The sequence below is a fragment of the Monodon monoceros genome, unplaced genomic scaffold (assembly GCF_005190385.1).
Source record: "Monodon monoceros isolate NGI ecotype Baffin Bay Population unplaced genomic scaffold, NGI_Narwhal_1 Super_Scaffold_6, whole genome shotgun sequence".
NCBI classification, from domain to species: Eukaryota; Metazoa; Chordata; class Mammalia; order Artiodactyla; family Monodontidae; genus Monodon; species Monodon monoceros.
Window position 1 is genome coordinate 6,569,075 of NW_021703783.1, and position 72,089 is coordinate 6,641,163.

At 38.6% G+C, this 72,089-nt stretch overlaps 1 protein-coding gene, 1 long non-coding RNA gene and 1 other non-coding gene across 4 annotated transcripts; 1 reads left to right on the plus strand and 2 right to left on the minus strand.

The window, feature by feature from the left end:
• Positions 1-1,197: 1,197 nt before the first annotated feature.
• CD163 (CD163 molecule) lies at positions 1,198-35,885 on the minus strand. Of its 2 annotated transcripts, none has more exons than XM_029205561.1 (17): positions 35,755-35,885; positions 34,522-34,608; positions 33,560-33,880; positions 30,336-30,656; positions 28,079-28,399; positions 27,236-27,556; positions 18,239-18,553; positions 17,827-18,141; positions 17,361-17,453; positions 16,968-17,282; positions 15,529-15,849; positions 7,412-7,720; positions 7,018-7,053; positions 6,707-6,814; positions 5,374-5,469; positions 4,247-4,382; positions 1,198-1,420 (listed from the first exon to the last, which is right to left on the minus strand). In XM_029205561.1, exons 1-16 carry the CDS (start codon positions 35,798-35,800, stop codon positions 4,366-4,368), a joined length of 3,342 nt encoding a protein of 1,113 aa, XP_029061394.1. In that variant the 5' UTR covers positions 35,801-35,885; the 3' UTR covers positions 1,198-1,420; positions 4,247-4,365. The 2 variants fall into 2 exon arrangements, with proteins under 2 accessions (XP_029061394.1, XP_029061392.1); XM_029205559.1 differs by having other exon boundaries at positions 1,235-1,420; positions 4,247-4,299.
• Positions 6,745-8,112, plus strand: LOC114885562. The gene is made up of 3 exons (XR_003791138.1): positions 6,745-6,824; positions 7,060-7,212; positions 8,048-8,112. It is a non-coding gene; the product is annotated as an uncharacterized LOC114885562 (long non-coding RNA).
• Positions 35,886-56,885: 21,000 nt separating the features above from the next.
• Positions 56,886-56,992, minus strand: LOC114886297. The gene has a single exon (XR_003791303.1). It is a non-coding gene; the product is annotated as a U6 spliceosomal RNA (small nuclear RNA).
• Positions 56,993-72,089: the final 15,097 nt, after the last annotated feature.

The following is a 72,089-nucleotide window of genomic DNA, read 5'->3' on the forward strand; positions in this document are numbered from 1 at the left end:
TTAAGGATAAAAGGACCCAAGCACGTGTAGAGGTGAGACAGAGCAATACACATTTAGTAGAAACTGTACTTCTAGTTTTGAATTTTGATCTCTTCCCAGGCTAGTGACATGCTGCTGGATACTCTCGTGATGCTGGGCAGTGGTGGCAGCGAGACACAGCTCCCAATCAGTCACACCATCACGAGGGCGAACAACCATTCTGTACCCAGACAACAATTCCATTTTCCGTTCTCAGTGCAGCATTCAATGAATTATGTGAGATATTCAACATTACAAAATAAGCTTTGTATTAGATGATTTTGCCCAACTGTAGGCTAATGTAAGCGTTCTGAGCCCATTTAAGGTAGGCTAGGCTAAGCTATCTTGTTCGGGAGGTTAAGAGTATTAAAAGCATTTCGATTTAGGGTAGTTTCAATTTACCACGGGTTTATCAGGAGGTAACCCCATTGTAAGTCGAGGAAGATCTGTCTTTGAAATTGACGAGAGGTGCAAAAGAAAAGGGAAATGAGACAAATGTCATGTTTCTACATGATAGTTGCTTTGAAGCCCTAAGGGCTAGAAAAGGGTGCATGCAGTACTCAAATACTGAGAAAGGATTAGAAATCGAGTTGCAGCTAACACTTGGATATTTAACAAGTCAGTAAACTCTAAACAGTCTTGAATTACTATATATCTTTCTTTAAATGTTAACCTTTCTTTATATTAATATGTTACATGGATAAGTGATTTTTAGTAAAATATAAACTTTTACTGTAAGAGGTATATTTATATAGAAAAGACATAATTTATGCATTCATTTCAGCTTTAGTTATGCTGCCCTAAGAAACGAGGAAGTGAGCCATTGAGTCTTTGTACCCTTAGCAGGCTTTGCTGTGCATTTTTTGTCAGTGATCAGAGTTACAGTGACAGAAAGAAATGAAAGAACCCAAGAGCGTTATGCGTTGTAGAGATAACCGTACGTTATTAATAAAACCTTCAAAAATCATTAACTTTCCCTTCATTAAAAAAGTATAGGAAAAATGTTTGATGTGGTAATAAGAAGAAAATTATTATTTAAACCAAACTAGAAAAAGATACATGCAAATGAAAACATTGTCAAATAAAAATACATATTTATAAAATCCTAAAAAAGTCAGAAAGCCCATTCAGAAATTCATAAAATCAAGAACAAGAAATGAAGACAAATTCAAATCAGCAATATTCCTTTTTATTTATTTATTAAAAGGGTATTCCTTTTAATACCCTTGAAAGTCTTGCATACAATTTTTAGTAGTCACATTCACCAATTTAATTTTTAGAAATTCATCAGCGGTCTTCGGAATACTGGGAGACAAAGGACTGTACTGTAATCTTCAGTATACAGGTAGATTCTTGCTCATTCAATAGTCCTGGTCTTCATCAAGGTATCTTAAATGCTGAACTAAAGACATAAATAGAAAAAGTGTTACTTTTCATACGCACATGCTAGAAGAATTACATTATAATGTAATATAATGTATTACATCTGTCCCTTGGTCTCTTTCGCTCTCTTTCTCTCTCTCTCACAGACACACACACACACACACATGCTCGCTCACTCACATATATTAAAAATCATACTACTTTCCTGAACAGAAAACTTAAATGCAAAGGTTTTCAAACTTCAGTGTGTGTAAGAATTCTTTCTATTCCAGAGAACTACAGTGCAGAAATGCCATTTTTAAAAGCACCCCCATGTGATTCTGAAGCAGTGGCTCAGTAGTGATTACTCTTTAAGGAAAAGGTAGTTTAATCATTATTTATTACATCAGAATAATATTCATATATTTGAGATTATCAAAACTACTCAATGCTCTGTGGTGACCTAAATGGGAAGGAAATCCAAAAAAGAGGGGATATATGTATATGTATAGCTGATTCATCTTGCTGTACAGTAGAAACTAACATAGCATTGTAAAGCAACTATACTCCAATAAAAATTTTTTAAAAAGTCATTCACAGTCCTTAGTTTACAATCTGTTAGAATTTTTTAATGTTTCTTTACATGTATACACAGGATAATTTTATAGATGTAAATATTATGTTTAATTGTATTCAATAACATGAACACAAACTTGGAATCATATTATTAAATTTTGTGCATGATTTTTCCTTTTTTAGTTGGCTGCACTATAATTTTTCCAGCCACTACCCCATTGATTGGCATTCATTTTGTTTCCAGCTTTTGGGCAGTGCTACCAAGGCTGCAAAAAGGAACCCTTGTATATTTGTTCTTACATACTAATAGCTTTATCTGTATGGAAGAAACTTTTAGGGGTAGAATTGTTGGATCAAAGGATCCGTGAAGTATTTAAAAAAAAAATTAATAGAAGTTTCCAAATTTCTTTCTCCAAAGGCTACCACACTTCTCATTTCCAACAGCAATGTTTGAAATCACATTTTTCTCTGTATTCCCACCAACAAGAAATATTGGTGCTGTTTTAAATTTTTGTTTGTCTGATTTATATAAAGCAATATCTCATTGTTAATCATAACTTGAATTTCCCAGACATACTGTGAACCTGAGCATTTTAAAAATATTTAGTAGTCATTTAAAATTCATTTTTTGTGAACCGTTTTTCATAACTTTGCCCAATTATTTATTAGATGTCTTTACAATTGGTTTTATGTATATATATATATATATAATACTATATATGTTTTGTATACATATATTAACACTTTATCCTGTATACAATTTATAACAGCTCTATGTGTATGTGTATACAATATATTACACTTTACATTTATGTACCTTTAAGAATTCCAAATTTTTTCTGTCTCAATCTGTATTTCTCATATGTCATGTAAAATATCCCTACAAAAAACCCCATACTTTTGCCATATATCATTTCCAAATGTGTAGTCCTCCCAAAATCGTTTTAAAAAATAGAAAATGTGGGGCTTCCCTGGTGGCACAGTTGGTTAAGAACCCACCTGCCAATGCAGGGGACATGGGTACGAGCCCTGGTCCAGGAAGATCCCACATGCTGCGGAGCAAGAAAGCCCGTGTGCCACAACTACTGAGCCTGCACTCTAGAGCCCGAGAGCCACAACTACTGAGCCCATGTGCCACAACTACTGAAGCCCGTGCACCTAGAGCCCGTGCTCGGCAACGAGAGAAGACACCGCAGTGAGAAGCCCGCTCACCGCAATGAAGAGTAGCCCCCGCTCACCGCAGCTAGAGAAAGCCTGCGCGCAGCAACAAAGACCCAGTGCAACCAAAAATAAATAATAAATTAATTAATTAAAAAAAATAGAAGATGTACCTACTAACTCATTTCACCATCTTTTATTTTTGATGTATAACTTAAATTTTTTGCCTTAATTCACTTTTTTTGTTACACGTTCCTCATGAAAGCAAATTATAAAATGCAAATCTGATCATATCTTGCCCCAGCTTTATCTTCCAAAGCCCACCATCTCCCCAACAGTCCCTAAAATAAAGTATGAACATGAAATACAACAGATAAGACCATTTGTCATGGGGCTTTACCCAGCCTTCCCCGCCTAGCTTCTCATCACTCCCCTCCCTCCACATAGCCTCTCCACACTCCCACACAAAGACTGTGAGATCTTTCATTAAACAATCATGCCATCGTCAATAGCATCTTTTTTATCTGTATCTTCAGTGCTCGGGACACCACTTGTCATCACAAATATGTTCAATATTTTTTTTAACATAATATATTTTTGAATGAAAAACGTACTGTTCCCCAAAGGTGTGATTCTCTTCTATGCCACATTTTGTACATGCTATGTCCTTTCCCTAGAATGGTCTATCTTTCAGTCGTGTGATGTTTATCTTGAACATCACATCTTCACAATCTCTCCAAACTGTCTCCAAACTGTCAAGCTTTCTATACTCCTATAGTATCTTATACTATCTTTACCCTAGCAGGCATTATGCAACTGTAGATATGTCTTATCTCTTTTCTGAAATGACTCATTGTATCTTTAGAAAAGTTATTTATATTTACTTACCCAGCTTCTCCTTAGCAACATGATGTACAATTGCTATTGCTTAAAATATATGTAACTAAGCGATGGACAAGAGTCATATTTATAAAAAGTTGTTGCATATTCTGAGTATGGATATACATACAAACATAAACATATATATGGAAATATATGTGTATATACATTCTTTCTTTTTAATACCAGAGGTGTTCTCAATTCTCAAAAGGAATCTGTTTTGAACAATGATGAATAAATTCTTCTCACCCACCTCACTGGGTTATAATTCTCATTTTCCTTTTCATTGTACCTCAGAGTGGTCTCCTTTTTTCATCCAGAAATAGGAAGAGATTTAGACACAGAAATTAGTCCAGCATCATTAAAACCATCTTACTCATTGGAATTTTCTGAAAAGAAGAAAATAATTACTGGGAAATAAATCAGACCTCCCCTCAAGTGCCTTAGAAGCTCTTTGTGACCACCTAGAGGGGTGGGATAGGGAGGGTGGGAGGGAGACGCAAGAGGGAGGAGATATGGGGATATATATATATATATATGTATGTATAGCTGATTCACTTTGTTATACAGCAGAAACTAACACACGATTGTAAAGCAACTGTACTCCAATAAAGACGTTAAAAACAAAACAAAACAATGTTCACAATTAGGAAGACAAACAGTGTGATTTAAGAGGCACAGAAAGTCTTTCCTACACCTTATATATATTTCCCTGCGTTAGTTTTGGCAAATACCAAATCCCTTGGATTGAAGAAGTGAGGCAGGTCCCTCTCAGAAGGTAAGGACTATTGAGAAGGCACTGAGCCTTCATAGAGGAAGTGGCTATTGCGATATTTCTTAAAACCTAGGAGAGTTACGCTTCCTAGAGGTAGAATTGGTGCTAAATAGAAGTCAGAGGACAAAGAAAGACTTATTATGTAATGGGAAATAAGGCTAGTCCTGTGAATAGGGATGGCTTCTGATGGGATGAAGATATAGAAAGTTTAAACATTTAGAAAAATATAATAAATATGTTAGAGAAAGGAAAGTAGCAGGGAGTGGGAATGGAAGAAACTATGAAAGAGATATGAAAAGTTTAACTTTTAGAAGATTAATTTCTGCTTTAATAAAAAGAGGTCCAAGTCATAATATTCTACCACATGGTTCCTCTGTCAGAAATAATCATGGACCTCTTAGCCAGAGGTCTCCTCTTGACTACAGTTTTTATGTTCTCTAAGAATAATTTTTAGTTCATTCCTGCTTTTCTTCCTTTTGTACCTCACAGACTTCCTATTATGTCTGAGATTTCTTTCCACTACTATGTAAAGTAGAATGCCTCAGCTTCAACTGCAGCTACTGGTCTGAACCCCAGGGCCACAGACCGTCAAAGAACTCACAGACCTGAGGAATTCTGTAGGTCCAGATCATCTGCCTTCAGGCAAGAATTCATCTCCCGGTATTGAATTTGGTGGACAGAATTCTCTCCTCTTGAGGAAACTGGCAACAGAGGTTGTAGTTTAGGGATCAGAGGGCCATAATAAAACTTTCCTTCCCTATGTGTGCTTTTTCCCAGCAGTGCAAACACAGCTAATCATGACCCATGCCCTAGTCTTGTTTCCATTCCATTTTACTACCAAGCTTTACCCTCACGATGCCACAAACTCAAATGTAACAGGGTGAGGCTAAACCGCGTCCCCAGTTGCCATCTTATAACAACCCAGTTTCTTCCCCCAAGGCAGCCAGCAGTCTTCTGTAATTCACTGGAGATTTATCTAGCATCTTTATAAAAGTTATCCTTTCCCTTTCATTCTCACTATAAAGTCCTTTTCATCTTTCGTCTCAACAATTTCAAAATCCTATCCTTGTCAGTAACGTGGTTTTCTTTCAACCCCTCAGACATCCCATTGCCAAACAGAACTTTGTAAGAGCCTGCCTGACTACTTTGCTCCCCTACACTATACTCTTTAATGACTATTAACCTTCTTACTGGGCAATACAGAACTTCATTACTTGTTTCCTCCCTCTTCTTCAGCCTTATCAGGAGCTTCTCTCCTTGAACTCAACTTTTACTTCCCCCCAAAACAAACGTTCCATCCTTTAAGCTTCTCTACACTCGTACATTTTTTTCTCTTTCCCTGGAATGCACTTTACCCAGTTCTTTGATCTCTATCTTCAAAATTTGTCTCAAAACCTCCTAGAAGCCTCCAATACTCCCCTTCCCCTTTCAGTAAATTATTCTCTGTGCCCCTTTGTTCCTTATTCATAATACTGTACAATAATACATTGCAATTTATTTGTTTACATATATATCTCTTCCACTAGACTGGAAATTCCACGAAGACAAAAACACTTGATTATCCGAGTCTGAACCATCTTCAGAACCTAGCACATTTCTTGACGGAACAGTGAAATTAGTAATAAGTATATAGTAGGAGCAAATAAATGTTTGGGCAATAAAGGGGTCATCCTGAACCGTACAAGCATACTCATTCTAAACTATCAATTCTGTAATGTCCCAATTATACATGTAGATAATGTATAGCGATCATCAGTACAAGCAGTGCCCCTTTTCTTCTCTGAATTCTTGTTCCCTCTTCTGGGAAACTGCTTAGATCTCTACTAGGTTTCTTCTTTCTGGCCACTTGATACCTGAATCTCATTTTTTTTGGTTTTATTATCCCAAGAAACTTCTTATCCCATAGAAATGTTAGAGACAACATAATTTGGCCCAGACCTGTAAGCCGCTGTCTCTCTCTTCGCTTCTGAATCCAGAAGAGGAGGACGGTGAGAGAGGCAAACAGAATGACCCCAAGGATCCCAAGTGCAACAACGGATGAGCGACCTGAGCACAGGTAAACATCACAAGAGGTAATAACGTCTTAGCTAAAAGACCTGGGTCACCAGTTACTGTCCCTCTCTTAAGTCAGATACAGGATTGCTGAAGTAAATTTCAAACCCTCAGAACTTCGGACCCAAAGTATCTTAATAAGAGGGATTCTAAACAATGCAGACAATTAGCCCCATGCTCGTAATCCCCTTGGATACCTGTGGCGTTTAGTGATCCTTCATTCTTTGCAATTTCTGTAGGAGAAAAGAGGAGAGACTCAGTTCTGGGAGTAATATATGAAACCACTATGTCTGTGTCCTGTCTGAGGCTTTAGCCTCTCAACCAAGAAAATTACTCCTTCCCACCCAAAACTAGAGGCACCTAGTTTTTCGTCTCTCTGCACACGGATACATGTAAGTTATGTGCTTGTCCTCGGTGAGGGCCAATGTATAACAACACATGTTTTCATCATTCTTCAGACTGAAACATACATGGTTCTTTCCCCACTAGATCCCTGGGTTGGTACTTCCAGGCCTTCCATAATGCACTCCACGGCCCACCCTCTCTTTGTTGCCAGAGATTCCAGGCTCAATCCAGACTCCCTGCACTCACCTGAGCACTTCACAGAAGCATCCTCCTTGTGGCCACAGTCACTGTGGCCCCAGGACAGGGCAGGACAATCCCACAGGGAGGACTCATTCCCCTTGCACTTCACTTCATTGAGCCATATGGGCCCCGTCCCCTGGCCAAACGCCGCCTCTTTTCCTGCCTCCAAAGCTAAGCCACAGCCCAGCTGTTGACACACCACCTGAGCATCGTCAAGGTCCCAGGAGTCATCACATACTGTGCCCCAGGAACCTCCGTGCCAGACCTCCACACGTCCAGAACAATTAGTGGTTCCTTCCTGAAGTCTTATTTTGTCTGAAAAGCCAGAGAGAGACACCTAGATCATTTCTGAGAAGATAAAACTCCCAGGAGGTCACAGGGGAAAAGAGAGATTTGAAACTCTTTTAAAAATCTCTGTTTTAGTAAGCTGGAATGAAGTAAGAGAGTGGCATGGACATATATACACTACCAAACGTAAGGTAGATAGCTAGTGGGAAGCAGCCGCATAGCACAGGGAGATCAGCTCGGTGCTCTGTGACCACCTAGAGGGGTGGGATAGGGAGGGTGGGAGGGAGGGAGATGCAAGAGGGAGGAGATATGGGGATATACGTATATGTATAGCTGATTCACTCTGTTATACAGCAGCAACTAACACACCATTGTAAAGCAATTATACTCCAATAAAGGAGAGACCTTCAAGATGGCGGAGGAGTAAGATGTGGAGATCACCTTCTTCCCCACAGATACATCAGAAATATATCTACATGTGGAACAACTCCTACAGAACACCTATCGAATGCAGGCAGAGGACCTCAGACTTCCCAAAAGGCAAGAAACTCCCCCACATACCTGGGTACAGCAGAAGAAAAAAGAACAGAGACAAAAGAATAGGGACGGTACCTGCACCTCTGGGAGGGAGCTGTGAAGGAGGAAATGTTTCCACACACTAGGAAGCCCCTTCGCGGGCGGAGACTGCGGGTGGCGGAGTCGGGGAGCTTCAGAGCCGCGGAGGAGAGTGCAGCAACAGGGGTGCGGAGGGCAAAGCGGAGAGATTCCCGCACAGAGGATCGGGGCCGACCGGCACTCACCGGCCCGAGAGGCTTGTCTGCTCACCCGCCGGGGCGGGTGGGGCTGGGAGCTGAGGCTCGGGCTTCGGTCGGAGCGCTGGGAGAGGACTGGGGTTGGCAGCGTGAACACAGCCTGAAGGGGGCTAGTGCGCCACCGCTAGCCAGGAGGGAGTACGGGGAAAAGTCTGGACCTTCCTAAAAGGCAAGAGACCATTGTTTCGGGGTGCGTGAGGAGAGGGGATTCAGAGCACCGTCTAAACGAGCTCCAGAGACGGGCGCGAGCCGCGGCTAAAAGCGCGGACCCCAGAGACGGGCATGAGACGCTAAGGCTGCTGCCGCCACCTAGAAGCCTGTGTGCGAGCACGGGTCACTCTCCACACCCCACTTCCGGGGAGCCTGTGCAGCCCGCCACTGCCAGGGTCCCGGGATCCAGGGACAACTTCCCCGGGAGAACGCACGGCGCGCCTCAGGCTGGCGCAACGTCACGCCGGCCTCTGCCACCGCAGGCCCGCCCCGCACTCTGTACCCCTCCCCCCCCCCGGCCTGAGTGAGCCAGAGCCCCCAAATCAGCGGCTCCTTTAACCCCGTCCTGTCTGAGCGAAGAACAGACGCCCTCTGGCGACCTAAACGCAGAGGCGGGGCCAAATCCAAAGCAGAGCCCCTGGGAGCTGTGAGAGCAAAGAAGAGAAAGGGAAATCTCTCCCAGCAGCCTCAGGAGCAGCGGATTAAAGCTCCACAGTCAACTTGATGTACCTGTATCTGTGGAATACATGAATACACAACGAATCATCCCAAATTGAGGAGGGGGACTTTGGGAGCAACTGTAGACTTGGGGTTTGCTTTCTGCATCTAATTTGTTTCTAGTTTTATGTTTACCTTAGTTTAGTATTTACAGTTTATTATCATTGGTAGATCTGTTTATTGATTTGGTTGCTCTCTTCCTTTTTCTTTATATATAGATATACATTGCTTTTTCCTTTTTCTCTTTTTGTGAGTGTGTATGTGTATGCTTCTTTGTGTGATTTTATCTGTATAGCTTTACTTTTACCAGTTGTCCTAGGGTTCTGCTTTCCGTCTTTTTTGTTTGTTTGTTTTTAGTATAGTTTTTAGTACTTGTTATCAGTGGCGGATTTCTTTATTGGTTTGGTTGCTCTCTTCTTTCTTTCTTTCTTTCATGATTATAATTTTTTAATTTTTAATGATATTTTAATAACTTTATTTTATTATTTTTTTCTTTCTTTCTTCTTTTTCTCCCTTTTCGTCTGAGCCGTGTGGAGGACAGGCCCTTGGTGCTCCAGCCAGGAGTCAGGCCTGTGCCTATGAGGTGGGAGAGCTGAGTTCAGGACATGGTCCACCAGAGATCTCCCAGCTCCACGTAATATCAAACGGTGAAAGCTCTCCCAGAGATCTCCATCTCAACACTAAGACCCAGCTCCGCTCAATGAGCAGCAAGCTACAATGTTGGACACCCTATGCCAAACAACTAGCAAGACAGGAACACAACCCCACCCATTAGCAGAGAGGCTGCCTAAAATCAGAATAAGATTGCAGACACCCTAAAACACACCACCGGATGTGGTCCTGCCCACCAGAAAGGCAAGATCCAGTCTCATCCACCAGAACACAGGCACCAGTTCCCTCCACCAGGATGCCTACATAATCCACTGAAACAACCTTACCCACTGGGGGCAGACACCACAAAAAACAGGAACTACGAACCTGCAGCCTGCAAAAAGGAGACCCCAAACACAGTAAGTTAAGCAAAATGAGAAGACAGAGAAATACACAGCAGATGAAGAAGCAAGATAAAAACCCACCAGACCAAACAAATGAAGAGGAAATAGGTGGTCTACCTGAAAAAGAATTCAGAATAATGATAGTAAAGATGATCCAAAATCTTGGCAATAGAATGGAGAAAATACAAGAAATGTTTAACAAGGACGTAGAACAACTAAAGAGCAAACAAACAATGATGAAGAACACAATAAATGAAACTAAAAATTCTCTAGAAGGAATCAATAGCAGAATAACTGAGGCAGAAGAACAGATAAGTGACCTGGAAGATAAAATAGTGGAAATTAACTACCGCAGAGCAGAATAAGGAAAAAAGAATGAAAAGAATTGAGGACAGTCTCAGAGACCTCGGGAACAACATTAAATGCACCAACATATGAATTATAGGCGTCCCGGAGAAAGAAAAGAAAATATTTGAAGAGACTATAGTTGAAAACTTCCCTAATATGGGAAAGGAAACAGTCAATCAAGTCCAGGAAGCACAGAGAGTCCCATACAAGATAAATCCAAGGAGAAACATGACAAGACTCGTATTAATCAAACTATCAAAAATTAAATACAAAGAAAAAATATTAAAAGCAGCAAGGGAAAAACAACAAATAACATACAAGGGAATCCTCATAAGGTTAACAGCTAATCTTTCAGCAGAAACTCTGCAAGTCAGAAGGGCATGGCAGGACATATTTAAAGTGATGAAAGGGAAAAACCTACAACCAACATTACTCTACCAAGCAAGGATCTCATTCAGATTTGACAGAGAAATTAAAACCCTTACAGACAAGCAAAAGCTAAGAGAATTCAGCACCACCAAACCAGCTTTACAACAAATGCTAAGGAAACTTCTCTAGGCAGGAAACACAAGAGAAGGAAAACACCTATAATACCAAACCCAAATCAATTAAGAAAATGGTAATAGAAATGTACATATTGATAACTATCTTAAATGTAAATGGATTAAATGCTGCAACCAAAAGACATAGACTGGCTGAATGGATACAAAAACAAGACCCATACATATGCTGTCTACAAGAGGCCCACTTCAGACCTAGGGACACATACAGACTGAAATTGAGGGGATGGAAAAAGATATTCCATGCAAATGAAAATCAAAAGAAAGCTGGAGTAAATTCTCATATCAGACAAAATAGACTTTGAAATAAAGACTATTACAAGAGACAAAGAAGGGCACTATATAATGATCAAGGGATCAATCCAAGAAGAAGATATAACAATTGTAAATATTTATGCACCCAACAAAGGAGTACCTCAATACATAAGGCAAATGCTAACAGCTATAAAAGGGGAAATCGACAGTAACACAATAATAGTAGGGGCCTTTAACACGCCACTTTCACCAATGGACAGATCATCCAAAATGAAAATAAATAAGGAAACACAAGCTTTAAATGACACATTAAACAAGATGGACTTAATTGATATTGATAGGACATTCCATCCAAAAACAACAGGATACACTCTCTTCTCAAGTGCTCATGTAACATTCTTCAGGATAGATCATATCTTGGGACACAAATCAAGCCCTGGTAAATTTAAGAAAATTGAAATCGTATCAAGTATCTTTTCTGACCAAAATGCTATGAGAGGGCTTCCCTGGTGGCGCAGTGGTTGAGAGTCTGCCTGCCGATGAAGGGGACACGGGTTCGTGGCCCAGTCTAGGAAGATCCCACATGCCACGGAGAGGCTGGGCCTGTGAGCCATGGCTGCTGAGCCTGTGCGTCTGGAGCCTGTGCTCCGCAACAGGAGAGGCCACAACAGTGAGAGGCCTGCATACCGCAAACAAAACAAAACAAAACAAAATCCTCAACAAAATACTAGCAAGCAGAATCCAACAGCACATTAAAAGGATCATACACGATGATCAAGGGGGTTTATCCGAGGAAAGCAAGGATTCTTCAATATACGCAAAACAATCAACGTGATACACCATATTAACAAACTGAAGGATAAAAACCATATGGTAATCTCAATAGATGCAGAAAAAGCTTTTGACAAAATTCAACACCCATTTATGATAAAAACCCTTCAGAAAGTAGGCAAAGAGGGAACTTACCTCAACATAATAAAGGTCATATATGAAAAACCACAGCCAACATCGTTCTCAATGGTGAAAAACTGAGATCAGGAGCAAGACAAGGTTGTCCACTCTCACCACTATTATTCAACATAGTTTTGGAAATTTTAGCCACAGCAATCAGAGAAGAAAAAGAAATAAAAGGAATCCGAATAAGTAAAGCTGTCACTGTTTGCAGATGACATGATACTATACATAGAGAATCCTAAACATGCTACCAGAAAACTACTAGAGCTAATCAATGAATTTGGAAAAGTAGCAGGATACAAAATTATGCACAGAAATCTCTTGTATTCCTATACACTAATGATGAAAAATCTGAAAGTGAAATTAAGAAAACACTCCCATTTACCAATGCAAGAAAAAGAATAAAATACCTAGGAATAAACCTACCTAAGGAGACAAAAGACCTGTATGCAGAAAACTATAAGACACTGATGAAAGAAATTAAAGATGATACATATAGGTTGAGAGATATACCATGTTATTGGATTGGAAAAATCAACATTGCGAAAATGACTATACTACCCAAAGCAGTCTACAGATTCAATGCAATCCCTATCAAACTACCAATGGCATTTTTCACAGAAGTAGAACAAAAAATTTCACAATTTGTATGGAAACACAAAAGACCCTGAAGAGCCAAAGCAATCTTGAGAAAGAAATATGGAGCTGGAGGAATCAGGCTCTCTGACTTCAGACTATACTACAAAGCTACAGTAATCAAGACACTATGGTATGGCACAAAAACAGAAATACAGATCAATGGAACAGGACAGAAAGCCCAGAGATAAACCCATGCATATATGGTCACCTTATTTTTGATAAAGGAGGCAAGAATATACAATGGAGAAAAGACAACCTCTTCATTAAGTGGTGCTGGGAAAACTGGACAGCTACATGTAAAAGAATGAAATTAGAACTGTCCCTAACACCATACACAAAAATAAACTCGAAATGGATTAAAGACCTAAATGTAAGGCCAGACACTATCAAACTCTTAGAGGAAAACATAGGCAGAACACTCTATGACATAAATCAGAGCAAGATCCTTTTTGACCCACCTCCTAGAGAAATGGAAATAAAAATAAACAAATGGGACCTAATGAAACTTAAAAGCTTTTGCACAGCAAAGGAAAACATAAACAAGATGAAAAGACAACCCTCAGAATGGGAGAGGATATTTTGCAAATGAAGCAACTGACAAAGGACTAATCTCCAAAATTTACAAGCAGCTCATGCAGCTCAATATCAAAAAAACAAACAACCCAGTCCAAAAAATGGGCAGAAGACCTATATAGACATTTCTCCAAAGAAGATATACAGAATGCCAACAAACACATGAAAGAATGCTCAACTTCACTAATCATTAGGGAAATGCAAATCAAAACTACAATGAGGTATCATCTCACACCAGTCAGAATGGCCATCATCAAAAAATCTAGAAACAACAAATGCTGGAGCAGGTGTGGAGAAAAGGGAACCCTCTTGCACTGTTGGTGGAAATGTAAATTGATACAGCCACTATGAAGAACAGTATGGAGGTTCCTTAAAAACTAAAAATAGAACTACCATATGACCCAGCAATCCCACTACTTGGCATATACCCTGAGAAAACCATAATTCAAAAAGAGTCATGTACTACAATGTTCATTGCAGTTCTATTTACAATAGCCAGGATGTGGAAGCAACCTAAGTGTCCATTGACAGATGAATGGATAAAGAAGATGCGGCACATATATACAATGGAATATTACTCAGCCATAAAAAGAAACGAAATTGAACTATTTGTAGTGAGATGGTTGGACCTAGAGTCTGTCCTACAGAGTGAGGTAAGTCAGAAGGAGAAAAACAAATACCGTATGCTAACACATATAAGTGGAATAAAAAAATAAAATGGTTCTGAAGAACCTAGGGGCAGGACAGGAATAAAGACACAGACGTAGAGAATGGACTTTAGGACACAGGGAGGGGGAAGGGTATGCTGGGTAGAAGTGAGAGAGTGTCATGGACATATATACACTACCAAATGTAAAATAGATAGCTAGTGGGAAGCAGCTGCATAGCACGGGGAGATCAGCTTGGTGCTTTGTGTCCACCTAGAGGGTTGGGATAGGGAGGGTGGGAGGGAGATGCAAGAGGGAGGAGATATGGGGATATATGTATATGTATAGCTGATGCACTTTGTTATAAAGCAGAAACTAACACACCATTGTAAAGCAATTATACTCCAATAAAGATGTTTAAAAATAAAAGGATTATGATATTAAAAAATCTGTTTTAAAACTTTGCTTATTTAATGTGTATTTTAAATTTTACTTTTTTTTTTCTTTTTCTTTTTTGCGGTACGTGGGCCTCTCACTTTTGTGGCCTCTCCCGTTGCGGAGCACAGGCTCCGGACGCGCAGGCTCAGCGGACATGGCTCACGGGCCCAGCCACTCCGCGGCATGTGGGATCTTCCTGGACCGGGGCAAGAACCCGTGTCCCCTGCATCGGCAGGCGGACTCTCAACCACTGTGCCACCAGGGAAGCCCTAAATTTTACATTTTTACAAAATTCATCTTTTATGAAAGTATATGTCCCTCCAGCAAACTGGGTGTATTTCATCCTGGACGTAAGAATATTAGTGTGACACGTGAAACTAACACAGCATTGTAAGTCAACTATACTCCAATAAAATTTTTTAAAAAAGAATGTTAGTGTGACTTAGGAAATGTCAAATAGATAAAGTTAACATTGTAAATATATAATGTTAAATTCTCTCAAACTGCCAGGTAGATAGAAATCTTCTTCCAGCTTAAAAAGGTGTAGAATGGGAAAATAATTCAGGATTGATCTTTCTGACTGCTTTATATTAAGTGTAACGAGATACTATTTGAAAGAAAAATGGGGCAATTCAATAGTCAAATGCTGAATTACATATTCTCTTCTCCTCACTTGTTCACAGAGATAGCAACTGAATAAAACTTTGAGAAGACCGTCAGAGTATGATAGTTTTTGGGGAAATGATCACTGATCCTGAGTACCTACAGGCCAAATTAAATACAACCCATTACATTATCCAGGTAGAATAAGGATTAACCAAAGTTTACTCATTCTTGCTTAGTTAGATCAGAAGATGCTAGTGGAGCTACAGAATGGAAGTTTCATACAGTCCAACGGATACTCACTGGCACACGAGATCCAGGTCTCCTCCGAGGGGCTGGCCAGTCTCTTCTTCCATGGAGATGATGGGCACTGCCATAAGGTGTCAGGCCCTTTAGGACACTGAACATTGTCCACCCACATGTGTCTGGACATCGTCTTGTCTGAAGATGCAGGGATGATGCTCCCTTTGTCCGCACAGCCCAGCTGCCTGCATACCACTCCCACCGTGGCTGCAGACATGTTACTCTTGCCAACGCTGCCCCAAGCTCCATTGTAAAAAACTTCCAGGTGTCCTGCACAGGTATCTCTGCTGGTTTCACTGATGAGTCTCAGAGACATGAACTCTGGGGTGAGATACAGAGTTAGCAGTTTTAAATCTTTTCTGAAGATTCAGAGGACTCTCTCCCTTTACTCTGATGTGAGAATGGATTTAAAAATAGGTACGATACATTAGTAATTTCATTCTAGTAATTCTTTAGAAACTTCTGGATGATTTGGTAGATGTTGTTAAAATATAGTATTTGTTCTATAAATATTTCTGGTTTTCTAGTCTTGGATTTTGTAATTAGAGACCTCTTTAAAATGCCAACAGTGATTCTAAGTTGACTTCTAAATCTTAATCAAAGGCTCAGAGCCTTTTATGAATTACGTAGTTTGGATTTTTTTCTCCCTAAATTACTGTACTTTTAGCTTTCTAACCCTATTCTGTTCATTTTTTGGCAGTTGTCCTTGATAGTTAAAATTTATTGAGATACTCAGCCACTAAAACCAATGTTTTATATACATTTCCTTAAAATGAAATATTTCCCTTTCTGACACTTCACAATTTTGTTGTGTATGTCCTGTACCAGATTTACGTCACTGAATGTGATTGATAGCAAAATCTCTTCTGGCGCACAGAATTTTTCACTTCCCTAAGTCACAGAACTCTTTTTTTCCCATACACTACAACTGAGTACATTTCTGTACTTCACAATGCTTTCTAAAATCTTACCATGTATACAAAACAAGAGCAGTGTCCTGTTATGGTAATTTATCTGTCATTAAAAATTACTTGGGCATGGTGATTATCTTCTTCTCTGTAGAATGTAGCACCAAATGTATTTCTGCTGTCCTTTTTAATCTACTTTATTAATACAGCTATCATCAAGCAGTGCACTAAATCCTTACCCAACATCCAGCTCCACATATGTTCATAAAAGAAATTATGATTAGTTTTGCTGTCATTTTCATGATATGCAAACTCACTTCTGAATTTTTCTCTTTCTGATATAATACTACCTTGCACATGAGGTAGCACTAATTCATCAAATCCACACTTCTGGCAGCCCGAATCTCACAAGCGTTCCCTCTGAACCTGTATTTTAGGGAATTTGCTCAGATTAATATCCTTCACTACCCTTTGCCCCACCTCAGTCCTTTCTTATACAATTATAATCAATTGTAATTATGCAGAACTTACCTGAGCAGATAACTCCTGCATCCTCCTTATGCCTGCAGTTGTGCCGCCCCCAGCCATGGGAATGGCATTGCCAAATACGAGATTCTTTTCCATTACAGTTCACCTCATCCAGCCAGATGGGCCCTGTTCCTTCCCCAAAATGAGCAGAACCGATGGCATTAATGGCCCCTCCACAGCCCAGCTGTTTGCACACCACGTGGGCATCATTCAGGTCCCAGCTGTCATCACAGATGGTGCCCCAGGAGCCCTCATGATAGATCTCTATTCTCCCAGCACAACGCCCGCCTCCATTTACCAGGCGAAGTTGACCACTCCCTGCAAAGAGAAAATAAAATATAAATGCATTTCTAAGGATTTTGAGATCATTTTCATAGACTGGTCACTGATTCTTACCTATGCAGGGAACACCACTTTCTTCTGAAAAAATAGAGCTTGTTGGGTCCGAGGATGATAAATTGCACGGGGGTAGCGTCTGACTCTGGTTTCCTGCAAACACCAAACGTCATCAGTCACAAGAGATACAAAAAGTTGGGGTGACGAAAGGAGGTCAGCTGGAGTGTTCAATAGGTGAGCTAGGACAAACATAGCTTTAGAGAAAGGTGGATGGGTCAACCAGGCTGGGAATGAATCAGGTACTCTGAGAAGGCACATGGTTAAGCACTAAATAATTATGAGGCCCATGAAAATTAAGTTTACTTTCCCTCTAAAAAGATAAATGAAGTTAATATTCTGGCACACTTCTCATGATCCCTCAAAATGGATCACTCCCTTTTACTTCTGTTCTTCGCTATAGTTATGCCCTCTCTTAAGGCACACCACCGTGGGAGAGGCTCATCGTTGGCTGCCCTTTTTCTCTTACCTGAGCAGATTACAGAGGCCACTTGCCCCAAAGAACACAGCGATGCACCCAGAGCAGTCATGGGACAATCTCCCATGTGCCTCTCAGTCCCAGTGCAGTGAAACATGTGCCTCCAGACCTGCCCACTTCCTTTCCCAAAAGGTGCTCCTCTTGGGGTAGAAAGGGCAACTCCACATTTAAGCTGCTGGCAGAGAACATGAGCATCTTCCATGTCCCAGTGAGAGTCGCAGAGAGATCCCCAGGTCCCAAGAATCTTGAGCTCCACTCTTCCCTCACATGGGGACTTGCCATGAACCAAGCGAACTTCTGTGTATCCTGAAAGGAGACAGGGCTTTAAAAAGAAGTCTGTGACTACCTAACCCTACCCTCTTCACAGTATGGGAACACGTTGAACATGTGCTCTGGGTCTCACTTGAGCAGACTACTCCAACATCCCTGCTGTGTCTACAAGTCCCGTCTGGGCGGGGTGCTACTGGGCAGAGTGAAAGATGGGACTCGTGCCCCTCACACTGGAATTCTTCAGCCCAGATCTGTCCGTTTCCTTCTCCAAAGTGAGCTCCCCCCAGGATAGAGACGACTGTGCCGCATTGTAATTCCCTGCATAGCACGCTGGCCGCTTCCAGAGAGAAGTCAGAATCACAGACGGTGCCCCAGGTGTCGCCATGTTTCACTTCAACACGACCAGAGCAGGGAATGTCCCCTCCGACTAGTCTGGGTTCCCTGTGGGCTGAAAAATAATATTTCAGTGAGAGAGAACATGATTCCAAGATTTGCCTTCATGATGAGAGTGAGGCAGCGAGTGAAAAGTGAGAAAGGGAAGCTATTCTCCCCTCTTGGCTTTTCTGCCTAGAGTTCGGCTTAGCAAATTCCAGACCTCCCCATCCTTCATTGGACCACTTCATCGGAGACAATTCTGGAACTTTGCCTCCTGGAACCTGTAATTCCTGGAGCATGATTACTCTTTCCTTTCAGTATTTTGCCTATATTAAGCATCACGTTGGAGACCACAGATAATGGGTGTCCATTCTCTCTACTTTTTAGCCCTATATGCAGTCCTTCACCCAAGCGGTCTGCCCCAACCATTTCAAATGGTTCTAGGTAAGGATTTTTAATATATCAACACTTCTTGCTTCCAAAATGAACAGCAGACCTCTTCTTCCCTGTCACACTTGACCCGAGATGCTCCTTTTCCCTGTTTTCTCCTCCTTCCTTCCTGACAGTGCTTTATCAGAATCTTTCGTGTGTTCCCCAACCAAAGTTCTATCCTCCTTTCTCATCTTCTCAATGGACATCTTCTCTTAACTGCCAATAAATATGTTTTCATCTATACATTTCTCTTTAAATTTATATGTATAAGCAGATCTACTTGGACATCTGGAACTTAAGGTGTTCAAAATGGAATGAATTATGTACTGACAACCCCATTGTATTCCTTACTCAATTAATGGTGTCCAGGACCAAATTAGAATCACCTGAAATTGAACCCCCTTTATATCTCCCCATAAAACATGGTAATAATGATAGTAGTGAATATTAAAGTGAACACTTATCTTGTGTGTGTATATATATATATATATATATGGCATTTTAGTAAGTATTTAACAAACATTATTTCATCCTTACAATTGCCTTAGGGTATAACTATTAATAACATTCCAGTTTTACAGACAAGGAAACTAAAACATAGAGAACTGTAGTAATTTGTTAAGGTCGCACAGCAAATTAGCGAAGGGCCAGGATTTGAAGCCAGGCAGTGTACTAGAGAGCCTAGAATCGTGATCCCCTACAATACACTGCACATGAAGAAGCCACCAGTATGTGTCAGTCTTCCAGCATATTTTCCCTCCATATTTATAGTTACTTTGATGTAATCTGTCATCATATGTCATGCAGACTTTTTATTTATTTATTTAATTTATTTATTTTTGGCTGCGTTGGGTCTTCGTTGCTGCACCCGGGCTTTTCTCTAGTTGCGGCGAGCGGGGGCTACTCTTCGTTGTGGTGCACGGGCTTCTCATTGCAGCGGCTTGTCTTCTTGCGGAGCATAGGCTCTAGGTACATGGTCTTCAGTAGTTGTGGCTCATGAGCTCTAGAGCGCAGGCTCAGTAGTTGTGGCGTACAGACATAGTTGCCCCGCGGCATGTCGGATCTTAGTTCCCCGACCAGGGATCGAACCCGTGTCCCCTGCATTGGCAGGCGGATTCTTAACCACTGTGCCACCAGGGATGCCCTGTCATGTAGACTTTTGCAATAGCTTCCTAAGTGGTCTCCTAGCTTCTAAATCGTCTTTCCAAGAAATCTACACCATGACCATGAGTGTATTATTAAAGTTCAAATATTTTCACGTAATTTCTTTGTCTTCAAGGTAAGTCGGTGTTTCTTTACTACTTATATAATAATTTATCTTTTTAACAAATATTATTAAGAACCTACAATATTTTAGGCATTTGGATGAGCACAGAGTTCAGTCTATCAGTGAGGATAGATAATTCTAATACTACTACTAATAATCATAACCACAGTAGCTAACGTGTATTGATCACTTGCTGTGTAATTCCCATGAGGGAGTAGATATTATTATCACCATTTTTTTCTTTTGAGGAAATTGCAGCACAGAGAGCTTTGGCAGCTTCCCCAATATCACCCATCTATTCAAATTAAGGGGGGATAATAAGCATTGTTTTCTTAACATACTTGAAAATACTCTATGATGTCACCTGAAAAGCCTTAACATCTATTACTCTACCAATCATACCGGATACCTCAGCCTAAATGTGCTTTCTCAAGCTTCTGTACCTCTGCAGACACTTTTCTCTCTACTTATGTATTTCCCAACCTTATGTACCTGGGAAAAAATTACTTCTTTTCAAGGCTGCTCAGTTTCTCATTAATTGCTCTCTCCTTCAAGAACACATAATTTAGTAGAGGATACACATGTTCAAATAATAATTTGAGTCCAAAACTAGATACATATTTTAGATACAAAACTAACAAATGAAGGAGTCACCAGCTCTATTAAACCTGAACTGAGTTTGATAAAAAGATGAGGAGTTTGCCAAGTAAATAATGTGTGATATGGCATTTAAGGAATACAGTCATGAAATAGCATGATGTAATTGAGAAATTATGGATAATTTACCATGGTTGGAATTTAAAACGTAAAGAAAAGACACACCAGAAATAGAGCTGAAGAAATGGGGCTCAGGTTCTAAGGACATTCTTTGCCGGGTTGAGAGCACACTCATCAAGATAAGTGTGACTTTCTTTTAACATACTCAGCGGTAATTCAAGTTACGTGCAAGATACAAACTATTTCCTTTAATTCATCTTAAAAGAGAGGAAAGAAAGGAAATGCATATAAATTGGACTTTCTAAAAGGCATAAGTCTTTTAGCGATGCCTGCTGTTAAATATCACTAATTTTTACGATCCCTCAACATTACTATCAGCATGACACAGATATACTATCAGCCCTCGCCAATTTCCTAGAGTGTTCTAGATCTGACTATATTCTCTATTATAGAAGCATAGAATAACTCAGCATGCAAAATTTTCACCACTTATCCAGTAAATATGTACAAAGCAAGTTCTATCCAAATTTGAGTTGAAGAACACGTTGCTTTCTAAACACAGCTAAGACTTTAAAGCAAATAATGCCTCTACAACACAAATAATGAGATTCTTGAGTCAAGTCCTTGATTTAATCTTGTTGAATCATTATTTGAGCATGAAATTCCTCCAAGATATCATTAGCTAATATTCATATAATCCTATTCCACTTTTGGACAGACCTAAACCTTTGAATAAAAACAGTTTCTTAGATTGAGCCAAATTCAGCTTTCTTTTAACCTCTTGCTCTCTCATCTAGATCAATCTCGAACAAAATAAAACACAACCAGTGAAAAAACAACCTCCCCCCAACCAAAATAAAGCAAAAACAAATAACTTTCTCTTTAATGGTGAAAACTTGTGAAGCACTTGAAAACAAGTCCCTTCTGTAAGTATCCTCTTATTTCCTTTGTCACAAAATATTTGAGTTCAGGGCAAAAGAGAAATTCTTCCACCCAGAAATGTCTTGGAGACTGTATCCTCAGCCTTTATTTCATGAATCTGCTTGTAACACATTAATCTGTACCACAGATTGGCTTTCTTATACCATTTACTCTGTGTACATGGTTAGAATATTGGTAATTTACCCTTTTAAGGGATTTTTTTTTCCTGTTAAACCTATGAGTGCATTTTAACATAAAAGCCATTAATTGAATTTTTGTGCCTGGATTTAGCTCCTTTAATCAATAAGCTAAACTTTCCCTGACATCAATAACTAAATCTGTACCCATTTCTTTCTGTAGAAATGAATAAATGAAGAAATGGAGAAATAAAGAACAAATATAAGAAATAATTAATTAGAGTTACTTCCTTTTGTTTAGTAATAGATAAAATACACAATATGCTTTAAAGAAGCATTGATACATTTTCATCATTTATTCCTTTCCAGACTCTGAAGAAGTATAAATCATTCTAGTTTCAAAATTATTTTTTAGACTTTAGTAAAATAAAACACAACTCAAATGAACCATTTCTTAGGTTCAGATGTCCTCTACAGCAAATATACAGTCATCACAAACAAAATGTCCGGGATTCAAAGCAATTTTGTGGCCAAAATTCTTAGACTTCTTTGTAGCTGGCTTGTCTAAACTACGTGTCAGGGATAAATTGTTACTTTGTCTTTCTAGTCTTCCAGCTTTACTTAGTTCTGGCCCCTATCAGCCATAAAACCTTGTGCTTTATAAAAGTCTAAGAATTTGAACAGATTATGGAATTCGTAGTTTTAACTTGACAGGCACAGAGATGGTATTTCCATAATTTTTTTCCTGGAAATCTTCTGAAAGTATCAAGTAAATCAAAAAATAAAATTACAAACTCTATTTCTAGAAAAACAAGGAGAGAGCTAAAATCTAGGCCCCAAAATAAGTATTAATAGAAGAGCTTCCAAAAAGCTACAGAAATATAGTAAGAGAGTTTACAAAAGGAAGCAAAGTGCACATACGGCAGATAGCAAACAAAAATATAATTTTGTAAAGAGGGGTCCACCTTAAGTTGCAGATTTATGCTATTTGCGATTTCTATTATAGGCGGCTTAATAGAATCCTAAATAATTCAGAATGTGTTATCGTAAGCGAGGTACTCTAGTAATAAAACCTAAATTTTGGATGTGGTTGAATGGAATTCATGGGCAGAATATACTAATGACTCAGATATTGTAGGCTGGAGCACTAATAAGTCATGTTATCCATGGTAAGATATTTGGACAAATGTCACCTTGAAAAGAAAACCATGTGCTTACTAAACCCGAAAACTTTGAGAACATACTGGGAAAAGTGTAAAAAAAGAAAAGTATACTTTTATAAAGGTATAAAAAAAGAGAAATATCAGAATGTTGACATGGCATGAATCCTCCTTGCCACTTTTAACACTAAAGAGAGAGGTAAGCTCAGTCTAGAAGAAGCTAGACTGCAAGAAGAAATGGAAGGATAAATACTAATTTCGTGAGGGAGTGGCCAATAAATTAAGAGGAAGGGCCTGGTCACAGGATAGATCAAAGTACGTAATTTATTCTTTGTTGTTACTTTCACATGGCATTGGATTAAAGCAAACAGACTACTAAGTTTGGAGAGAATTTTTTGCTGACTTTGAGGGCAGCCGACATTGGCTAATGATTACTCAACCCTAAAAGCAAAATCCAAGGGTCCCTAAATCAGTATCAGCAGAGAGTGGGTTGTGAAAGCTGTGCAGCCCCTGGACAGGTAAACTCTCCAAACTGAACTTAGAATTGACTATGAGAAAGACGCACTAGGAAGTACTGCCCTGAGAAGAGCACCTGGGCTCATGAAGGACAGCACGCAGAGAGCAGCTTCTCAGAGGGCAGAACCTGGTCTATCTAACTGGCTCACCAACAAATTTCGTCACTTGCAGGGCAACTCATTATCCTTGTCCAGTAGCATTTGATAAATTACTGCAGAAGAACAACTCTAGGTGTTTCTTGGTGACCACAGCACCACCCAAACAGCCTTAAACTTCTTACCTATTTGACTTACTTTAAATGAGAAAAAAAATTTTTTTTCTTTAGCCACTCAGGTGGTATTTCTTGTAGTTGCAGCTGAACTTCATACTAATTAAATAAAATAAATTAATAGGAAAATAGACAACCCTTTCTAAATTTAGAAGGAAATTATCAGACATACAAACATGCTTACACATTCCCAAACACATGCAAAGGCCCCATAAAGGTCATAGAGTGAAATATGTTTTCAGTTGTAGCATATTACACGACAATAAATATTATGTCATATATAATTATGACAACATAATAACGCATAATATGACTAAGTTAAGGTCAAATACATCTCCCATTTCAAAAAAGTAACTCTATCAGAGTCCTTTTCAACATAAATCCCAATTCTATTATGAGTACAAGTGATGCACCTGGAACAAAATTATTTGTAAAGGCTGAAAGTAAGAGAATAGAAAATAAAGCAACAGGTGAGATATTAACATCAGACAAATTTGATTCAGAACAAAAATTTTGGGGGAATTTCCTGGCCGTCCAGTAGTTAGGACTCCTCGCTTTCACTGTCGAGGGCGCAGGTTCAATCCCTGGTCGGAGAACTAAGATCCCACAAGCTGTGTGGCATAGCCAGAAAAAAAGAAATGTTCAACCATAAAAGATGGAAACCTTATAATACTAAAAAGAGCAATTCACAGTGACCACATAACAGTCATAGGAAGTTCTGTGTCCCAGATTCACAGAGCATCAATTCATCAATTATACGATATAGCTACTGGTACACTCAGTGGAAAACCTATAACCTCAAATGGTTATATTAATAAACAGGAAAGAATCAAAGTTAATTAAGCATCCAACTTGAGAAGTTAAGTCTCATATCGGGATCCCCAGCCCAGGGATCCTGCACCAGGAAGACAAGCGCAGGGGTCCTGCACCCCCAGAACGTTTGGCTTTGAAGGCCAGCAGGGCTTACTTTTGGGAGAGCTGAGGGTTGTGGGAAATAGAGACTCCACTCATAAAGGACACACACAAAATCTCACCCTCTCCGGGACACAGGGCAGAAGCAGTAATTTGAAAGGAGCCTGGGTCAGATCCACCTGCTGATCTTGGAGAGCCCCCCAGAGAGGCAGGAGGTGACTGGAGTTCACCCTGAGAACGTAGACACTGGCAGCAGTCGTTTTGGGGAGCTCATTCTACCACAAGGATACTGGTGTTAGAAAAAGTCATTTTTGGAATCCTCTCTTTAGCTTATTAGCACCAGGACTCAGACCCACTCACCAGCCTGTCAGCACCAGTACTGTGAGACCAACCAATTTATCAGGCAGCAACACCCCTCCCCCACTACTGCCCCTACCAGCAGGCAGGCTTCCTTGAGACATCCTGAGCCCACAGCTACCCTGGAACATGGCCCTGCCCACCAGAGGGCTCAGGACCCAGCCCCACATGACAGTGGGCCAGCACTAGCACAGGGACCACTAGGGCCCTGCAGCCAGAGCCCCTGGGACCCGGCTCCACCCACCAGAGGGCTGGTGCTGGCCCTGGGACAAGCCTTATCCCCCAGTGGACAGACCCCAGCCCTAGGACCACCGTAGCCCCACAACCTGCCTTGTCAGGACACAGCCCACCCACCAGGAGGCCAGTACCAGCACCTCTGGGACCTGGCCCTGTCCATCAGCAGGCCAACACCAGCTCTGGGATTCCTGGGCCCTATAGCTGGGACCCCAGGACCGGTCTGCCTTCCAGTGGCTGGCATTAGCTCCAGGACATGGCTTCATGCATCAGTAGGTGGGCACCAGCCCCAGGATCCCTTGGACATTGGTCCCACTGACAAGCAGGTGGACACCAACTCTGAGACATGTTGGACCTCTCAGCCATCTGCCCCAGGAACCAGCTCCACTCACCAGCAGGCCAACACTAGCTTTGGGACACCCCGGAACCCACAGCCAGCCATGTCAGGAAAAAGCTCCACCCACCAGCAGTATGACACTAGATCTGAGAACCCTGGCTCTGCAATCACCCATTGTAGAACCTGGCTCAACCCACAGTGAAACAGCACTAGTCCTGGGACACCCCTGGTCTCTGCAGCCAGTTACCCCATGCCAAACACATCAGAAGGACTTGTGCAGTCAACATGGGGGGCACCCCTAGAGCATATAGCTCTGGTGACCAGAGGGGAGCATGCTGCTGAAAGCATAGGACATTTCCCACAAAAGGCCATTTCTCTAAGTTTGGGAAATGTAACCAATCTACCAGATATGTAGAACTGAAAACAGCAAGTTAGGCAAAATAAGGCAACAGAGGAACATATTGCAAACAAAGGAACAAGATAAAACCCCAGAATAAGAACTAAGTGAAGTGCAGATAGGCAATCTACCTGATATCAAACGCAATGGTGAAAAGCTGAAAGCATTTCCTCTAAGATCAGGAACAAAGGCAAGGATGCTCACTCTTGCCATTTTTATTCAACATAGTATCTGAAGTTCTAGGAACAGCAATCAGACAAGAGAAAGAAATAGAAGGAATCTAAACTGGAAAGGAAGAAGTAATACTGTCACTGTTTGCAGATGACATGATACTGTATATAGAAAGTCCTAAAGACGCCACCAAAAATCTACTAGAACTCATCAACAAATTCAGTAAAGTTGCAGGATACAAAATTAATATACAGAAATCTGTTGCATTTCTATGCACTAACAATGAACTATCAGAAAGAGAAATTAAGGAAACAATCCCATTTACCATCACATAAAAAAGAATAAAATAACTAGGAATAAACCTACCTAAGGAAGCAAAAGACCTGTACTCAGAAAACTATGACACTAATGAAAGAAACTGAAGATGACTCAGACAGGTGGAAAGATATACTATGTTTCTGGACTGGAAGAATCAATATGGTTAAAATGACCATACTACCCAAAGCAATCTACAAATTTAATGCAATCCCTATCAAATTACCAATGGCATTTTTTTCACACAACTAAACAATAAATTTAAAATTTGTATGGAAACACAGAAGACCCCAAATAGCCAACGACAACCTTGAGAAAGAAGAACAGAGCTGGAGAAATCAGGATCCTTGACTTCAGACTATACTACAAAGCTACAATCACCAAAAGAGTATGGTACTGGCACGAAAACAGACACATAGATCAATAGAACAGGATAGACAGCCCAGAAATAAATCCATGCACCTATGATCATCTAATCTATGACTAAGGAGTCAAGAATATACAATGGAGAAAAGACAGTCTCTTCAATAAGTGGTGCTGGGAAAACTGGACAGCTACATGTAAAAGAATAACATTGGAATGCAACTTCTTAACACGTTGATTGAAAGTCTTACCTGAGCAGGTAACTTTGGCTTCATCATAGTGATCACAACTAAATCCACCCCATTGCCAATTCTTGCAGTCCCAAAGAGAAGTTTCATTTCCATTACAGCTGCTTAAAAACAGCCATGTGTTTGTTGCCTTAATTTTGGAATAAACTTGATAGGATGTTTTGAGTGCAGATCCACATCCCAGCTGTGTGCAAACCACATCAGCTTCTTTCAGTCCCCAGCCTCTGTCACACACTTTCCCTATCAATTTCTGAATTTCCACCTCCACTGTCCCAGCACAGTGGCTGCCTCCACCTTTAAGTCTCAGTTCCAGATCTGATCCATCTGCAAAAGAAACATAAACTTAGGCCATAGATACATACGGAGGTTAGCTTCCAAAGGGTATTTTTAAGATCTTGTTCCTTCCCAGATACTGAGACACTGGAAATTCTGGCTTACCCGTCTCCTGGCTTTTTGAAGAGTCAGTATAAACCATGAATTTGGTTAGAAATGGGATTACAGTTTCAGAACTTAATAAAAATTGTCAGTGACTAAAAAATACGAGCAAATCAGATATAAAGAAAAGACTTATATCATTTTGTCTTTTGGAGCTCCAGGTAGATTTAGAATTTGAAGTGTGGTCCCTAACAGCAGTCGGAAAAATTATTATAGAAAATAGAGTCAGACAACCCACCAAACTAGTCACATAAAGAATGTGTTAAAGATTCCTCACAACTGTAAAAGAATTCCCAACAAGGAAATTATTAGATATTTCTCTCTCACACATCTCACACCTATTCCTACTCCTAAAGAACACAGGTCCTTCCTCCTCTGTTTTTCTTTTTGTTTTGTTTTGTTTTAACTTACCAGAACATGTCACACCAGCATCTTCATTATGATTGCAATAATGCTTTCCCCATTCTTGGTGTTTACATTGCCAGAGAGCAGACTCATGTCCATGGCAGGAAACACTGTCAAGCCAAATGTGTCCAATTCCTTCACTGGCGTTGACTCGACCAATGGCAGTGATGGCAGTTGGACATCCCAGTTGCTTACATGCCACAGCGGCATCGTTACTATCCCAGCCATCATCACACACTGTCCCCCATTCTCCTTGGAATTTCACTTCTAATCTTCCTGAACATTCAGTAACTCCATCTACCAGTCTCAGGCTCAGGTCTGCTCCCTCTGTAAGAGGGAAACAAAACAAGTCAGTGATAAAGAAACAAGAATGAAGGCACTCTAAACAGCTGTACCTGAGATGAGTCAAGGGGGGAGATATAAGGAGAGATAGAGAAGACAGTGATATATTACCACTGAAAATCGTTAAAGATGGAAGGAGGAGTGGGTCAGACAAGAAGACAGGACTTCCTTCGGATTGGAAGTTTGGGACTAGCAGGTGCAAACTACTATATATAGAACGGATAAACAACAAGGTCCTATTGTATAGCACAGAGAACTATATTCAATATCTTGTAATAAACCATAATGGAAAAGATCAATCAATCAATCAATCAATAAAAATTAAAAAAACAAAAAAGAAGACACGGCTTTTCACTATGGAGAGCATGCATTATAGGAAGAGTTCCTAACAGGAGGCCCAGGGACTGAAATTTATCTAGAGATTCGCTTGTTTGATCACCACAGATTTTTTGTTGGAATTGTTTGTTTTTTTCCCTTTTAAATATATGTTTGCAGGTGTCTAGGTGGGACCTACACACTCCTGTTTGCCTCAATACTCAATACTCACTTTTGCCTCTGACTTCATTGTCTACCCAGACTACCTGGTTTGTATTACATGCCTGACCCCTTTCTGACCACTTCTGTAGTTTAAACGCAAAGCAAAGAGAAAAGGGACCTCACCATTACTACTTTCAACTTCCCCCAATCAATACTCCTCAAAGAACAGAACTTGATTCTAAGTAATATCCTATAATAAATAAATTGCTATTTTCCTCAGGCAGTTTTGGTTCTTGTTGTCACAATGCTGTTTATTGTGATTACTCAGCATGTATAAAACACACTGAGAAGAAACGTGCTGATTGGGGACCTAGAAAGATTTTGATGGGTAAAGGGAAACAGAAGGTACATACTGTGTTTTTTCTACGCCAAATCCCTTTCACTTTCTTCAGCTAACAGAATCCATCTTTTCTGTAGGAATCCCATTCTTTGTGGTTTAGACTATAGATGGTCACATTCTTCAACAAGAAAAAGGCCAATCTGGGAATTCCCTGGCTGTCCAGTGGTTAGGACTCCGTGCTTTCACTGCTGTGACCGGGCTTCGATCCCTGGTCGGGGAGCTAAGATCCCGCAAGCCGTGCAGTGCTTGGATGGAGCCAACTGTACCTCCTGGATTTCCCACTTTTCTGAGTCAGTATTGTCTCATTTTAAAGTTAGTTTGAATTGAATTTCCTTCATTTGAAAAAAAAATACCTGGTGAATACAGGGACATTTTTACCCTAGTTATAGTTTCCTAAATATTCCCTGGGGTTCAAGACTTACTAGGTCTTCAAACTCGGCACTCAAGTGAAGAAAGGAGAGTGACAGTCTTGTACACGCAAAGCCATGTCCCTGTCCCGTAATCAAGCGTGAAACATGAAAGTTTCCAGACAGACACAGTGCCTGCTCATAACATAGCACTAGCATAAATGAGGTTTTAATAGGAAACCAATTTTTTTAATCATTTGATTCTGTGAATTTAAGAAAAGGTGGGTTTAAGAAAGGGTGGGTCAAAATGGCTAAAGCGGAGACTTTTGTAGGTAGAGGGTGATAAAGGGGGTGCTCCAAAACATACAGAAAGCAAAATTTTTACCTGTTTTTAACAGTTAACTTTTCTTTTTCTTTCGTTTTTTTTTGGAGGGATGGGGGGAGTGGACTATTCTCTAAACACTTCCTTCTACCCTCTTGACTTGGATCTCAATTTCACTGCCATCATTCCCCCCTAACCTACTTATCCTAAGGTAAAAATTCCACAGGTATCAGAACTGCATCCTGAAATGAGGTAATAATAAGGCAATAAAAGAAGCAGACTTCATTATGTTTTTAGGAGTTCAGCCTTTAGAGACTTTTGTCCCCTTTTTTTGTCCTCTCATGGAGAACAGAAAAAGCACAGGCCAGTCCTTACCTAAGCAAATCACTCCAGCATCCTCAGCATGATCGCAGTTATGCTTTCCCCATCCTTCATGTTTGCAGTTCCAGAGAGCTGACTCAGTTCCATTGCATACAAGGTCATCAAACCAGATTGGTCCAGAACCTTCTCCAAAATTAGCTGAACCAGAGAAACTGACAGCACTTCCACATTCAAGTTGTTTACAAACCACAGAAGCATGATCTATGTTGAAGTTATCGTCACACACAGTGCCCCACTGTCCTTGGAATTTGACCTCTATTCTTCCTGAGCACCGGTTTCCTCCATTCATCAGCCTCATCTCCAAATCAGATCCATCTAGAGTGGAGAAAAGACCAGAATTCAGAAGTAATATTTATTCAGAAGTGATTTTAGAAAATAATATTCCTCTAGTCACTTGAGATTTGATCCTATCCTTAAAAATGATGCTTCATTTTGGATGCTGCCCCTGTTCACACTTTGGAGAATTTTAATCTTTTGAAAACCAACCAACGATTAATCTGTAAAAAAATCTTTTACAGATTAAACTTTACTTTGTGTTTTGTTTCCTTCCATTACTGAGGCATAATAAACACTTCTATGTAGAAATAGATACGTTTGCCTCAAAGTATTTATTTAAAAAGCTTGAAAAAATAAAACTTGTTCATACTACAAAGAAGCAAAAATTAAAAACCAGTCATTTGTTGGACAGTTAAAATTTTTATTTTAATCTTTTTTTATGACCATCAGTTTAGAGCATGCATGATTGCTTGAAGTTGAATTTGAAATTAGAAAACAGGAAAAAGCAAAAAACAAATGCATAAGCATGCATGATAGTTTGCAAAAGTGGTATACAAAAACATTAGACATTAGGACTTCTCTAGTAGCGCAGTGGTTAAGAATCTGCCTGCCAATGCAGGCGACACAGGTTTGAGCTCTGGTCCTGGAAGATTCCACATGCTGAGGAGCAATTAAGCCCGTGAGCCACAACTACTGAAGCTGCGTGCCACAGCTACTGAAGCCCACGTGCCTAGACCCCATGCTCCACAGCAAGAGAAGCCACAGCAATGAGAAGCCCGCACACTGCAACAAAGAGTAGCCCCTGCTCGCCCCAAGTAGTGAAAAGCCCATGCACAGCAATGAAGACCAAATGCAGCCAAAAATAAATAAACAAATTTTAAAAAAAACATTAAAAATTGGGGGAAAAAAGTTAATCAAGATAATTTATTTCTTACCAATTTTTTTCTGAATCAAAGCTTTCTTTTCCCTCCCCCGAAGCACCTGCTACCATTTTTAGCAAAGAATGGCTTTTTCATAAGGAAAATTCTCTCTATACGCTATCCTTAGATTTTCTATGATGACTAAAATACCTGAGAAAAAGAGACTGGGGATGAAATTTTGGGACACCTAAAAACCAGAAACTGTTGGTGGTTGAATAAAATGCTTAGAAGTTCTTTTTTGAAACAGCAATTCAATTTTAAAAGCACTGAACTCCAGACAAGAACCTCCACTCAACAAGATTTTGTATCATGAATAATAATAATAGCTTACAATTAAAATGTGCATATGCTGTTCCAAATGTATTACATATGCTACCTTCAGTCTTCACAAAAACATTAAGCATTATGTGTCATTACCACTATCTCTACTTCACAGATAAGCAAACTGAGGTTAAATAATTGACACAGGATCAAACACCCAGAAAACAGTAGAGACAATGTAAAAAAACTCAAACAAACAAAAAGCAATCTAGCACCAGAGTCTATCCTCTTTACTATTATGCATGTGATAATAATAGAATTTCCCAATAATAGAATTTCCCAAGTAGATGCTCTGAGGATTGAGCATTGACCAGGGTAGAGAATCTCAGAAATACAGGCTCTGAAACCTCAGAAATATGAATTCAGAAACCTCATGAAACTCATGAGTCCCTGAGTGGCTACACATCCCTTTCTATTATTACGCACCAGTTGGAGGTTTAGGTGTATAAACTTCAAAATCCAAGTTTGATTAATGTCATCCTTATATAAAGGATCCTTATGTAAAAGTATGAAAACCAGAACACGAGTTAAAAGTACTACACTGATGTCTTAGCTTAAACAGTCAACTCTATAGACAGCAATAATTATAGTAAGAGCCTGGCAAGATTTATTATCATTTTTAACTTTGCTGTAGATGTTACAATTGTTATTTCTTATCTTTCCCTGCAAAATGATTAACAATAAAAGACAAGAAGAAGAGAAGAAGAAGGGGGAAGAGGAGAAGAATGGAGGAAGAGAAGGAAGAAGAAAGAGAAATGAGTTGTCTAGGTAATGAGAAGCAGTGAGCCACGAGGAAACTAATGTTAATTTTTAACACCTATTACCTACCAGTGTACCAGCAGCTTTACGTGTATTATATCATTGGGTGCTCAGAAACTGAAGTTTAGAAAGATTTAGCAACTTGCTCAAAATAATAGCATTAATGAGCAGCTGAGCAATTTTCTAGATACTAGCCTGTGTTGCTCCCATTATACCACCATGCCTGGATAGAGATTAGTCCTTTCTAAAATCAATCCTACGGGGGAGATGATCTCTCCTAGAAAGGCTGGGTGGTGATAAAGTTGCATAAAGGTCAACGACATGAGCAAAGAGAAATTGGAAGCCCAGGAATCTGAACTGGGTCAGAAACATGACCTTGGTCTGGGCTATTGTAAGGACAAGTGAGATGAAACTTATAAAATGTTTTATAAATTAAAACTAAAACTACCTTGTAATAGTAAATGAATAGCATTGTACAGTGGAAGAAGCAATTCTACTTTGCAAAACATCCTTCCTCCAACAAAAAAGGATTAGTGCTAAGAATATTTATTTCCTGATAGAGTAAGTTGATTATCAATTAATGGGCAAAAGGGTCATGATTTATGGGCCAATGCATGAAAGCTGCATTTTATGGGGAAAGGGGACAAGGAATTAACTTAGATATTATGATATTTTTATGTAGAAGTAGAAAGTTATAGTAGGATTACTTAATATGAAATTGAAGCTAGTCACTTCCTCATTGATTGTAGTATTCAGAATCTCTTTTGATTTTTTTTTAAAATATGGGCTTTGTCATGTGTTTTCTGGTCTTTTAGCAATGGATTGGGTAATTTTATACGCGGACTAGATTACTTACAGAAAACTGGCTCCTTTTAATTTTTAACCCATAGATTTTTTTTCACAAAGCATTTCATGTTAAGGCTTGACTTATGCAAGTCTTACCTGAGCAGGTGATTCCAACATCCTGTTGGTGAGTACAGTTATGCTTTCCCCACCCATCATGTTTGCAGTCCCAGAGAGCTGATTCATTCCCTCGACAAGAAACATGATCCATCCAAATGCGTCCAGAGCCTGCACTGGAATTAGCCCATCCAGTGGCTTTGATAACAGTTGGACATCCCAGCTGCCTACAAACAACGGAGACTGCGGCCAAGTCCCAGCCATTATTACACACAGTTCCCCACTCCTCCTGGACTTTCACCTCCACTCTCCCAGAACACTTGTTTTCACCAGCTGTTAGCCTCAGCTCCTTGTCTGTTCCTCCTGTAACAATAGGTAAGGGCAGCAATCGGTCAAGATCCAAAGAGCAAGTAGAAAATTATTATTCTTTAGATTACTTATTTATTTTTCAAAGCCAGATTCGAGAAATATTTCTGGACCTATCCATGGTACAACAGGAGAATGTTATTTCATTCAGTATCTCAGGCTTCAAATTAAGCAGTGACATAAACCCAGTAAATCTGGGTAATCCAATACTGTACGATATCTTTATTTAATGGCTGACATTCTTTATAACGTCAATTTATATATTCTCATGGATAGTTTACTATAAAAAAATATATTACAAAATTTTATAGGGATAAGCTATGTAAGTTTCTCCAGACTCCTAAGATCTGTAGAAAGAAGGATGAGGGTGAGGATGAAAAGGCCAGTTGTAAGGAACTTAGTGCCTATTTCACACATATATGGAAAATACCATGAATTTTTCAAATGCTAGTTAAAATCTAACTGAAACTTATTGACTCAAATGGAAATTGAAATGGAGATATTTTCCTATTATCTTCTACTTTGAAACCATGAAGCATGTTTTTAGATGTTATTTAGCCTTCAGGAGAATTATTTGCTTTTTAGTGACTCTTGCCACGGTGGGCTAAGGTTGCAAGTAAATTTGACAGTGTACTCACCAAGAGAACTGGTGACCAAACAGGCACTGAGAACTGAGACCACAGCAATAGTGAAGGGACTTAAGCGGGCAGAACATCTCCTAAATTCTGTGAAAAGACGAAAGAGAGCAAAAGTAGAGTCTTCCCAAAAAGAGGCTTTGGAGGAGACAGATGGTTTCAGAGGTTTGAGGTTAACAAAGCAGGTCAAACCAAGACAGAATATCCTTCCCCCTAAATGGCAAGGCAGGCAGGAAAAATTCGTACCCAGGATCATACAGCCTCAGTGAAGTAGCTTTGAAAACGTTCATGTTTATAGGCAATCTAGGGGTGAGGAATTAGAAGATAGTTGGGGATGGAAAAAGCATTGCAAGATTGAGCCTTAAAACCTGGAAAACTGAAAAGGCATTGATGAAACTTAGAAGCGGGCAGTTCTCCCTTCAGGCACAGAGCAATATTCAACCACGGATACCCTTATCTCCAAGCCTACCGGATCCACATTATTAGATGGCAAGTTCCATGAGGGAATGAATTATATCTATCATGTTCACCAGTTTCACCAGTACCTGGCACAGTGCTGCTAAATAGTAGTTGAACAATAAATACATTGGAGGAAAAAGTGACAAAGATCATATTTGAAAACCCCACTATTGGGCCTTATCTCCAAAAATAGCATAAAATGCTCTATCACTCAATTCTCCTTCTTACGCTCACCCAACAGTAATTTAAAAGTAAAAATGCTATGATAGTCACTTCTCTGTGATAACTCACTGAACTGTGCATTTATGACCTATGCTTTCATGTGGTATGTTATACCTCAGTCTAAAAGCTTGAAAAAAAAAAGAGTAAGAATGCTAAATAAGTTTAATGCATCCACATAGGTTACAAAGTAGATTTCAACACTCAGGCGTGTTATTCTAAATGTCCTCTAGGGAATCAACTTTCAATCAATACGCATTCCTCCTTGTTCTATTTTTCTAACAACTGTTAGCTTCAAACTCAATACAGTTCAGTTAATTTTAGTTCCTTACTTAATTGCACCTCAGCAGTTTTACAGACTTAATGCCAAATCTAATCCTTATCTCACATCTTCAATTTCGAATCTATGGGAGATAAAACGTACTGCCTTATAGGCTTATTGCCCTTTTCCTATAACTTACCCTCCTGATGCCCATCACTATTAAATCAGATCCACTGACTTCCAGAATATTGCTATACTCCATTAAAGGGTAAATAGAACAAATGAGAAGCTTTTACCAGTAGATCCAGAGTTTTCATGTAGCACCATTCTGAGTTTGTCCATTCCAAAGTTTTATGATACTTAAGTCTTCTTGTATTATTCCCTAGGAATGGTCTCCTAAAGAAGAGGACCACTAAGAATTCTAAAAATCATTTCACATCCACAAAAAAACAGGAAGACTTCATAATGGAGGTGGAGTCAACCAGAAAAGGGAAGTAATTAAAAGAGGGAGGTTCTCTTTCGTGCTCATGTTTTCTTCCATTTGGGACATGAAACAACCAAAGAAAACTGAGAAACATTCACTACAGATTTATAAAAATTAAAGGGGAAATATTGACTCATATACTGTTGTTATTGAATTGAATATTTTAAATGTCTGCACTTTGTTTTGGACTAATATATTAGAAGCATAAAATAGCTATTGTTTTGTAGTTAAATTATGTCAAAAAATTAAAGTAAAATAGGCAAAATATAATTAAATCACTAAAGCTTGATTGTTATAACAACTTTTAATATTATTTGCATAATCAAATGTGTCTAATGAATAATTTTGTGCAGATTACCTGTAGACAGCACTTGCATTTCTTTTCTTTCCTTTTTCAAAATTTTTATTGGAGTATAGTTGACTTACAATGTTGTGTTAGTTTCAGGTGTACAGCAAAGTGAATAAGTTATAAATATGCATATGTCCACTCTTTTTTAGAGTCTTTTCCTGTATAGGTCATTATGGAGTATTGAGAAAAGTTCCCTGTGCTCTACAGTAGGTCCTTATTTGTTATCTATTTTTTATATAGCAGTGTGTATATGTCAATCCCAATCTCCCAGTTTGTCCTTCTGCCTCGCCCCACCCCCACTTTCCCCCCTGGTAACCATAAGTTTGTTTTCTACATCTGTGACTCTATTCTGTTTTGTAAATAAGTTCATTTGTAACATTTTTTTAGATTCCACAAATAAGCGATATCATATGATATTTGTCTTCCTCTATCTGACTTACTTCACTCAGTATGACAATTTCTAGGTCCATCCATGTTGCTGCAAATGGCATTATTTCATTCCTTTTTCTTTTCTAATGGGATGAAGCAATAAAATTAGCCAAGACTGTTACAAATTCTACAAATTGTGAAATAAAAATTTACATGACTTGATTTTAGCTCTAAATAAGTCAAATTCAAGTAAGAGAAATACATCTAATAGCAATAATGAACATAGTTTCAAAGCACAGTGTGAAAAATAAAGAAAGAACTAGTCATACCAACTAGAAGACAGGAACAAACAGTTAGAAAACTCTTTTCTGTGATAAGATGCTTAAATTGTATCCTAAAGTATGAGAAGCACTTTGCTAAAAGGAAAAAAGAGAAAGGGATTTAAGGTATAAGAAACAAAAAAAATAGAAATAAAGACAATTCTCACTGGGTTTTTTTCTGCATTAGGAATAAAGGAGGTTGAACAGTATTTTTTTTCTAATTTTTATTTTATACTGGCTTATAGTTGATTTACAACGTTGTGTTAGTTTCAGGTGTACAGCAAAGTGATTCAGTTATACATATACATATATCTATTCTTTTTCGGATTCTTTTCCTATATAGGTTACTACAAAGTATTGAATATTGTTCCATGTGCTATACAGTAGGTCCTTGTTGATTATCTATTTTATATATAATAGTGTTTATATGTTAATCCCAACCTCCTAATTTATCCCTCCCTCACCCAACTTGTCCCTTTGGTAACCATAAGTTTGTTTTCTATGTCTGTGAGCCTATTTCTGTTTTGTAAATAAGTTCATTTGTACCATTCTTTTTAGATCCCACATATAAACCATATCATATGACATTTGTCTTTCTCTGACTTCACTTACTATGATAATCTCCAGGTCCATCCATGTTGCTGCAAATGGCATTATTTCATTCTTTTTTATAGCTGAGTAATATTCTATAGTATATAAGTACCACATCTTCTTTATCCATTCATCTGTTGGTGGACACTTAGGTTGCTTCCATGTCTTGGCTATTGTAAACAGTATTGCAATGAATATTGGGGTGCATGTATCCTTTTGAACCATGGTTTTCTCCAGATATATGCCCAGGAGTGGGATTGCTGGATCATGGTGGCTCTATTTTTTTAAGGAACCTCCATACTGCTCTCCATAGTGGCTGTACCAATTTACATTCCCACCAACAGTGTAGGAAGGTTCCCTTTCTCCACACCTTCTTCAGCATTTATTGTCTGTAGATCTTTTGATGATGACCATTCTGACTGGTGTGAGGTGATATTTCATTGTGATTTTAATTTGCATTTCTCTAATAATTAGTAAAGTTGAGCATCTTTTCATGTGCCTGTTGGCCATCTGTATGTCTTCTTTGGAGAAATGTCTACTTAGGTCTTCTGCCCATTTTTAAATCAGGGTTTTTTATGTTTTTTTTTTTTATGTTGAGCTGCATGAGCTGTTTATATATTTTGGATATTAACCCCTTGTTGGTCATATTATTTGCAAATATTTTCTCCCATTCAGTAGGTTGCCTTTATGTTTTGTTGATGGTTTCCTTGGCTGTTCAAAAGCTTTTAAGTTTAATTAGGTCCCATTAGTTTATGTTTTTATTTCCATTACTCTAGGAGATGGATCAAAGAAGATATTGTTGCGATTTATATCAAAGAGTGTTCTGCCTACGTTTTTCTCTAAGAGTTTTATAGTATCCAGTCTTACATGTAGGTCTTTAATCAATTTTGAGTTTATTTTTTATATATGGTGTTAGAGAGTGTTCTAATTTTATTCTTTTACGAGAAGTTACCTGCTCAGGTAAGACTTTCAATCAATGTGTTAAGAAGTTGCATTCCAATTTTATTCTTTTACAAAGCTGTCCAGTTTTCCCAGCACCACTTATTAAAGAGACTGTCTTTTCTCCATTGTATAATTTTGCCTCCTTTGTCATAGATTACTTGATCATAGGTGTGTGGGCTTATTTCTGGGCTTTCTGTCCTGTTCCATTGATCTACATTTCTTGTTTTTGTACCAGTACCATACTGTTTTGATTACAGTAGCTTTATAGTATAGTCTGAAGTCAGGGAGCCTGATTCCTCCAGCTGCATTTTTCTTTCTCAAGATTGCTTTGGCTATTCGGGGTCTTTTGTGTTTCCATACAAATTTTAAGATTTTTTTGTTTCACTTTAAAAAGCTGAAATAATTCATCACCAGTAGACCCACACCACAAGAAATGTTAATGGAAGTCTTTCAGGCAGAATAAAAATGGTATTAGATAGAAATACGGTTCAACACAAGGAATGTAGAGCACCAGAAATGGTAACTACATAGGTAAATATGTGGTTTTTATCATATTTTTAAAATAATTGATTGTTTAAACAAGAATAACAGCTATACAAGGTGAGCTTATAACATGTAAAAGGAAAATGTATGAAAATAATAACACAAAGGGTGAAAACACAAATGAAAGAATATTATTATAAAGTTTATTTACTCTATGTAAAGTAGTCAAAGGCAGACTATGGTGAGCTAAAATCGTATACTATAAACCTAAAGCAGCCACTAAGATAATAAAACAAAGAGTTACAGCTAATAAGTCAATAAAGTAGATAATATGAGATCATAAAAAGTATTTAATTAATCCAAAGGAAGGCATAAAAGAGAGGTAAAATGAACAAGGAATAGATTGGAGAAGTAGAAAATAAAGAGCAAGATAGTAGATTTGTACCCAACTGTATCTATAATCACATTAAATGTAAATAGAGCACACCCAATTAAAAGGCTGAAATTGGCAGACTGGATTAAAAATCAAAATTCAACTATATAATGTCTAAATAATATAAAGAAAAAGTAGAATAAAAGTAAAAGGTTGGAAAAAGACATGCCACGCTAACACCAATTTAAAGGAAGACAGAGGGCTTCCCTGGTGGCGCAGTGGTTGGGAGTCCGCCTGCCGATGCAGGAAACACGGGTTCGTGCCCCGGTCCGGGAAGATCCCACATGCCGAGGAGCGGCCACTGAGCCTGCGCGTCCAGAGCCTGCGCGTCCAGAGCCTGTGCTCCGCAACGGGAGAGGCCACAACTGTGAGAGGCCACAACGGTGAGAGGCCCGCATACCACAAAAAAAAAAAAAAAAAAAAAAAAGGAAGACAGAGTGACTATGTTAAAATTAGCACAAAGTGATTTCAGAGAATAAATATGTCCAGAAATAAGGAAAATCATTTCATAATGATAAATGGTGCATTTATCAAGAGTACATATCAATCCTAAATGTTTGTGAAATTAATGTCAGAGCTTCAAAATCCATGAAGTAAAAACTTACAAAACTGCAAGGAGAAATAGAAAATCCAGAATTATAGTAGGAGATTTCAAAATCTCTCTCAACAATTTGTAAAACAAGTAGGAAGAAAATCAGTAGGAATAGAACTGAACAACACTATCAATCAACATAACCTGAACAACATATATAGAATATTTCTTCCTATAACAACAGAACTTACATTCTTTTCAAGTGCCTACAGAACACTTCCTAAGATAGATAAGGTTTGGGGGCATAAATAAATTCTCAACAAATTAAAGTAATTCAAATCATACAAAATATCTTCTCTGATCACATGGGAGTAGAAATCAATAACAGTAATATCTTTGGAAAACCTCAAATATTTGGAAGCCAAAATAGCTCACTTTTAATAATCCAGTGGTCAAAGAAGAAATCCATTTTGAGTTTATTTTTGTGTATGGTGTTAGGAAGTGTTCTAATTTCATTCTTTTACATGTAGCTGTCCAGTTTTCCCAGCACCACTTATTGAAGAGGTTGTCTTTTATCCATTGTATATTCTTGCCTCCTTTATCAAAAATAAGGTGACCATAGGTGCATGGGTTTATCTCTGGGATTTCTATCCTGTTCCATTGATCTACATTTCTGTTTTTGTTGCAGTACCATACTCTCTTGATTACTGTAGCTTTTTAGTATAGTCTGAAATCAGGAAGCATGATTCCTCCAGCTCCGTTTTTCTTTCTCAAGATTGCATTGGCTATTTGGCGTCTTTTGTTCTTCCATACAAATTGTGAATTTTTTTGTTCTAGTTCTGTGAAAAATGCCATTGGTAGTTTGATAGGGATTGCATTGAATCTGTAGACTGCTTTGGCTAGTATAGTCATTTTCACAGTGTTGATTCTTCCAATCCAAGAGCATGGTATATCTCTCCATCTGTTTGTATCGTCACTGATTTCTTTCATGAGTGTCTTATAGTTTTCTGCATACAGGTCTTTTGTCTCCTTAGGTAGGTTTATTCCTAGGTATTTTGTTCTTTTTGTTGCAGTGGTAAATGGGAGTGTTTCCTTAATTTCTCTTTCAGATTTTTCATCATTAGTGTATAGGAATACAAGAGATTTCTGTGCATTAATTTTTTTTTCGTGGTACGCGGGCCTCTCACTGTTGTGGCCTCTCCCATTGTGGAGCACAGGCTCCGGACGCGCAGGCTCAGCGGACATGGTTCACGGGCCCAGCCGTTCCGCAGCATGTGGGATCTTCCTGGACCGGGGCACAAACCTGTGTCCCCTGCATCGGCAGGTGGACTCTCAACCACCACGCCACCAGGGAAGCCCTCTGTGCATTAATTTTGTATCCTGCTACTTGACCAAATTCATTGATTAGCTCTAGTAGTTTTCTGGTAGCATCTTTAGGATTCTCTATGTATAATATCATGTCATCTGCAAATAGTGACTGCTTTACTTCTTCTTTTCTGATTTGGATTCCTTTTATTTCATTTTCTTCTCTGATTGCTGTGGCTAAAAGTTCCAAAACTATGTTGAATAATAGTGGTGAGAGTGGACAACCTTGTCTTGTTCCTGATCTTAGTGGAAATGTTTTCAGTTTTTCACCATTGAGAACAATGTTGGCTGTGGGTTTGTCATATGTGACATTTATTATGTTGAGGTAAGTTCCCTCTATGCCTGCTTTCTGGAGGGTTGTTTTTTTTTATCATAAATGGGTGCTGAACTTTGTCAAAAGCTTTTTCTGCATCTATTGAGATGATCCTATGGTTTTTATTCTTCAGTTTGTTAATATGGTGTATCACATTGATTGATTTGCATATATTGAAGAATCCTTGCATCCCTGGGATAAACCCCACTTGATTATGGTGTATGATTCTTTTAATGTGCTGTTGGGTTCAAAAAGAAAAAATCAAAACAGAAATTAAAAAATATTTAGGAATGAATAAAAATGAAAATACAACACATCAAAATTTGTGGGATGTCACTAAAACAGTACTTAATGGGAAATTTATGACACTAAACACCTACATTAAAAAAGAAGAAAGGTCTCAATTAATGGCATCAATTTAAGAAACTAGAAAACGAAGAGAAAATTCAACCCAGTAAGTAGAAGTTAGAAATTACTAAAAATCAAAGCTGAAATCAATGAAATAAAGAGAAGAAAAATAGAGAATATAAATGAAACCCAAACCTGGTTCTCTGAGAATGCGCATAAAATGGTTAAAACTAAAACTAGCCTGATTAGGAAAAAGAAAGGTACAAATTGCCAATATTAAGAATGGGAATCACTGGAAATTCTATAGAATTAAATGAAAGTAAGGGTATAGTATAAATTAGTATAAATACTCTTTGCCAATAAATTGACAGTTTATATCAAATGGACAAATTCCTTAAAAAGCACAAACTACAAAAGACCACTGAAGAAGAAAAACAACCTGAAAAAATATAAACTTACATCTAATACATATATATGTATATGCATTAAAATTACTAAAAATCTTCCCACAATGAATATTCCAATTCCCATTGGCTTCACTGGTAAATTCTAAGAAATATTTAAGGAAAAAAAAATTCTAAACAAACATTTCCAGAAAATAAAAAGTAGTGACTACTTTCCTACATGTTCTATGAGGCCAACATGACTTGATATCAAAACCAGAAAAGACGTTATAAGGAAGGAAAATTAAATATGAATATCTCTCGAAAACATATATGCAAAACTCTAAACAAAACGTTAGCAAATAAAATCTAACAATATATAAAATGATAATATATCATGACCAAGCAGGGTTCATCCCAGAAATGTAAGGTTAATTTAATATTCAAAAATCATTATACACAACTCATTACATTAAGACACTTAAACAGAAAAATAATTCAATCAACTTGATAGATGTAAAAAAGCCTTTCACAAAGTGTTATATCAATTCACAATAAAAACTCTTAGTGAACTAGGTACATAAAGGGCACCTATGAAAAACCTACAGCTAAAATCATACTTAATGCTGAAAGACTGAATGCTTTCTCCTTAAGATCAAAAGACAAAAACGTTCATTTTAATCATTTCTATTCAACATGGTACTGGAGATACTAACCAGTACAATCAGTCAAGATAAAGAGATAAAAGCATCCATATTGAAAAGGAAGTAAAAGTCTTGTTTTGCAGATGACACAATCGTCTGTGTAGGACGATTACAATCTAATATAATAGAATCTACAAAAAGACTACTAGAACTAGTCATTGAGTTTAGCAGGGTTGCAGGATACATGATCAATATACAAAAATCAAGCAACAAAAAAATCAGAAATTGAAATTGAAAAAATAAATTCCATTTGTAGTAGTATCAAAATTATACAAAATACTTAGGAATAAATTCGACCAAAAATGTGAAATTCCTATACACTCTAAACAACACAATATTCCTGAAAGAAATTAAAGAAGACTTAAATAATTCGAGAGGTATACTGCGTTCTTGGGTTAGAAGATATTATTAAGATTTCAATGCTTCACAATTTGATTTCTAAATTCAATGTCACCGGAACCAATATCCCAGTGGGCATTTTTCATAAAAACTGGCAAATTGATTTTAAATTTTATTTGGAACTGCACAGGGTCTAGAAGAGCCATAACAAATTTGAAAGTGATGAACACGTTGGAGGATTAACACTAGCCTATTTCGAGACTTATTTATAGAGCTGCCATAATGAAGACACTGTTGTATTAGCATAACCAACACATATATGGATGACTGATTTTTGACAAAGTATATAATATTGTCAACAAATGGTGTTGAACAATTGGCTATCCATATGCAGTAATGTAAATTTCAATCCTTAAGCCATATACAAAAATTAACTTAAAAGGGATCACAGACATAAATATGAAACCTAAAACTACACAACTTTAAAAAGAAAACAGAGGAGAAAATCTTCGTGACCTTAGGCTAGACAAAGGATTCCTAGATACTACAGTCTTAATGGAATTTAAATGATGTAAGCACTTTCAAAAATAATTTGGCAATTATTTTTTGAACACTAAACAAACTTCTAACGTTTTACTTAAGAAAAATGGTAACATATATCCATTTAGTGACTTGTACATGAATGTTTGCACCACTTTTATTTGTAATGGACAAAAACTAGAAACAAACCAAATGTCCTTCAACTGGTAAATGGGTAAACGAACAGTGGGACTACTACTCAGCATTACAAAGGAATGAACTGTTGACATGTGTTACAACAGCAATGAATCTTATACTTTGCGATCTTAGTTATATAGAATTCTGCAAAATGCAAACTAATCTATTGTGACTGGAAGGAGTGGTTGCTTAGGGATAGATTGGGAAGGGTGAAAAGGAGGGGTTACACCAAGGGATAAAAATGACACAACTTTCGGAGGGTAATTGATATGTTCATTGTCTTGTGTTGATAGTTTCACAGGTACACACCTGTTTATCAAAAATAAAAAACTGCACACTTTAAATATGGGCAGGGTGCTTTGTGACCGCCTGGAGGGGTGGGATGGGGAAGGTGGGAGGGAGGGAGACGCAAGAAGGAGGAGATATGGGAACACGTGTATATGTATGGCTGATTCACTTTGTTGTAAAGCAGAAACTAACACACCATTGTAAAGCAATTATACCCCAATAAAGATGTTAAAAAAAAAATCTTAGTGAGCTTTTTAAAAAATAAATAAATTTATTTATTTTTGGCTGCATTGGGTCTTTGTTGCGGTGCGCGGGCTTCTCATTGTGGTGGCTTCTCTCGTTGTGGAGCATGGGCTCTAGGCGCGCAGCCTTCAGTAGTTGCGGCACACAGGCTTAGTTGTTCTGCAAGAGGCACGCAGGCTTCAGTAGTTGTGGCGCACGGGATTAGTTGCTTTACGGCATGTGTGATCTTCCCGGACCAGGGCTCGGACCCGCGTCCCCTGCATTGGCAGGCAGATTCTTAACCACTGCACCAACAGAGAAGTCGCAGTGAATGCTTTTTGATGGAGGATAAAGAAAAGGGAAAACTCTAGCATTGGCCCCATCTTTCAGGTTTACAGCAATACATGGTGCAAGGCAAACCCTTCAATGAGAACCATTTTGGGGAAAACTGAAGATGTGAAAAATTTTGAGTGGACCTGAAAGTTAGAAGATAATTTGGTAGGAAAACTTGTATATTTTTATATGGGCTTGTGCATGGCAAAAGAAGGAACAGGAATAGAGAAACAGGTGGTACCAAATTTTGGAACTCATTTTGGATTTTGGAACAGATTTTGGGCTTGTTAGCAAAGTCCTTGTGTCCTTTCTCCCATTTATTCCTTCTCTAAATGAAGTCATTAGCTTTGTTAGATCACCTAGTGTTTTTATAATGAAATAAACTTCTGTATTGCTGTTTTAAAAAATCTCTACATACAAATTGCAGATTTATAGTATTATTATACAAATCATGGAACACACCCATGCCTTACTCAGCTTTCCACCACCCAATTGTTGAGAATATCTGTGTTCTCTTTCTAATTTGCCTGAGTTATAGTCTCTTTGTAATGCTGATCAATTTTTCTTTTTTAGGTGCTACCAATCTCTGAATAAACAGTCCATTAATTATCTAGTCTTCTGTTGCAGTTCATGGAGAATGGTCATCTAGACCTAACTATCCTTTGTGATAGAGTGCCAGGACTCCCTTGGTTTCAAATTCTTCAACTATTATTTTTCAACTTTTCTGGAAAGTTCTTTGCCCCTCATATCTGATTTTTTTCCCGTCAAAACCCCAGAGTGCAATGTGTTCTGATTCCTTTGTGCTCTTCACCTTAATTAACTCAATATCGTCCCTTTTCTCAGATTATTTTCCCTAATATTCTAGCACATTAAGTACAAATTTAAGCTTCACACTTGTAAACTCATCATTTACATTGAACGTATAAAGTGTGGATGTTGGCATAATGTGATGCTTGTTGTGTACAAACAGTTCACTACAGGCTGCTTCTTGACTAATAGTTGGCTTTCATTCCATCATACACCGATTTTCTTTTCCCCCAATTCTAGTAAGTGGTCTTCTGCTATTGTTCATGCTTTGTGATAGTTTTTGTCATGTACCAGTTCCAGTCATTTGTTCCAGATGATCCACTTGTGCTTCACTTACTGTCTTCACTTCCTCTCCAAATCAATGGGTGCTTCAAAACTGGGGGTCCTGCCTTCCAACAGATATTTATGAGATAAAAGAAATATGTTATCTTTGTACCATTTTATCACCAGCCACAGACTGGATATCCTTCTCTCTACTCCATCCAACAATTGCTATGGCTAACCTACCTAATATCACACTTTTATGGTTTACAGCTGGCCTAGATTACACCCATATTGAGTATAAGTTATTTTTCTCTACCAAGTTACATTATGGATGTCCCCCCATGTTCACTATCCCCTTGAAAATTATCATTTGCTTAGCCTTGCATTTGTTCTTTAAGCTAGTCAAACACAACTACACTTTTTGTACACAGCAATTATTGAATACTTTATGGATAATCTGACACTGACCTTTCTTCTTGTTCTCAATCTTTTCTTGCTCTTTTCCCACCACACATCCTGTAATATAAACTCTTTGCTTTAACTCTAGACTCTGATCTATTCCTGGTAGCTGAGATTTCATGTTCGTACTTGACATTCCTCAGCATTTGATATTTGAGTTTCCCAAATTCTTCAGCAAAGACTTGCAATTCCATCTTTTCCTTTTTAAGAGTTCTTTGTGAGAAAGCAGTTTTTGTTCACAATTTGCTTTTCCTTTCATCCAGTTAAACTCAATACAACATGGTTTCCACTCCATATTTTATATTTTTGCATTTAATAAATATATTTAAATGTCTACTTGTATTAAATACTGTTAGTTTCTTGGGATACATTAGGAATTCATTCATTCAGGGCATCTCATTTCATTGAGCATATAGTCTAGGAGGGATGGTAGACATAAACATAAGCAAATAAATTGTTCTATGTGATATAGAGGGCAAGAACATAGCAAGTGGACTTAACCTCTTACAACCAATTCTAGAGGGTTTGTATGACATCTAGGGAAATTGTCCTATAAGGTGAGCTCTGAAGGATGAGTTATATAGCTACCGTAAGAGAGCAGAAGGTTCTCCAGGCAGAAGGGAAAGCATGTTTCTAGTTCATGAGGTAAGAAATAGACTGTTTCATTGAAGGAGTTACAAATGCAGTATGGCTGCAACATAGAAACTGAGGATGAGATTGGCATTTGATGAGTTTAGTGGCAGGGCAGGGACAGATCTCCCAGGATACTCAAAGCCATGTTAAGAACTTTTTCTTACGGGCATAAAGAAGATCCTGAGTGGTAGCCAACAAGATAGTAATATGGTCAAATTTCTATTTTCAACAATTACTCTGGCCACATTATAAAAAGAGCTTGCAAAAGGGCAAAAGTAGATGTAATAATGCAAGATAGGAGGCTTTAATGATGCTCAGTAATAAATGACATGTGGTATGGATGTTGGATGTAGTGGTGGGTTCAACAACATTTCATTATTCCTAGAAATAAACGACTGACTAACTAAATAAGGTGTACTCATGTACGGATAATGACAATGTGCCATAGCTCAAGGATATCAGTGATTCTATTATGTCTTCTTGAGATCCAAGAATAGAGGGAGAAAAAAACACATGGATATGGGCAAAATACATTCTGGTAGTCTAAAAGATAGACTTTGATGATTGATGATGAAGGGGTGAAAGAATTCAAGATTATGGATTGCACAACAGATAAGGTTATCATTAACTATGATAAAGACACTGGATGGAAAAAGGACAGATTTGGAATGAAAGGTAGCAAGTTCAAAACGGGGCGTGTGACATTTGAAATCTCTTTGAAACATCCAAGAGGAGGCAATGAGTAAACAATACATGTGCAATTAAGAATCAGGGAGGAGAAATCTGGACTGGAGATGTAAGCTTGGGAGTATGCGGATGGCAACTGAAGACACAGAAATCAAAGAGGTCACTTACCACGAGAGTATGGGTAATGATGAACATACAAGAAACTCCAGTATGGAGTGGTTAAATAAAGCAGAAAATGTTTTCAAAAAAACAAAGAGGAGAAATGCTCAGGTATATAAGAGAAAATCCTGGAGAATGAAACACTATACCCAAGAAAATAAAATATTAGAAACAAACAAACAAAAAGAAAATAGTCCATGTGTCAAATAATGTTGACATATCAAATAAAATGAGGACTGGCAAGAGTTTTTTGATTTGTGATGTAGAGGTCAATAAGGAATTTGGTGAGAAGCACTTCCGTGAAGTGATTTTTTTTTTTCTGTGAAATGTGAGAAAGTGACATAGCACAGATCGTGGCAGAATGAGCCTAATGACAGAACTGAGGGCCCAGGTGAGGACTGAGATCATTTTCAATGGTTCCTATCTGTTCATTTTTTTCAGCAGTGATCACAGCCAGGGGAGATAAGCTGGAGCAGAACAAAATCCAACGACAACGTCTCTCTGGGTCACCCACTCAGAACTTCCCCACCATTGTGTAACGATTCATCATTCTTACTCATCTCAGAAGCAATTACACTGCGATCCTACAAGAAAGGGGCCACTTCCCATTATTCCCATCCCACTTTTTTTTTTTTCACCAGACCATTGTGTAAATATTTGCTTCTAGCCCCTGTGAAAATGTTCTAAAGAAATGCGATAGATGACAATTCTCTTCTTGTGCAACTGGCCACTGCAATTTCCAGGAACAGATACAGTAAAAGTTTGACTGAAAGGAGAGTTAAGGGTTAGTGGTTTCAAAACCAGGAATAATATGTATCTTGAAGGAACATAAAAAAGTTCAACTTGTATTGTCTTAGAAATTAGACAAGAAAGATAATTTTTTACTTAACTGGACACTAGACAAGTGAAGAGAAAAAAACAGCAATGTAGAGCAGATGAAAGCCCTACAGGGTTGTTAATTTCAGTACTCTATTGACATAGCACATGCATATATGGCTCCAAGGAATAAGAAACGATTTATGGATTTAACCGATCCCCTTTTCTGAGAAGTAAAGGGAATCACGGTCAACATGAGTTTGAATTCAGGACCTTCTCGGTTGAACTGATAAGATGAGAAAGGAGAAGTGTGAGCCCTGCTATTCTGCTACAGTGCCTGAAAGTTCATTCAAGTTTCTTGCATCTTAAAAAACACCGTTTTAAATCTTCCTGCATATTTGAGGTTTATACTTGGCATTGCAACACTGTAAATCTTAGTTCTCAGTACGTGAGAAACATATTCTAGAATGTTTTGACTGTTTACTTTTATTTTTCATTTAGAAAAATAGTTCCACTGATTTTTATTTGCTTTTTCTCTGATTTCAGCCCGTTTCAAAAGTTTTCCAATCATACATGAATTTTTATCTTCTAGTCACTTTTTGCCAAAGCATTTCCTACGATTTACTTTATGACTATGTAAGAAATACATTTCAACAGTTTTTACTAGAATTACTTTCAGATGTTGAAAATTTCACCTTTGGGTGAGAAGATATTTATAAAATTTAACCAACTGGATCAGATGATTATTGAAATATGTATCAAAATTTACTTCTTCAAACATAAGAGTAAAATATGTATGCACAGAAAGCAACTTGACCTAGGGGAAAACTATATCTGAATTATGAACTATTATGGTGAAAAAAAACTTAATGAGATGATTCTTAGACAAAAACACAAACATCATATCAGAGAGTAATTGCATATGAGCTCGTTAAGATCTGTTAATAATCAATCTAGCAGAAATTTCTTTACCAAATAAATAGGTAATAGCATGTGGAACTCCCAGGAAAGGTAAAGAAAAGCATAGTTCTAAAAATGTCAAGATTTGGGAATGAAATACTAGGTAAAACTGTGTCATTAAGGCCCATAAGGAAAATTGCAAGAGATAGAAAAATATCAATAGACATGTAGAATATGAATCTTAGGATAAATTATCAAAAATAAAGTTTAGTTTAACAAAACAAGTCACAGGATAAAGCTAAAAACCACTCCAATGTAAGTAATTTTTTTCAGCCTGGCACATAATACTGGGCACGAAATGAAAATATGTTTACTGAGTAAATGAATAAAAGAATATATTGTAGTTTCAAAATATTTTGTTTAAAAGTTTTTTTTTATACAGTCTCTCATTTGAGTCTTGCTCTAAGATAATGTCTGAGTATACCATGGAGAAAATTTTCATTTAATGGATCTATTAGTCCATGTAATTTAGCTAATGCAGCTCAGTGTATGCCAGATCTGTCATAAGTGCAAAATAAAAATAAATATGATCCCTGTCCTCGAAGAATTTACTATCTAATTTAGAACTTAGAGAGTTACCAAAAAAAAGTTTTATGAGAGCATTCAGAAAGCAGAACTTATTAACTCTGCTCTTGGTACTCTACTTGGAGGTTCAAAACAAATTCCAGTCCAATAATGTAAGATAACCCTATTTTAACTAATTATATGAGTACATAAGTAATAAAATAGAAAATACTTATGCTGAGGATATTATTATATTAGAAGTTGACCCCAGAGACCCTCCCAGATAGTAGAATTTCACTGCATTTCTAAAAGTGTCTTCCGAGCTGGATGCTTTGGCTTTCACAGCTGGATTATTTTGTGGTCAGGTTGCACACAATAATAAACTCAGGCATATACGATTTAAATTTAAAAGAATTAAAAAGCAGGATATAAAAGCAGGTCATTTTAAAATTAGGTCCAATAAATAGTGAAGGTATAAGAATGATCAAAGTGGGGGGGAAATAGCAGGCTGACCAAATGAGAGAGGATTAGGACACAGGACAGAGCAAGCGTCCCCTTGAGTATTAAAAACAGAAACATAGGATATGAGGCAGGAGTAGAGTCCAGTTGTAGCCATTAGGCAAGAATGCAGGAAAGAGGGCACTTCCTTTGGTTTATTAAAATTTGCTGGTGCTGTTATACATGCACAAAATAGCAGGACTGCCAGTATGAGGGGGCTACAGAATAGGTTATCCAGAAGAGAAAGCAGACATTGCAGAAGTCTTTTTCCTTTCCGCAAAATCATAAGGTCTGGGAAATGGGTATCAAAATTGGAAAGAATTAGACTTCTTTTAAAATTAAGGAAAAATTACTCTAAAAATCAGATATTGAACATGAGGAAGGAAAACCTATTCCCAGGGACAAAGAGGAATACTAAATACTGAATCCTGATATCAAAAGAACAAAGAGAAGGAAACTAAGGCTTTTGTGAAAGGCAAGCTAATCTCGTCTGCTAACAGTCGCAAATGACTCATTCTTTACTCAGGTAATGTGCTGTACATTTCATTTACTCTCGTCCGCTACCTTGTGAAATAATTAATAAGTTCTTCATCTTGCAGATAAGAATACTGAGGCTTAAATAAGTTAAATGGTTTACCCAACATTGTTTATTATGTAGAAGAACAAGGATTGACACAGTGACATTTTTACTCCATGCCCATTTTCCTTTCCATTTAAGCATATCCTACTTCGGAGTTAGAAAACGCTTTGAACTCTTTATCAAGAGATCCCAGAAATCCTTAAGGGAAAGCAAATCATACAATGCCTTTCCATCATGAAGAACATAGTCCCAGAGGCCAGAAACTTGCACTTGGGATGAAGAAATTGGAAAGAAGGGAAAATTTGAACTTCAAGCAAAACTTAAATCCTTAATAAGGTGCCAGTACAAGTGGGCAAATATAACTTGGTGGGGTTCTGAGATATTTGTATCTTTTTTTATTGTTAATGTTCCCAGTGTAAAGATGTTGTCACTTATTTATGGTAAAACAAATCATTTCTCTTATTCTTTCTAGAAAAAAGAAAAGAGTAGTAAGTTAGGTGACAACCAAAATTATTCTTCCTGTTGAATTCCAAAAGTGGTATGTGAGCTATGTTCATTCTGGTAAAGTTGCTTTATATTTTGTCAGCATAGAGAGGAATGTTTTCATAAATGGATTCTTTTCGAAAGAGTGTAATGTTCTTCCCTTTCTGAAAGCAGCTGTTGCAAAAACCAGGAACATCACACCCAGTTACTTGCAGAAAACCTCAGCCTTTTATATCCATAAGAAGGGTACAAAATGTACACAGCACAGACTTTCCCCCTGTGTTTACTATTAAACACTTAAGTCCAAGATATTTACGAATTCACTCATAGGCATAGATCCAGAGGAAACAAGAGGACAAGTATGCAAATGTAAATATGCATAGTCATTTAGGATAGTGAAAGTTTTCAAATAAGCATATGTCTAAAAAGAGACAATTGTCAATAAAATTTAGAACATCCATTCAATGGAACTGCATGTAGCTGTTAAAAATAATAATTCACTTTCTATGTACTGACTGGGAAAATCCATACTATTTTATAAGTGAGAGAAGCAGGAATATTATGATACAATATGATAAAATTTTACAAATACCTGAAAATACTTGTATTTGTACACATACATCTATGCATATACTTAAAGCTCTGAAGTGATAAAACAAAAATTGAATTGTATTTAATTTATGACTGATCTATACTAAATATTTTATTTTTATATTAAAAGTATGAGTATTTTTTTCTTTTTTTGCGGTATGCGGGCCTCTCACTGTTGTGGCCTCTCCCGTTGTGGAGCACAGGCTCCGGATGTGCATGGCTCACGGGCCCAGCCGCTCTGTGGCATGTGGGATCTTCCCGGACCGAGGCACAAACCCGTGTCCCCTGCATCGGCAGGCGGACTCTCAACCACTGTGCCACCAGGGAAGCCCTAAATGAGTATTTTTTATAACATCATGTGGCTCCCTAACTACTATAACTTATTGATTTGATTACTTAGGAAATATTTACTGAACACCCGGTAGATGCTAGTATCTGGGATAGTTGGTATGAATTCATAGATGAACATGACACCATGAACACGAAAATCAGCAACTACAGCAGAGTCTGGCATAGGTTTTGATGGCAGTGTACACGGATACTATGAGAGCATGGATAAGTATCTCCTAACTCGACATAAAGGGGATCAAGAAAGCTCTGTCTTGGGCTAAATCTGTTACTGCATCAATAATCGTCATTCAGATAAGGGAGGAAATATTTCCATCACAGGTATAATTAGTGCAAAGACTTTGAAGCATGTGAAAATATGACACACTAAGGAACTTGGAAGTTGGATGAATAAAATATAGGTTATCTAAAGATATGAAAGGATTTACATTTGGAAGTTAAGGAGAAAAGGACAAGCAAGCAGTCTTGTCTTTGTATGGAAGATAATGGGGATTTAATGAAAGAGGTTAGTCAAGAGGGAAATATGGTTATATACGAAAGACAGAATGATCGCTCAGAAAGAGAACAAAGGACAATATTGAAAGCAGGCTGTGTATCCCAAGTGGGCACAAAATACCCACACATCTAAAGCTAACTTTCCTTTTAATACCCAAACATCTGTAATGTGAGACTTTCCCCTGTAATGCATCAAGGAATTCAGTCCCGGTGCCTAAAAGTTCTCAAACTTTTCAGTGGATGTTTACATCTTTTGATTACCTCTCAAACTACCTCTCCTCCTTACTTAGGATTACTTCTGTTCTCTTGTCCGTGTCTCTTCCTAATATTACTGCAGATAATTCTTAAATAAAGATTTAAAGAAATCATTAGGAAAACAAAACTGAAAATTGAGTTTCAGACAGTACTTTCCCTTGTGTCCATTAACCCTGCCCTGTCACAGGGCTTCTTCTAACATTCTGTCATGCTTCTGGAACTTGTTTCTACTCAAATCAGATGTCTCTCTCTAATATTACTTCTTTACCAGGTCCCAGGGCTTCAAAGAGTAAGAAAAATAAAAATAGTAATAATCCATCATAATTTAGCCAAATAATAATCTTGACACACATTGAGGATGATTATTTTGTTTTGTTTGTAGAGTTTTCCTACTAGTTTCAGCTACTTGTCTTTAGCTTCTATAATCAGAGGTCCATTCATGGGTTTGTCCAAACAAATGAGCCCCTAAAGATGACTTCTGCAATTCCTAGAATGTTGAAGTAACTAGAGATGGCTTTCAAATAAGTAATTTTTGCTGTATTTGCTACACAAGTAATTCAAGAAAGAAAGGTTAAGGATGACTTGAAACAGGTGTGCTGCACATTGAGAGGAGACTGTAGCTAACAGATATTAGAATAAAGAAGAAAATAGACTTGGTTATGGATGAGAGTGATAATGGAATGGTGTGGATGACTCCTAGGTTTTCTGCCAAGCAACTAGGTCAGAGAGGAAGAAATTTTGAGAGATTCGACATTGACTGCAATGGTCGGTACATGAAAATCATCCGAGTATGGATAAAAAGAAAGAAGAATCATTCATATAGATCATGACCTGTCAATCAGCTCAACTTATAAATACACAGAGGAACAAGTGCCTAGATAGTAACCACCAAAGGTCAGTGGGTAAAAAACAAACGAACAAAAAAATAATTTACTGTAATTATTGTGTGACAGCTTTTATGATCAAGATAAATGACATCTGTTATGTTGACCACCAGATCAAAAACTTGACTTAGATGCTAGGAAAAAATTGTTAGAGAACAAGTACGAACAGCCACTAAGAAATGTGCCAAAATGGACTGCTGTGCGACTCTGAATGGAGTATTTCTGGGGACCGATTCCAACTCAGATTCAAACTCAGCTCTAATTCTTTGAGCACAGCCAACTCCATAAAGAAAATAAAGAAGGCAATCTGAAATTGATATTCAAAGTTTTCAGCGCAACTTTTCTAACCAAAGTAATACCAGGCATTACAGGAGGTAAATAGGGAAAGTCCATGGGTTACCAATATGGCTTCTAGGTTTTCACTGTCAGATTTTTTTAACACATCTTTATTGGAGTATAATTGCTTCACAGTGCTATGTTAGTTTCTGTTGTACAACAAAGTGAATCAGCCATATGCATACATATATCCCCAAATGCCCTCTCTCCTGAGCCTCCCTCCCACCCTCACTTTCCCACCCCTCTAGGTCATTGCAAAGCACAGAGCTGATCTCCCTGTGCTATGTGGCTGCTTTCCCACTAGCTGTTTATTTTGCATTTGGTAGTGTGTATGTCGATGCTTCTCTCACTTCACCCCAGCTTCCCCCTCCCCACCCTGAGTCCTCAAGTCCATTCTCTATGTCTGCATAATTATTCCTACCCTGCCACTAGGTTCATCAGTACCATTTTTTTTTAGATTTCATATATATGCATTAGCATACGGTATTGGTTTTTCTCTTTCTGACTTACTTCGCTCTGTATGACAGACTCTAGGCCCATCCACCTCACTACAAATAACTCACTTTCATTTCTTTTTATGGCTGAGTAATATTCCATTGTACATATGTGCCACATCTTCTTTACCCATTCATCTGCCAACGGACATTTAGGTTGCTTCCATGTCCTGGCTATTGTAAGTACAACTGCAATGAACATTGTCGTACATGACTCTTTTTGAATTATGGTTTTCTCAGGGTATATGCCCAGTAGTGGGATTGCTGGGTCATATGGTAGTTTTGTTTTTAGTTTTTGAAGGAACCTCCATACTGTTTTCCATAGTGGTTGTATCAATTTACATTCCTACCAACAGTGCAGGAGGGTTACCTTTTCACCACACCCTCTCCAGCATTTATTGCCTAGATTTTTTGATAATGGCCATTCTGACCAGTGTGAGATGATATCTCATTGTAGTTTTGATTTTCATTTCTCTAATAATTAGTAATGTTGAGCAGATTTTCATATGCCTCTTGGCCATCTGTATGTCTTTTTTTTTTTTTGCAGTACGCAGGCCTCTCACCGCTGTGGTCTCTCCCGTTGCGGAGCACAGGCTCTGGATGCGCAGGCCCAGCGGCCATGGCCCACAGGCCCAGCCGCCCCACGGCATGTGGGATCCTCCCGGACCGGGTCACGAACCCGCGTCCCCTGCATCGGCAGGCAGACTCCCAACCACTGCGCCACCAGGGAAGCCCTGTTGTCTTCTTTGGTGAAATGTTTATTTAGGCCTTCTGCCCATTTTTTAATTGGATTGTTTGTTGTTTTGATATTGAGCTCCATGAGCTGTTTGTATATTTTGGAGATTAATCCTTTGTCAGTTCCTTCGTTGGCAAATATTTTCTCCCATTCTAAGCGTTGTCTTTTCATCTGGTTTATGGTTTCCTTCGTTGTGCAAAAGCTTTTAAGTTTCATTAGGTGCCATTTGTTTATTTTTGTTATTATTTTCATTACTCTAGGAGGTGGGTCAAAAAAGAGCTGTGGTTTATGTCAAAGAGTGTTTTTCCTATGTTTTCCTCTAAGAGTTTTATAGTGTCCGGTCTTACATTTAGGTCTTTAATCCATTTGGAGTTTATTTTTGTGTATGGTGTTAGGGAGTGTTCTAATTTCATTCTTTTACATGTAGCTGTCCAGTTTTCCCAGCACTACTTATTGAAGAGGCTGTCTTTTCTCCATTGTATGTTCTTGCCTCCTTTGTCATAAATTAGGTGACCATATGTGTGTGGGTTTATCTCTGGGCATTCTATCCTGTACCATTGATCTATATTTCTGTTTTTGTGCCAGTGCCATACTGTCTTGATTACTGTAGCTTTGTGTTATAGTTTGAAGTCAGGGAGCCTGATTCCACTACCTCCGTTTTTCATTCTCAAGATGGCTTTGGCTATTTGGGGTCTTTTGTGTTTCCATACAAATAGTAAAATTTTTTGTTCTAATTCTCTGAAGAATGCCATTGGTAGTTTGATAGGGATTGCATTGAATTTGTAGATTGCTTTGGGTAGTATAGTCATTTTCACAATATTGATTCTCCAATCCAAGGACATGGCATATTTCTCCATCTGTTTATGTCACCTTTGATATCTTTCATCAGTGTTTTATAGTTTTCTGAGTACAAGTCTTTCACCAAAAATATGGAATGCTTCATAAATTTGTGTGTCATCCTTGTGCAGGGGCCATGCTAATCGTCTCTGTTTCGTTCCAATTTTAGTATATGTTCTGCCAAAGCAAGCACTCACTGTCACAGTAAAGGTATTTGATGGAAACACCACCAACTTTCAGTTCTTCTGACAAAAATTCTTGGAGTCGTCCTTGTTTCCTCTCTTTCTCCCATATCTTATATCCAGTTCTTAGGGGAATCCTATTTGCATTACTTTAGAAATATATCTCCATCTGTTACAATGACCCTGGTCAGAGTCATCATTATCTGATGCCTAGAATCCTGCCTCAGCCTTCTAACTCTCTTTACCCCTCCCTAGTATCTATTCTAAACAAGATAACTAGAGGAAATCTTTTACAGTTTAAATCAGATCGTGTCATTCATTTACTTGAAATTCTCCAAAGGCTCTCTATCTCACTCAGAGTAAAAGTTGAACTACTTAAAGTGGTCTGCAGGGGGCTGACCAGCTCCCACCACCACCACTCCTTACTTCTCTGAATCTACTTCAATTCCTTCCCCACTCATTAATCTTCACCCATACTGGCCACCTTGCTATTCCTCAAGCACACCAAACATAGTCTTGTCTTGGGACCACTGTACTAGCTGTTTCCTTTGTCTTGAACATTAATTCCCTCACCCTCTTCAAATCACAACTCAGACAGCTTCTCAGCGAGTTTTTCCCATAATTATTAAAAAAATAATTTTCCATCCTTATATTTCCACTGCTGGATTCACTTTGCTTTTAATCTATATAACTTTCACTTTCTAACATACAGTATAATTTACTTACTTATTTGGCATTTTTTCTCCTGGCTGTCAGTATTTCCCTTCCCCCACTTGCCACATCTGAATATATGCTCCATAATGAGGAGAGAATTTGTTCTCTGATATATTCCTGGCACTTAGAAAGCTACTTGAGTGGAAGGAGGGATAAATTAGGAGTTTGGGATTAACAGATATAGATTACTATATATAAAATAGATAAACAAGGACCTACTGTATAGCACAAAAAACTATATTCAATATCTTGTAATAACCTATAATGGAAAAGAATCTGAAAACAGGGCTTCCCTGGTGGTGCAGTGGTTGGGAGTCCACCTGCCAATGCAGGGGACACGGGTTCGTGCCCCAGTCCGGGAAGATACCACATGCCGTGGAGCGGCTAGGCCCATGAGCCATGGCCACTGAGCCTGCGCGTCCGGAGCCTGTGCTCCGCAACGGGAGAGGCCACAACAGTGAGAGACCCGAGTACCAAAAAAAAAAAGAATCTGAAAACAAATGTATATATATAAGTGAATCACTTTGCTGTACACCTTAAACTAACACAGAATTGTAAATCAACTACACTTCAACAAAGAAAAAAGAAAACTGTTTGGTACATTTTCTGAGTAGACTAATGAGATTCAATTATAACTTTTCTTAATAGGTTAGTGCCAAATATTCTAATTAGTATCGTTCATAACAGTCTGCCCAGTATACAAAACAACTGATGCTGTTCATTGTTATTATCACTTGGTTGGGAGTGATGGGGAGATCCATGTAACATTGCACCTTACTTCACTTTTGGAACATTATCAATTAATTAATTAACTTTGATAGGTAAGAAGTGGATTTATTTAGAGAGACACACATTCCATAGACAGAATGCAGTCCGTCTCAAAAGGTAAGAGAGGCCCTGGGAGAAGCACACTCCACAGAGTATGGACCATCTCAGAAGGCGAGAGGCCCTGAAATATGTGGTGGTTAGTTTTTATGGGCTGGATAATTTCATAGGCTAATAAGTTGGAGGAATAGTCCAACTGTTTTGGAGAAGGGGTCAAGATTTCCAGGAATTGGGCCACTGCCCACTTTTTGGCCTTTTATGGTCAGCCTTGGAAACATCACAGCGCTGGTGGGTGTGAACGTCATTATTTTAATTTTATTATTAGTAATATCCCTTGGAACCTTCTTCCAAAAATATTTATCTAGAGACATCGTCACTAGTCGAGACATTTTAGGCCCTGCACCCTTACGTTCTCTACATAGTTAACAAACATTTCACTAATGGATAAAATATGAATTCAATGAAGAGTTGTTTCTATAAGAGTGAATCATCTCGGAAAAGCGAGTGACTAAAAAGATGTTATTGGATTAAATGTGAATAGAAATTGAAAAAGATCAGCAAAAAACCTAAAAATCTATACAGACCCTACATACAGATTGCTTGAAAAATGTGTTTAAGCTCTGACTCTATTTGAAAGAATCTAAAACTGGTTATCTTAGACTCTATAGATGTAAGATTATTCCAGAATAAGGAGGCAGAACTACAGTCAGTGAAACAAATAAAAAAGGAATAGCTTTGGCCCGATATCAAAAAATTGGAGAATGAATGTACATTTACATGTTATCAACTGGGTATATATATTCTCACATATTTTATTTTCTCAGTCATCTGAAAGTGAAGTAGAAAACATACTGTTCATTTTCTCCTAAATATCTCCATAAAACAGAGAAGTATTTCCTGTTTTGTGTGTGTGTGTGTGTTTTCTAAAAATAATAACATTCTCTTTCACAACCACAGTACAACTGTGAAAATCAGGAGAAATGTACAAAATCAGGAGATTAACAGGGGTACAGTTCTCTGTACAAACCTTAATCTTATTTTGCTAATTTTCTCAATAATGTCTTCTGCAGCAAAAGAAAATCCCAGACCAGGTGTTGCTTTGATCACTTGGTTAAGTGATGTCTCCCAGGTTTCTCCACTGTGTACTTAAGTAATTTGTGAAAAGATGCTTGGAGAATATGTAAATATTCTCTTCACCCACTCTACTACCACCGGGTCTATTATGCAATGTCATTTTATTTAGTTGCCATGTCTGTTTAGTCCCCTTTAATCTGAAGTAGTTCTGCCGTCTTTATTTGTCTTTGAGTATATTATTTTTTTCTTATTAGTTGTCTATTTTATACATATTTGTGTATGCATGTCAATCCCAATCTCCCAGTTCATCCCACCACCACCACCCCCCACCCCCGCTTTCCCCCCTTGGCGTCCATACATTTGTTCTCTACATCTGTGTCTCTATTTCTGCCTTGCAAACCGGTTCATCTGTTCCATTTTTCTAGATTCCACATATATGTGTTAATATACGATATTTGTTTTTCTCTTTCTGACTTACTTCACTCTGTATGACAATCTCTAGGTCCATCCATGTCTCTACAAATGACCCAATTTCATTCCTTTTAATGGCTGAGAAATATTCCATTGTATATATGTAGTACCACATCTTCTTTATCCACTGTCTTTCAATGGGCATTTAGGTTGCTTCCATGACCTGGTTATTGTAAATAGTACTGCAATGAACATTCAGGTACATGTGTCTTTTTTTTTTGCGGTACACGGGCCTGTCACTGTTGTGGCCTCTCCCGTTGCAGAGCACAGGCTCCGGACGTGCAGGCTCAGCGGCCATGGCTCACGGGCCCAGCCGCTCCGTGGCATGTGGGATCTTCCCAGACCGGGTCACGAACCCGTGTCCCCTGCATCGGCAGGTGGACTCTCAACCACTGCGCCACCAGGGAAGCCCTGTTAAACATTTCTTGAATCTTCTCGATCTTTGCCTCCATTCTTTTTCTGAGATCCTGGATCATCTTCACTATCATTATTCTGAATTCTTTTTCTGGAAGCTTGCCTATCTCCACTTCATTTAGTTGTTTTTCTGGGGTTTTATCATGTTCCTTCATCTGGTACATAGTCCTCTGCCTTTTCATTTTGTCTATCTTTCTGTGAACGTGCTTTTCGTTCCACAGGCTGCAGGATTGTAGTTCTTCTTGTTTCTGCTGTCTGCCCTGTGGTGGATGAGGCTATCTAAGAGGCTTGTGCAAGCTTCCTGATGGGACGGACTGGTGGTGGGTAGAGTTGGGTGTTGCTCTGGTGGGCAGAGCTCAGTAAAACTTTAATCCCCTTGTCTGCTGATGGGTGGAGCTGAGTTCCCTCCCTGTGGGTTGTCTGGCCTGAGGTGACCCAGAACTGGAGGCTACAGGCTCTTTGGTGGGACTAATGGTGGACTCCGGGAGGGCCCATACCAAGGAACACTTCCCAGAACCTCTGCTGCCTGTGTCCTTGTCCCCATGGTGAGCCACAGCCACCCCCCACCTCTGCAGGAGACCCTCCAACATTAGCAGGTAGGTCTGGTTCAGGCTCCCATGGGGTCACTTCTCCTTCCCCCTGGGTCCTGATGCCTGTGTGTGCCCTGCAAGAGTAGACTCCTTGTTTCCCCCAGTCCTGCTGAAGTCTTGCAATCAAATCCCGCCAGCCTTCAAAGTCACACTCTCTGGGAATTCCTCCTCCCGTTGCTAGACCCCCAGGTTGGGAAGTCCGACGTGAGGCTCAGAACCTTCACTCCAGTGGGTGGACTTCTGTGTTGTAATTGTTTTCCAGTTTGTGAGTCACCCACCCAGTGGTTACGGGGTTTGATTTTATTGTGATTGTGCCCCTCCTACTCACTCACCGTGGCCTCTCTCCTGTCTTTGGATGTGAGGTACCCCCTTTGGTGAGTTCCAGTGTCCTCCTGTCGATGATTGTTCAGCAGTTAGTTGTGATTCCGGTGCTCTCGCAAGAGGGAGTGAGCGCACGTCCTTCTACTCCGCCATCGTGAACCAATCTCCTGTGAGTATATTACTTTTGAAGAATGTGTCTGGCAGTTACTTTGTAAAAGTTTTTCTGATTTTATAATAATTAACATTCAATTATGATACATGCCATCATTTTTTAAAGTACAATGCACTTAATTAAGAGGCTTTTCTGATAAAATTGTACATTTATGTTTAATAATTATTTACCAACAATTCATTGTGATTATGATTATTTTATTTTGATTGTGCACTAATAGAAATGTTAATAACAACAAATCTAGAAGAATTAGAGTTAGGCATTTAAAAAATTCTTCTCAATGTATTATATCAGAGACAAAGAATGTCAATTAGTTCCACCATTGATAAGGCTAACTTTGATCCTCTGGTTAAAGCTTCAGTGTATTCTAGGACTGAGTAAATACGCTGGGAGACAGATTTCTCACTATGAGAGAAGAGAGTTAAAAGTATGGAAGAGAGCCATTAAAGTGAACCCTGGGATATTGAATTGGATTTGGAAGTATCAGTATGAATTCATAGATTTTAATAGACAGATAAATAGAGACATGGAGATATAGATAGATGTGTGTGTGTGTGTGTGTGTGTGTGTAAGTGGCTCTGACTGATTTGAGAACCTAAAAGCAATGACACCCCAGAAGCAGTAAACTCATTTAGTGCTGAGATACTAGTTTCTAAATACCATCTACAAAAAGAACGAGGATTCCTTAGATAAATGGCTGATTCCAGCCTGGAAGAGAAAAGCCTATATTTTTTTTCTTTCATTTCCATTTAAAATTTTATTTTACCTCAATTTTTAATTCTAAATAAAAATTCTGGGGGCTTCCCTGGTGGCGCAGTGGTTGAGAGTCTGCCTGCCGATGCAGGGGACACAGGTTCGTGCCCCGGTCCAGGAGGATCCCACGTGCCACGGAGCGGCTAGGCCCATGAGCCACGGCCACTGAGCCTGTGCGTCCGGAGCCTGTGCTCCACAACAGGAGAGGCCACAGCAGTGAGAGGCCCACGTATTGAAAAAAAAAAAAAAATCTTCTGCATTTAGTTGTGATTACATTTTTTTAACACAGAAACAATCAAAACAACATAATTGTACTGAAATGTCGGTGTATAATTATTAAACATTAAAATACAAATTTATTGGAAAAGCTTCTCTTACTGAAATAAATTCGTTTGAAAAATTGTAGCATGTAACACATATATATTGAATCTAAAGAAAAAAAAGGTCATGAAGAACTTAGGGGCAGGACAGCAATAAAGATGCAGACCTACTAGAGAATGGACTTGAGGACATGGGGAGAGGGAAGGGTAAGCTGGGACAAAGTGAGAGAGTGGCATGTACATATATACACTAAGAAACGTAAAACCGATAGCTAGTGGGAAGCAGCCGCATAGCACAGGGAGATCAGCTCAGTGCTTCGTGACCACCTAGAGGGGTGGGATAGGGAGGGCGGGAGGGAGGGAGATGCAAGAGGGAAGAGATATGGTGACATATGTATATGTATAGCTGATTCACTTTGTTATAAAGCAGAAACTAACACACCATTGTAAAACAATTATACTCCAATAAAGATGTTAAAAAAATTGTAGCATGTATTTATAAATTATAAATGCTATTTATTACCATAATCTGTAGAATTCAGCATGAATTCCATCTTAATTTTTTATAGATAAAGATGCTGAGAGGAGGAGCTTCAAATGGCGGAAGAGTAAGAGGCAGAGATCACCTTCCTCCCCACAAATACATCAGAAATACATCTACAGGTGGAACAACTCCTACAGAACACCTACTGAACACTGGCAGAAGACCTCAGACCTCCCAAAAGGCAAGAAACTCCCCACGTACCTGGGTAGGGCAAAAAAAAATTGAAAAAACAGAGACAAAAGAATTAGGACAGGACCCGCACCAGTGGGAGGGAGCTGTGAAGGAAGAAAGGTTTCCACACACTAGGAAGGCCCTTTGTGGGTGGAGACTGTGAGTGGTGGAGGGGGGAAGCTTTGGAGCCACAGAGAAGAGCGCAGCAACAGGGGTACAGAGGGCAAAGCGGAGAGATTCCCGCACAGAGGATCGGTGCTGCCCAGCACTCACCAGCCCGAGAGGCTTGTCTGCTCACCCGCTGGGACAGATGGGGGCTGGGAGCTGAGGCCCCGGCTTTGGTCAGTTCCCAGGGAAAGGACTAGGGTTGGCTGCATGAACACAGCCTGAAGGGGGCTAGTGCACCACAGCTAGCCAAGAGGGAGTCCAGGAAAAAGTATGGAGCTGCTGAAGAGGCAAGAGACTTCTTCTTGGGCTTTCCTGGTGGCTAAGTGGTTAAGAATCCACCTGCCAACGCAGGGGACATGGGTTTGAGCCCTGGTCTGGGAAGATCCCACATGATGTGGAGCAATTAAGCCTGTGCGCCACAACTACAGAGCCTGCACTCTAGAGCCCACGAGCCACAATTACTGAGCCCACGTGCCACAACTACTGAAGCCCGTGCTCCTAGACCCTGTGCTCTGCAATAAGAGAAGCCACCGCTATGAGAAGCCCGCACACCACAACGAAGAGTAGCCCCTGCTCGCCGCAACTAGAGAAAGCTCACGCACAGCAAAGAAGACGCAACGCAGCCAAAAATAAAATAAAAAATAAAAAATAAATAAATTTTAAAAAAGAGAGAGAGAGAGAAAGACTTCTTCTTGCCTCTTTGTTTCCTGGTGCACAAGGAGAGGGGATTAAGAGAGCTGCTTAAAGGAACTCAAGATACGGGTGCGAGACGCGGCTAACAGCGCAGACCCCAGAGACGGGCATGAGACACTAAGGCTGCTGCTGCTGCCACCAAGAAGCCTGTGTGCGAGCACAGGTCACTATCCACACCCACCTTCCGGGGAGCCTGTGCAGCCCGCCACTGCCAGGGTCCCGTGATCCAGGGACAACTTCCCTGGGAGAATGCACGCCGTGCCTCAGGGTGGTGCAACGTCACACCGGCCTCTGCCACCGCAGGCTCACTCCGCATTCCGTACCCCTCCCACCCACCCCCAGACTGAGTGAGCCAGAGCCCCCGAATCAGCTGCTCCTTTAACCCCGTCCTGTCTGAGCAAACAAAAGACGCCCTCAGGCGACCGACACACACAGGTGGGTCCAAATCCAAAGCTGAACCCTGGGAGCTGTGCGAACAAAGAAGAGAAAGGGAAATTTCTCCCAGCAGCTTCAGGAGCACAGGATTAAATCTCCACAATCAACTTGATGTACCTGCATCTGTGGAATACCTGAATAGACAACAAATGATCCCAAATTTAGGAGGTGGACTTTGGGAGCAACGATAAATATATATTTTTCCCTCTTTCTCTTTTTGTGAGTGTGTATGTGTATGCTTCTGTGTGTGATTTTGTCTGTATAGCTTTGCTTTTACCATTTGTCTTAAGGTTCTGTCTGCCCTTTTTTTCTTTTTTAAAAATTTTTTCTCAATAATTATTTTTTAATAACTTTATTTTATTTTACTTTATTTTATTTTATCTTATCTCCTTCTTTCTTTCTTTCTTTTTTCTCTCTCTTTTATTCTGAGCTGTGTGGAGGACAGGCTCTTGGTGCTCCAGCCAGGCATCAGGGCTGTGCCACTGAGATGAGAGAACCAAGTTCAAGACACTGGACCACAAGAGACCTCCCAGCTCCACGTAATATCAAATGGTGAAAATCTCCCAGAGATCTCCATCTCAATGCCAAGACCCAGCACCATTCAACGACCAGTAAGTTACAGTGCTGGACACCCTATGCCAAACAACTAGCAAGACAGGAACACAACCCCAACCATTAGCAGAGAGGCTGCCTAAAATCATAATAAGGCCACAGACACCCCAAAACACACCACCAGACGTGGACTTACCCACCAGAAAGACAAAATCCAGCCAAATCCACCAGAACACAGGCACTAGTCCCCTCACCAGGAAGCCTACACAACCCACTGAACCAACCTTAGCCACTGGGGACAGACACCAAAAACAATGGAAACTACGAACCTGCAGCCTGTGAAAAGGAGACCCCAAACACAGTAAGTTAAGCAAAATGAGAAGACAGAGAAATGCACAGCAGAGGAAGGAGAAAGGCAAAAACCCACCAGACCTAACAAATGAAGAGGAAATAGGCAGTCTATTTGAAAAAGAATGATAGTAAATATGATCCAAGATCTTGGAAATAGAATGGAGAAAATACAAGAAAAGTTTAACAAGGACATAGAAGAACTAAAGAGCAAACAAACAGTGATGAACAACCAATAAATGAAATTTAAAATTCTCTAGAAGGAATCAATAGCAGAAAAAGTGAGGCAGAAGAACGGATAAGTGACCTGGAAGATAAAATAGTGGAAATAACTACTGCAGAGCAGAATAAAGAAAAAAGAATGAAAAGAATTGAGGACACTCTAAGAGACCTCTGGGACAAAATTAAACACAACAACATTCGAATTATAGGGGTCCTAGAAGAAGAAGAGAAAAAGAAAGGGACTGAGAAAATATTTGAAGAGATTATAGTTGAAAACTTCCCTAATATAGGAAAGGAAATAGTCAATCAACTACAGGAAGCACAGAGAGTCCCATACAGGATAAATCCAAGGAGAAAAACGCCAAGACACATATTAATCAAACTATCAAAAATTAAATACAAAGAAAAAATACTAAAAGCAGCAAGGGAAAAACAACAAATAACATACAAGGGAATCCCTATAAGGTTAACAGGTGATCTTTCAGCAGAAACCCTGCAAGCCAGAAGGGAGTGGCAGGACATATTTAAAGTGATGAAAGGGTAAAACCTACAACCAAGTTTACTCTACCCAGCAAGGATCCCATTCAGATTCAACGGAGAAATTAAAACTTTTACAGAAAAGCAAAAGCCAAGAGAATTCAGCACCACCAAACCAGCTTTACAACAAATGCTAAGGAAACTTCTCTAGGCAGGAAACACAAGAGGAGGAAAAGACCTATAATACCAAACCCAAATCAATTAAGAAAATGGTAATAGAAATGTACATATTGATAACTATCTTAAATGTAAATGGATTAAATGCTCCAACCAAAAGACATAGATTGCCTGAATGGATATAAAAACAAGACTTGTATATATGCTGTGTACAAAAGACCCACTTCAGACCTAGGGACACAAACAGACTAAAAGTGAGGGGATGGAAAAAGATATTCCATGCAAATGGAAATCAGAAGAAAGCTGGAGTAGCAATTCTCATATCAGACAAAATAGACTTTAAAACCAAGACTATTACAAGAGACAAAGAAGGACGTGACATAATGATCAAGGGATCAATCCAAGAAGAAGATATAACAATTGTAAATATTTATGCACCCAACATAGGAGCACCTCATTACATAAGGCAAACACTAACAGCCATAAAAGGAGAAATCGACAGTAACACAATCACAGTAGGGGACTTTAACACCCCACTTTCACCAATGGACAGATCATCCAAAATGAAAATAAACAAGGAAACACAAGCTTTAAATGATACATTAAACAAGATGGACTTAATTGATATTGATAGGACATTCCATCCAAAAACAACAGAGTACACTTTCTTCTCAAGTGCTCATGGAACATTCTCCAGGATAGATCATACCTTGGGTCACAAATCAAGCCTTGGTAAATTTAAGAAAATTGAAATCATATCAAGTATCTTTTTCGAGCACATGCTATGAGAGTAGAGATCAATTACAGGAAACAGTCTGTAAGAAATACAAACACATGGAGGCTAAACAACACACTACTTAATAACCAAGAGATCACTGAAGAAATCAAAGAGGAAATCAAAAAATACCTAGAAACAAATGACAATGAAAACATGACAACCCAAAACCTATGGAATGCAGCAAAAGCAGTTCTAAGAAGAAAGTTTATAGCAATACAATCCTACCTTAAGAAACAAGAAACATCTCAAATAAACAACCTAAACTTACACCTAAAGCAATTAGAGAAAGAAGAACAAAAAACCCCCAAAGTTAGCAGAAGGAAAGAAATCACAAAGGTCAGATCAGAAATAAATGAAAAAGAAATGACGGAAATGATAGCAAAGATCAATAAAACTAAAAGCTGGTTCTTTGAGAAGATAAAAAAATTGATGAACCATTAGCCAGACTATAAAGAAAAAAAGGGAAAAGACTCAAATCAATAGAATTAGAAATGAAAAAGAAGTAACAACTGGCACTGCAGAAATACAAAGGATCATGAGAGATTACTACAAGCAACTATAGGCCAATAAAGTGGACAATCTGGAAGAAATGGACAAATTCTTAGAAATACACAACCTTCCAAGACTGAACGAGGAAGAAATAGAAAATATGAACAGACCAATCACAAGCACTGAAATTGAAACTGTGATTAAAAATCTTCCAACAAACAAAAGCCCAGGACCAGATGGCTTCACAAGTGAATTCTATCAAACATTTAGAGAAGAGCTAACACCTATCCTTCTCAAACTCTCCCAAAATATAGCAGAGGTAGGAACACTCCCAAACTCATTCTACGAGGCCACCATCACCCTGATACCAAAACCAGACAAGGATGTCACAAAGAAAGGAAACTACAGGCCAGTATCACTGATGAACATAGATGCAAAAATCCTCAACGAAATACTAGCAAACAGAATCCAACAGCACATTAAAAGGATCATACACCATGATCAAGTGGGGTTTATCCAAGGAATGCAAGGATTCTTCAGTATACGCAAATCAATCATCGTGATACACCATATTAACAAATTGAAGGAGAAAAACCATATGATCATCTCAATAGATGCAAAGAAAGCTTTTGACAAAATTCAACACCCATTTATGATAAAAACCCTCCAGAAAGTAGGTAAAGAGGGAACTTACCTCAACATAATAAAGGCCATATATGACAAACCCACAGCCAACATCGTCCTCAAGGGTGAAAAACTGAAACCATTTCCACTAAGATCAGGAACAAGACAAGGTTGCCCACTCTCACCACTATTATTCAACATAGTTTTGGACGTTTTAGCCACAGCAATCAGAGAAGAAAAAGAAATAAAAGGAATCCAAAACAGAAAAGAATAAGTGAAGCTGTCACTGTTTGAAGATGACATGATACTATACATAGAGAATCCTAGAGATGCTACCAGAAAAGTACTAGAGCTAATCAATGAATTTGGTAAAGTAGCAGTATGCAAAATCAATGCACAGAAGTCTCTTGTATTCCTATACACTAATGATGAAAAATCTGGAAGTGAAATTAAGAAAACACTCCCATTTACCATTGCAACAAACGGAATAAAAGACCTAGGAATAAACCTACCTAAGGAGACAAAAGACCTGTATGCAGAATATTATAAGACACTGATGAAAGAAATTAAAGATGATACAATTAGATGGAGAGATATACCATGTTCTTGTATTGGAAGAATAAACATTGTGAAAATGATTATACTACCCAAAGCAATCTACAGATTCAGTGCAATCCCTATCAAACTACCACTGGCATTTTTCACAGAATTAGAACATAAAATTTCACAATTTGTATGGAAACACAAAAGACCCCGAATAGCCAAAGCAATCTTGAGAAAGAAAAACGGAGCTGGAGGAATCAGGGTCCCTGACTTCTGACTATACTGCAAAGCTACAGTAATCAAGACACTCTGGTACCGGCACAGAAACAGAAATATAGATCAATGGAACAGGATAGAAAGCCCAGAGATAAACCCACGCACATATGGTCACCTTATCTTTGAGAAAGGAGGCAAGAATATACAATGGAGAAAAGACAACCTCTTCAATAAGTGGTGCTGGGAAAACTGGACAGCTACATGTAAAAGAATGAAATTAGAACACTCCCTAACACCATACACAAAAATAAACTCAAAATGGATTAAAGACCTAAATGTAAGGCCAGATACCATCAAACTCTTAGAGGAAAACATAGGCAGAACATTGTATGACATAAATCACAGCAAGATCCTGTTTGACCCACCTCCTAGAGAAATGGAAATTAAAAAAAATAAACAAATGGGACCTAATGAGCCTTAAAAGCTTTTGCACAGCAAAGGAAACCATAAACAAGATGGAAAGACAACCCTCAGAATGGGAGAAAATATTTGCAAATGAAGCAACTGACAAAGGATTAATCTCCAAAATTTACAAGCAGCTCATGCAGCTCAATATCAAAAGAACAAACAACCCAATCCAAAAATGGGCAGAAGACCTAAACAGACATTTCTCCAAAGAAGATATACAGATTGCCAGCAGACACATGAAAGAATGCTCAACATCATTAATCATTAGAGAAATGCAAATCAAAACTACAATGAGGTATCACCTCACCACCGTCAGAATGGCCATCATCAAAAACTCTACAAACAATAAATGCTGGAGAGGGTGTGGAGAAAAGGGATCCCTCTTGCACTGTTGGTGGGAATGTAAATGGAGGACACTATGGAGGTTCCTTAAAAAACTAAAAATAGAACTACCATACGACCCAGCAATCCCGTTACTGGGCATATATCCTGAGAAAAGCATAATTCAAAAAGAGTCATGTATCAAAATGTTCATTGCAGTTCTATTTACAGTAGTCAGGACATGGAAGCAACCTAAGTGTCCATCAAAAGATGAATGGATAAAGAATATGTGGCACATATATGCAATGGAATATTACTCAGCCATAAAAAGGAACAAAACTGAGTTATTTGTAATGAGGTGGATGGACCAAGAGACTGTCATACAGAGTGAAGTAAGTCAGAAAGAGAAAAACAAATACCTTATGCTAACACATATATATGGAATCTAAAAAAAAAAAATGGTCATGAAGAACCTATGGGCAAGACGGGAATAAAGATGCAGACCTACTAGAGAATGGACTTGAGGATACGGGGAGGGAGAAGGGTAAGCTGGGACAAAGTGAGAGAGTGGCATGTACATATATACACTACCAAATGTAAAAATGATAGCTAGTGGGAAGCAGCCGCATAGCACAGGGAGATCAGCTCGGTGCTTTGTGACCACCTAGAGGGGTGGGATAGGGAGTATGTGTCGGAAGGAGATGCAACAGTGAAGAAATATGAGGACATATGTATATGTATAGCTGATTCACTTTGTTGTGGGGCAGAAGCTAGCACACCATTGTAAAACAATTATACTCCAATAAAGATGTTAAAAAAAATGCTGAGAAATCTTATTCAGATAAATAATGGAAATAGAAATGGAGAAAGTTTTGTTATAGCAATGCCATTTGATTTGTTGAACTCCTTTTAAGGTATATTTCAAAAATCATGTAATGAAATGATACATGCACCCCAATGTTCATTGCAGCACTATTTACAATAGCCAGGACATGGAAGCAACCTAAATGTCCATCTACAGAGGAATGGATAAAGATGTGGTACATATATGGTACAAATGAACTTATTTACAAAACAGAAATAGAGTCACAGATTTAGAAAACAAACTTATTGTGATGAGAGGGGGAAGCGGGGGGCAGGGGGGAGGGATAAATTGGGAGATTGGGATTGACATATACACAATACTATATATATAATAAATAACTAATAAGAACCTATTGTATAAGCCAGGGAACTCAATTCGCTGTAATGACCTATATGGGAAAAGAATCTAGAAAAGTGTGGATATATGTATACGTATAACTGATTCACTTTGCTGTACAGCAAAAACTAATACAACATTGTTAATCAACTATACTCCAATAAAAAAAATCATGTAATGAAATATGATTAATAATTATTACTAATGATGACTCAGTCAACCATTCTAACAGATACTCCTTCAATTTTGTAACCAAGCAGGACCCTACGAGACCTTCCCAGAATAGACCCCGACCCATGTCCTCTGCCTGTTTTTTGTCTATAGAAAAACTTTAGTGAAAGAATAAATTTAATCAGAGAAGTGAGAAAATGCAGAAAGGAAAACAGTCAAGCAAGACAAAATAAAAATACTTCAGCCATTCAAAAAAGTCAAGGGCTTTTAGTTCTTCCAAGGACTATAGATAACATTCTGAGCCGTGTCCTTTGAGCTGTTTTGCAGATACTGAAACCCCCACCAGGTGGAAGAAGTTAACTGCATGCTTCCCAGAAGCACCTATAGCTATGAGTCTATGACTAAGGAGAAAAATGATTTAATACTGTGTGGCCACAATATTCTTTAGACTCTGGAGAAAACTGGTTAAGATGAAACTCTCTTGAAATTCCAAAACTTGTTCTCTTGGCATGTGCAGTTAGAGAAAGCTGGCATGATAAAATTTTTTTTTTCAGAACACTGACACTGAGAGGACAAAAATATTCTTAGGAGAAAACTTGAAGTTAACTCTTATCACGTCCTTGAAATATAAACACAGCCCACATTGATGGAGACAACCACCTTGGTTCAATTAGTAGAACCTAAACTGAGAAAAAAAAAGAAGACATGAGGCATATATAATGGCCAACAGCTCCTGTTATGTATAAAGTTAAAATCCAAATATAGAATAATTCAAAAGGCAGGGGGAGGACATGAATGGGGGTCTATTCTAGGAAGGCCTCATAGGGTCCTGCTCTGTTACAATTTTACTAAAAGC

What these genes read in the sequence shown, in the direction of transcription:
- CD163 (XM_029205559.1), bottom strand. Translation starts at nt 35,800, where the DNA reads ATGGACAAACTCAGAATGGTGCTACATGAAAACTCTGGATCTACTG. An exon ending in TTTGGTCACCAGTTCTCTTG is followed by an intron (nt 33,881 to 34,521) that starts GTGAGTACACTG and finishes CTATTGTTACAG; the next exon opens with GAGGAACAGACAAGGAGCTG. An exon ending in AGAGAGACAGCGGCTTACAG is followed by an intron (nt 5,470 to 6,706) that starts GTCTGGGCCAAA and finishes CTCTGTTGCCAG; the next exon opens with TTTCCTCAAGAGGAGAGAAT.